Source organism: Hemicordylus capensis, chromosome 7 (assembly GCF_027244095.1).
Source record: "Hemicordylus capensis ecotype Gifberg chromosome 7, rHemCap1.1.pri, whole genome shotgun sequence".
Lineage (NCBI taxonomy): Eukaryota > Metazoa > Chordata > Lepidosauria > Squamata > Cordylidae > Hemicordylus > Hemicordylus capensis.
In genome coordinates, this window is record NC_069663.1 from 1,359,359 (window position 1) to 1,424,575 (window position 65,217).

The 65,217-nt window shown below is 48.8% G+C and overlaps 1 protein-coding gene and 1 long non-coding RNA gene across 3 annotated transcripts; one reads left to right on the top strand and one right to left on the bottom strand.

Annotated features, from left to right (window-relative positions):
- Positions 1 to 29,918: 29,918 nt before the first annotated feature.
- On the bottom strand, positions 29,919 to 43,041 carry LOC128332502 (uncharacterized). Of its 2 annotated transcripts, XM_053266823.1 has the most exons (11): positions 42,942 to 43,041; positions 42,438 to 42,663; positions 33,262 to 33,440; positions 33,033 to 33,070; positions 32,633 to 32,749; positions 32,416 to 32,495; positions 31,979 to 32,069; positions 31,758 to 31,841; positions 30,990 to 31,094; positions 30,555 to 30,627; positions 29,919 to 30,185 (listed from the first exon to the last, which is right to left on the bottom strand). In XM_053266823.1, the coding sequence occupies exons 2-11, from the start codon at positions 42,482 to 42,484 to the stop codon at positions 30,049 to 30,051; spliced, it is 951 nt and encodes a 316-aa protein (XP_053122798.1). In that variant the 5' UTR covers positions 42,485 to 42,663; positions 42,942 to 43,041; the 3' UTR covers positions 29,919 to 30,048. The 2 variants fall into 2 exon arrangements, with proteins under 2 accessions (XP_053122798.1, XP_053122799.1); XM_053266824.1 differs by lacking the exon at positions 32,633 to 32,749.
- A 15,823-nt stretch (positions 43,042 to 58,864) lies between these two features.
- On the top strand, positions 58,865 to 60,459 carry LOC128332521 (uncharacterized). The gene is made up of 3 exons (XR_008310679.1): positions 58,865 to 58,929; positions 59,988 to 60,073; positions 60,396 to 60,459. It is a non-coding gene; the product is annotated as an uncharacterized LOC128332521 (long non-coding RNA).
- Positions 60,460 to 65,217: the final 4,758 nt, after the last annotated feature.

The window sequence follows — 65,217 nt, forward strand, 5'->3', positions numbered from 1 at the left end:
GCAGGCTGGCAGGGGGACAGAAAACCTTCCCTACACAAAAGTTCAAGAAGAAACTCTACCTCCTGGGGGAACTGATGGCATGGGCGTCTTCCAGGATCTCGTTCCCAGTGTTGACGGTCTGAATCCTGGAGCCGTCCGAGAATAACTTCTGTGGATGAGAATGGAGAGAGGAATGGGTGCTCTGGGGCCCACTTGACCTTTGCAGGGCATCTGGGGTCCAAACATCAACCCTCCTTCAAGAGGTCCTTCTTAACAGAGGAGCTTAAAGCAGGAGGTGGCTCCTTAGCACCTCAAAACCGTGTCTACCAACGTGTAACTGGAGGTGGCTCCTTAGCACCTCAAAACCATGTCTACCAACGTGTAACTGGGCTCAGAGAGGAACCAAACCCAAGAATCTACTGAACCTCAGAAACCAGCTTTCTGCCCATTCCTGGGCAGTCGGGAGAGATCATGGGTATTACACAACATTTGGAGTGGCAGGATCCCGAAGAAGAGTCAGGCCTCCTGCTACATGGGACACTGTGGTTTCTTTAATGGTGCCCTTAATTAAGGAAAGCCTAGCTAAGTTCTTCTCTTTGCTGGGCAGAGCTCTTGGCCACTTGATGCTGCAGACCCGTGTTTTGAGGCCCTTTTCAATGGCACCAGAAACGGGGCCATGTGGAGCCAAGAAGTGGCAGGGGGGAAAGAGTGCACCATCTACCCCAAAGAAGACTTTCCCACTCTAGTTCCCCCCCAGACTGCTCCCTTCCTGGATGTGTTTTCTGCTTGGTAGTCCAGAACAAAATCAAAGTCTAGAACCCTGGGGGAGGGAGTGATTTGGGGCAGGAGAGCGGAATGAAGGAGCCAGGTTGGAAGATAGGTAGACACACCACTCTTCCCTCTCAGCACTTCCCATCCCAAAAGTTCCCATGATGCTTCCTCCATAGCGAGGGTCTCCAACCTTTGCCTGAGTCACTTGTAGTTGAGCCCGGATTGTCACTCATCCCACCCACCCAATTCACTGCTACTACCACTGCAAATATCAAGGCATATGGATTTTCCAGACAAGTTCTCAAAGCATCCCTTCAACTTGCTAAGACAGGATCTCTACCACACGCCCTCTATTCTAGCTCGAAATGGGGTCTCTCCCACCCCCTCCCAGCCCTGCCATGTACAGACTGGGTTTTCATCCCTTACCAGTGACCATTTGCTCGTTTTGGCTACGGAGCACTCTTCATATATCTCCTGTGGCTGGAAGTCACTGAGATGGGAAAAGGACAAAAGACACAAGTGAGTGAGTGTTTCAAAGGAACCCAGAGTAGTCAGTTTCCAGTAGTGGGCAGGGGTGAAGGCAAGAACCCTCCAAGCTCCTTGCAACATAAAGGTTACTTTCTTTCTTTTATTTTATTTTATTTTATTTTATTTTATTTTATTTTATTTATATACCCTCCCCACTCTCCACAACATAAAGAGCTTCCTTCCTTCCTTCCTTCCTTCCTTCCTTCCTTCCTTCCTTCCTTCCTTCCTTCCTTCCTTCCTTCCTTTCTTTCCTGATTCATTCATTCATTGGATTTATATATATATTTTATACTGCCTAATTTAAAAACCTCTAAAACAGCTCAGCTCCCTTGGTTGGGGTTTGGAGAGCGGCTACTGGTCAGAGTAGAGCAATGGTCTGACTCAGCATCACCTGTTCCGAGGGGCTGCCACGACCCCCTCCTCTGCCCCCCAGAGGGGCTTCCACTGTTCCCCTCCCAGTTGCTCCCTTTGCCCTGCAACCACTCAAGGAGGCACCAGCAGATCCAGCCCTGAAGGAGCAGCCAGCCACACCCTGGCTCTAGTCTCCTTCTCCCGCTCTGGGTGGCTGCAGGGCTCACCTGGAATCCAGGGCCTGAGAAATAGTGGGCCATGCACACCAGCCCATGGAGTCCCACAGCCCTTCAGTCCTCAGAGAGCAGACTAGGGGACCGATCCCCCCACCCCAGCCATCCTCATTTAAAACCCAAGGGAGCAAAATGTGCACGAGAACCCTCCCTGGCCTCCTGTGCCTGAACCCCTGGATCCTCTCCCAGAACCCAGCTAGCTCAGACGGATCGGCTCTTCTCCTTTGGAACTCCCTTTACCTGCCCCTGCTCTCATTCCTTTCTGTCTTCCCCACATTCCAATAGTAAGAACTTAGACTGGGTGCCTCTTGCAAACTGGGACCTCTTGGGGGTTGGGCTTATTAATGTTGGGGGTCATGACTTCTATGGCAGAGTATTCAGCAGCTATTTCACTCCCATTACAGCAGAAGTCAACAGGGTCTCCGGGGCAACAGCTTGTCCATGATAAGCAGGGAGATTCACACAAGGTTAAACTAATCTGCTTTATTCAGAAGAAGATGCTGAGAGGAAAAGACCTCTATCTGACTTCTGGCTACGTGTTGGTCAGAGAGAGACCTGTCGTGGTCATCAGGGTTACTGGTGCCAAAGGCCGATGGCATCTGGAGCTGGATCTCCAACAATGAAACCCTGGCAGGGGCCATGTTTCTTGAGAGGATCCTAAGTGGTCCTGAAATCCAAGGTGCCATAAATCAAGAATGGGCCCAGATAACCCAGGAGGAGCAGGAGGACGTACCTGAGAGGAGCCACAGGAGTTGCCTCATCAAGGCTGCCCACGCCGCGGAGTGAGGGGCATCCTTCTCCCATGTCCTGTCAAGGAGAGAGGAGAGCAGGAGTGAGGATGGGCTGGGCCAGCTCACACCCACCGGGGTCATTCCTAAGCAGCCAGTGGGGACTCCCACCCTAGATTTCTCATCAAACCGCTTTGAGAACTTGGGTGGTCTTTCCCCCACATTGGACCTCTTTGGGGCAGGATGGTGAACCCTTCCTCTAAACCCCCTGCCGGAGGCCATGTTCAGCGCTCCCACATGGCCCCAAATGGACAAAATTTGGCGTGAGCCGCAGGGGAGACAGGTTGCTCTCCCCCTGCTAAATATCAGAGTATGACCACTTTGAAGGGGTCTCTTGGCTCAGTTAGCTGAACTCCCTGGGCCCCGTGGTTGGCATGGGGCACCACCAGCCAGCAGGGTTGCCAACTCTCTCACTAATCCTGCTCCTGTGACTTCAGCAGAAGGCTGGCATGCAGATATCAAGCTGGTGATGCATTTCCCATCTCTTTGGGCTAAGCTGGTCAAGCTTTTGCTCAGAGCAGAGGAGCCAGGCCACATCAAGAGGGGGCAATTCCCATCTTCCATAGAACCTGTGACTCCCCCTGGGCAGAAATGGCCCTTTCGGTCCTCCCTCCATCCCCCTCCTCAACATTTCATTTCTTTTACCGAAGAATGACCAGTGTTGTTTTCTTCACTCCCTCATATGGCCATCCTGCCCCTCTGAAGGGGGAAGCTGCAAGGATCTCAGAGAGACCAGGAACCCCTTCCCTTCCTCTGTGCAGGTGGCTCCACTCTGCAGTTCCTCGCTGGATGAGGTCCTGGAGGAGGGAGGGGGCTGACGGGGCTCTGACCCATCGATGGGGGGCTGCTACTCCATGAAGACCCCGTGAAGATGATCTGGGCCAGTCCCTTCCTGCACTACAAGGTCATCCCAGAGGGGCCAGGACAGTCTCACTTCCTAAATGTCTCCACCTTGACCCAAATCCAACCCCTGGGGGTCTCCCCATCCCCACCCCCTTCATCAAGAGGGGGCAATTCCCATCCTCCACATAAGTGCCACTTGACAGATCTTGCCATTTCTATCTTCCCTCCATCCTCCTCCACAACATTTCATTTCTTTTATATCCTACTTTTAGTTTAAAAATATCAAAGAGGCTTACAAGCAATAAAACTTGTATTATTTCATTCTAAGCTACTGAGGAAGAAGCCTTTCAAAACAAGGTCATCATCACCATCAATCCAAAGAGGGAGGGAGGGAGGGAGGGATCTAGGGAGGGAGAGCGCCTCTCTGCAGGGGTGTTGCTGGAGACTTAAAAGGTTCCCGAGCCTGACCCCTTTTATTTATTTATTTATTTATTTATTTATTTATTTATTTATTTCATTTATATACCGCCCTTCCGAAATGGCTCAGGGCGGTTTACAATTAAAACAGGAAACATTAAAAACAATTAAAACAGAGATGCAAATATAAATACCAATTTAAAACTACTTTAAAAAAAATTAAACTATCAAAACAATTAAAACACTGAAAACCAGGTATTAAAACAATTAAAACTGATTAAAAACCCTGAAAGGCCAGGCTCTCTTGAAGGACAGTAAAGAATCAAGATTACGAATTTCCGCTGGGAGTGCATTCCACAGTCCAGGAGCAGCTACAGAGAAGGCCCGCCTTTGAGTCGTCACCAAACGAACCGGTGGTAACCGGAGACGGACTTCCGCAGATGACCTTAACGTGCGGTGGGGATCATGTAAAAGAAGGCGCTTTCTAAGATATCTTGAACCCAAGCCGTTCAGAGCTTTAAAGGTAATAACCAGCACTTTGTATTTTGCCCGGAAAAAAATTGGCAGCCAGTGTAACTGTTTTAAAACAGGCTTTTGAGCATCCAATCCAGGCATTTCCAGCTCCCAAGAATGACGAATATTTTTTTAAAGCCACCTAATGGCGATGCAGGGAAGCAACTTGCCTAGAGAGCAGGAGGCTGTTGGTTCGAATGCCTGCTGGTGTGTTTCCCAAACAATGGGAAAGAAACAAGCAAAGATAACCACAGGGCTCTGTGGGCACCAGGAGTCGACAATGACCAACAGCACAATCTTTCCTCTCCTTTAATATGGCCATCCTGCCCCACTGAAGTGGGAAGCTGCAGGGATCTTGGAGAGGCCAGGAGCTCCTTCCCTTCCTCTGTGCAGGTGGCTCCACTCTGCACTTCCTCTCTGGATGAGGTCCTGGAGGAGGGAGGGGGCTGACAAAGCTCTGACCCATCGAAGGGGGGCTGCTGCTCCATAAAGACCCTGTGAAGATGGGCTGGGCCAGTCCCTTCCTGCCCACCAGGGTCAGCCCAAAGGGGCCAGGACAGTGTCGCTTCCTAAATGTCTCCACCTTGACCCAAATCCAACCCCTGGGGGTCTCCCCCCACCCCCTTCAACAAGAGGGGGCAATTCCCATCCTCTACAGAACCGGCAACTCCCACTTGGCAGAATTCGCCATTTCTATCCTCCTTCCTCCCCCCCCCCCACATTCCATTAAATTCCTTTTAATTTAAAAATAATGTAATGGCTAACAAACAATAGAACTCATATAATCCCATGCAAAGCAACAGAGGAAGAAGCCTTCCAAAAAATGGAGGTCATCACCATCTATCCAAAGAGGAAGAGAGAGGGGGAGCCTCGCTGCAGGGGTGTTGCTGGATGCTGAAAGTGCTCCCGAGTTTGGGCTCTTTTCACCATCCATTCCAGTCATGCTCAAATACCAAGAATGACCAGTGTTATTTTCTTCAAGTCCCTCATATGGCCATCCTGCCCATCTGAAGGGGGAAGCTGCAGGGAGCACGGAGAGGCCAGGAACTCTTTCTCCTGTTCTGTGCGGGTGGCTCCACTTTGTGCTTTCTCGCTGGAAGAGGTCCTGGAGGAGGGAGGGGGCTGGCGGAGCTCTGAGCCATCCATGGGGGGGCTGGTGCTCCATGAAGACCTTGTGAAGGTGTGCTGGGCGAGTTCATTCATGCCCACATGGGTCAGCTCAAAGGGGCCAGGACAGTGTTGCTTCCTAAATGTCTCCACCTGGACCCAAATCAAACCCCTCTGGGTCTCCCCCCCCCCATAAACTGAACCTATTTGGGGCAGGGCGGTGGACACTCACTCTGGACTCCTTGCCCGAGGCCATTTTCTGCACTCCCTCACGGCCAAAATTGGACGGAAATTGTTTGTGAGCAGCAGGAGATGCCAGAAAGTCTTCCTTTCAACGGTCGAGTCCAGAGAGTTTGAAGGCAACAGTGGAACCTCCAGCCCCATCAGGATCCGTTGCGACCGGTAAACACACCCAGCTGGGGACTCCCCCCTCCAGCAACCGCCATGTTTGAATGTACACAAGGATGGTGGAACTCCCAGGCCAAGTGGTGGGCACAAGGCACCAGTAGGCTGGGTTGCCAACTCTTTACCTGGTCCTGCTCCTGTGACTTCAGCAGACGCCTGACATGCAGATCTTAAGCTGGTGAAGCAGTTTCCCATTTCTTTAGGCTAGGAATGCCTTCACCTGCTCAATCTGCTCAAGCTTTTGCTCAAAGCAGAGGAGCCAGGCTACATCAAGAGGGGGCAATTCTCATCCTCCACATAAATGCCACTTGGCAGATCCTGCCATTTCTATCTTCCCTCCATCCCCCCCCCCACCTCAACATTTCATTTCTTTTAGCCAAGAAAGACCAGTGTTGTTTTCTTCCCGCCCTAATATGGCCATCCTGCCCCTCTGAAGGGGGGAACTGCAGAGAGCTCAGAGAGGCCAGGAACCCCTTCCCTTCCACTGTGCAGGTGGCTCCACTCTGCACGTTCCTCGCTGGATGAGGTCCTGGAGGAGGGAGGGGGCTGATGGAGCTCTGAGCCATCCATGGAGGGCTGCTGCTCCATGAGGACCCTGTGAAGCTGCACTGGGCCACTCCCTTCCTGCCCTACAAGGTCAGCCCAGAGGGGCCAGGACAGTGTCGCTTCCTAAATGTCTCCACCTGGACCCAAATCCAACCCCTGGGGGTCTCCCCCGCCCAAAAAACATTGAAACTATTTGGGGCAGGGCGGTGGACACTCACTCTGGACTCCTTGCCTGAGGCCATGTTCTGCGCTCCCTTCACGATCCAAATTGGACAGAAATGTGCTATTAGCAGCAGGAGAGGCCAGAAAGTCTTCCTGCCAACGGTCGAGTCCAGAGAGACTGAAGGCAGCAGCGGAACCTCCAGCACCATCAGGATCCGTCGCGACCGGTAAACACTCCCGGCTTGGACCCACCCACCCCCAGCAACCGCCATGTTTGAATGTACACAAGGATGGCGGAACTCCCATGCCCAATGCTGGCCACGAGGCACCAGCAGGCAGGCTTGCCAACTCTCTCCCTGCTCCTGCTCTTATGCTTTTAGAGGAAACCTGGCATATTCAAATTAAACCGATGAAGATTTCCCCATCTCTTCATTTTCATTGCAGCAAAAGCTTCATCTGCTTAATTTTGGACTGTCAAGCTCTTTTTCAAGGCACAGGAGCCAGGCTAGCAAAAAGGTTGGCAACCCTGCAGGATAAAGACTGAAGTCCATCCCTGATCACACATGGAAGGGGACAACAGTGATGTGAATTCGGTTCGTCCCTGGGTCCGCCTTTTAGCCAATCAAACAGACACAGTGGGAATCTCTTTTGAGGCGTTTATTGCAGATTAGCAGTGGGCTTTGGCTCTGCACTGAATACAAATTGGTTATAGGTGCATCTTACATTTATACAAACAATCTGAATGATGCTGACACCCTAGACATAGTATACGTGGCAATCAAATGGTGGGCTAAGTATCTAGTACGCATGCGAATGATTCATTGTTCATCTGGTGATTACTCCTTATTTGGTTACATCCTGTTTTCTTAATTGTCGGCAAAGAACAGTGAGAATCCTGTGAGAACCAAGTTTCCTCAGATACAATTTAGTGGAGAGAGATAACGACGTTGATCATGAGAGGCCGTGATGACCCTGAGCTGGGCTGGGGTTACTTTAAGTCAGACTGAGGTTTTCTAAGTAAAATGGAGTTACTTTGGTTTTCTAAAAGACATCAATTCCCCCCTGAAACACTGGATCATCCTGAACCTTCAGGATATATGGGCTTGTAAAGGTACAGCTGTATGTATGGGTCTTACATTATGGCAAGGTTGAAAGGTTCTCATAAACATTTGGATTCAAGCTAGAATGCATTATAAGCAGCAACATGTGATTATCAATAAAAGGGAAATACATACTATAATTAGAATTATCTTCTTTGCCCATAAATCAATAGGCTCTCCATATGAGTTAAATGAAAGTCCTAACTGTTTGGAAATATTAATAATAGCTCTTTCTAACACATAAACTTTTAATCTTGGAAATATAGTTCTGTGTTTTGTGTAGCTAAAGGATTTGGGACATATAGGTGCTGAATGGGCTGTACATATGGCAATAAAACTAGATACATTGCATATAATATCCTAGAGCTACAAACATAATTAGTATAATTCTGATTTGATATAGATAAAAAGTTTTACACATAGCAACAAGGTGTACATATAAAGATCATACAACTTATAGCAAGCAACATTGTTTTAACCCATCTTTATCCCAAATAAGGTATCAATAACAGTCTTGCATTGTGGAACCAGGTGCTTCTAGTGATTAATGGATTATCAGCTTGTGGAAAGCGATAGCAATGACAAGTCACGTACAATCACATTGCTTAAATACAAGTGTCTATAAAATTAGCAGGTCAAGCTTGGGCTAGCTTAATGTCTTAGAGCACAAACTTGGGGATAGGTGCAGACTTGCAGGTAAATGCTCTGGGAAATGACCGGAGAGCAAGCATGTGAGGTCCATGTCCTTACAGCACAGGAGATAGCATGGTTTTCAACATAATGATAGCACATAGTCACTACAAGAAAGTAATATAAGAAAGTGGTGTAAATCATCAACTCCCACCACGCTTAGTGTCCTCTAGAGTCTGTCATGGCCAAAAAGGAAGCCATGGAGAGCTTTAGAATTAAAATTAAAAAAACCCTAAGAGTCCTTGGTAAAAAAAATATTTTAGTCCTTCAGTTGAGAACCAAATGCTCTTGTACAACGTTGCAGGATTTTGGCTATCCTGGATGTTCTCTGATCCGTGTTGTTTTGGCTTGTTTGGATAGTGTCCATAGACAAGCTCGAATGTTCATGTGTTTGGGAGCCTTGATTCCCCCCCCCCCCCGTGGGCAATCAGAAATAGTCTCTTTGGCAGAATTTGAAATAGTGTCTTCGGCAAGGTATCTTACCCAGGTAGGATGGTTCCAGGGCTTTACAGCTTGGGGAGATGCTGTTGCATGTATGACTCCAGAGAAAAGTGACAGTCTCCAGGCATTTGTTGTCTATCCCTCTCCTATAGCACTTAGGAGCAGGAAGATGAACTTTGCATTAGGCCCTCTTCTTCGAACACAGGACAGGGTAGCAGATGGACGTTCTGTCACCATTGGGTTGGATTGGAAATGCAGATAGGGACTGCCCCCGGGTAGCTGCTGCTGCTGATGGTTAGCTTTCCTGGGTCAGTGTTGATGTCCTCTGGAGACTCCCTTGGGATCACGTTCTGGCGATGGATTCAGGTATTCCTTCATTCTGGAGAGGACCAATCCTTCTTGGAAAGACAATTCAAGGCACTGCTGGTTGCAAACCTGTTTACTTGAGAGAAAGACAGGCAAGTGAGTTGCCAATTCCCTCCCCCCTCATGTAGGGACAGCGTCCTGAGACGCTGTCTGGGTGCCAACCATCAGCCAACCATCTGGGTGCCATCCATCAGCACCAAAGGAAAAGTTAAGTTTTCAAGGCAAATAATACAAAGGATGGATAAAACCTGAGGCTATTTTCAATTTGGTCTTTTGGCATTTTTTCTTTTGTTCCTATGTTCATGGAGCCGCTCTGGGAAGAGCATCTGAAGGTTCCAAGTTCCCTCCTTGGCTTCCCCAAGATAGGGCTGAGAGAGATTCCTGTCTGCAGCCCTGGAGAAGCCGCTGCCAGCCTGTAAAGACAATACTGAGCTAGATAGATCGGTGGTCTGACTCAGTATATGGCAGCTTCCTAGGTTCCTAGGTTCAAATGATCTGGCTGCTCACAGTTACAGTGGCAATTTTCTGCACAAGGAAACACCGTCCCCATGATGGCCAGCACTTCTGTGATCAGCAGCATGTATGACCCCCTGAATATAAATATTTGTAGTAGTTGTAGTAGCAGCAGCAGCAGTATAGTATATAAATGTGCTTAAATAAATAAATAAATATGTATGTAATATTTCTATTAAACATATGAAAATAACAAAATATGAAATATGAGATAGATAGATAGATAGATAGATAGATAGATAGATAGATAGATAGATAGATAGATAGAAAGAATTAGTTTGTGAGGAGATACAGTGATGAGGAAGCCACTTAATTGTGCAGCAGAGAAATGACTTGATTATCAAGCCAGAGGTTGGCGGTTCAAATCCCCGCAGGTATGCTTTCCCAATATAGGAAGATGCTGAAAGGCATCATCTCATGCTTCAGAGGAGGCAATGGTCAACCCTTCCTGTATTCTACCCAAGACAACCACAGGGCTCTGTGGTCACCGGGAGTCAAAACCGACTTCATGGCACACTTTGCCTTTACAGTGATGAGGACAAGTTTCCAGAGGATAGACAGCAGGGGTGTGAGAACTAGCTGGGTTCAAGCCGGTTTGGCTTGACAGGTCCAGGGTCAAACTTGGCTGGTCTTGTGTGTTCAAATGGGCACAAAATGGCCAGGATGGTTCCACTCAAATCCAGTTCAAATTTGAACCAAGCCTGCATAACTCCTTTTGTGTACATCCCTAGTAGAAAGTTTGAAAACAACTGAGCTAAACCAAAATAATCTCAAAAACATGTCATGATGTGCAGCGGCCCTCTCCACCCCCAACACAGGACCTCCAGTGACTGTTGCTGGTGTCTATCTTAGGTTTCTTTTTAGATTGTGAGCCCTCTAGGGACAGGGATCCATCTTATTTATTTGTTATTTCTCTGTGTAAAGCTGGACTTGGAAGAAGCAAGATAGAAAAAGTATTGACGCTGCTGGAGAAGACTTTGCTGCTGGAGAAGACTTTTGAAGATACCATGGACAGCCAGGAAAACAAACAAATGGATTATAGAACAAATCAATCCAAAATTTTCACTCAAGGCAGAAATGACCAGGCTTCAACTATCATACTTGGGACCCAGCTCCCTTGAGAAGTCTATAATGCTGGGAAAAGTTGAAGGACAGAGAAAACGAGGAGGACCAGCAGCAAAGTGGATGGACTCAATTACGGCTGCAATGAACGCACCACTGAATGACATTAAAGGCCAGGTTGAAGACAGATCATCTTGGAGAGAATCCATCTATGTGGTCGCTAAGAGTCGACACCAACTTGACGGTACTTAGTCAATCAATCAAGAGAAAAATGACATTGAGGACAGATTATGGGGAGGTAAGTCATAGACAGGAGGTGATTCAGCACTTGAATCAGATTCCCTCCTCCTAGTTCTTACGTGACTGTGTGAGAGTGAGAGCTGCATGTAGAGAGACTGCTCTGCCACTGCCATGTCTAGTTTGGCTCCCAGTCAGACCATTGGTCCAGCTAGCCCAGAACTCCCTGCTCTGACAGGCAGCAGCTCTCCAAGATCCCAGGGGATGGGGCCGTAGCTCAGTGCTAGAGTATATGCAGAAGGTCCCAAGTTCTGTCCCTGGCAGCATCTCCAGAGAGAGCTGAGAAAGACTCCTGCCTGCAACCTTGAAATGTTTTAGCTGGATTTCACTGAGCAGAATGATTAACTGCACTTCACTGAGCAGGTGTGAATGGGTAGAAGGCCAAAGTCTGTCATTCTCCTGGGACAATTAATTACCTGGGATTACCAGCAGGTAGCCATGCCCATGACATTTCTGGCTGATTCCGGCAGTTAAAGGCATGGGGAAAGGGAAGAACAAAGACTCATAAAGTCTCCATTCCTCCTGGTCACCTTGACCCTCTAGATTCTTTTTAACAAATACATGTCTGTGGATTTCAGCCTTTCGCCTTCCACCAAAGTCTAGGAAATGTTTTTTAAAAGAACACATTACATCATGAACACATTACAACCAAATCCAGTCCAGCTACATCCATGCAGTTTCCAGGCCTCCCGACTTTGTGATGTTTACCTCCTGGCAACTTGGAGCCGTGTTACTTCCTTAATTCGTTCTCTTGTGGCCGTTTCGAGGAACTGTGGGCGTCACTGGCCATCTAATTGCACTAACATTTCTCCCGGGGGAGGAACAGTGGAACAGGTGCTGGAGGCGAATGGTTTGGTCGAAACCAGACTCAGCTGGAAATCTTGGCATTTCCCTGGGCCTCTTTTGGCCTTGGGGGACTATTGATGGCTCTGCTGATATGCAAACGTCCGTCTACAGTTCCAGAAGTGAAACACGGCAGGGGGAGAGAGGAAAGTAGATCTGGTGGAGAACATGAAGAGATGTGCGTACTCCCGTCAGTGACGGAGACCCTGTTGCTGGCTGTACCGGTGACTGAGTACTCCCATTGAAATGAAGAGAACAAGTCAACTTGTCCCATTCATTTCCATAAGACTGCTTAGAGTCAGCCGCAGAGGGAGGCCAGCGGTGACCCAGGTGCTGCCCCCACCGTGGCCCCCTCCAGCCAAACCCCCTGCGTCTGATGTCAGATGCAGGCGTGTAGTTTTGCTCCCCAACAGGCCCACGTGGCCCTGTTTAGGAGCTCAGTTGGCCAGCGCTGCGTTCACCTTCAAAAGTCAGGGGGAGCTGCTCTGGCCGCACTGCAAAGGTAGTGCTGGCCAATTTCACTCCCAAACGGGGCCACAGGGCCCCATTTGGGAGCAAAATCACACACACCCCTGTATCAGACAACTTAATCTGGATTTAAGCCAGTCAGTGACTGGAGTAGCCCATCTCATAGCTGCTGCACTTAATTGTGTGTGTGTGTATACACATATATACACAAAAACACAAATTTAAGTGGTACAGAGACTATTGCAGTCACTGGTTCACATCCACACTAAGTTACTCATAAGCAGCCTGATTGAAATTCATGGGACAAGTGCAATTTTCTGAAGCCTGTCGCTTAGGCTGAGGAGGAGGGATAGGCTGAGCTTCAGCACATAGCCAGCCAATCAGCAGCGGAGGGGGAGGGTCTTCACGCTGCTCCCTCCCCTTCTGCAGCAGACACAGCACTGAGGACACATCAGCTTCAAGCCGGCAATCCTGAGAAGGGGAACAAAGAGCACAGCTGCAGTGTGGGGGCAGGAGGGTTCTGAGCCCCCCCTCGATATTATTTATTTATTGATTTATTTATTTACATAGACAGGTGTTATTGACTGGTTTGTTTTATCCAGACATCGAGTCCTTCCCAAGGACCTGCGATGGCTGAATTTTATTGTCAATGTTGTTGCTGTTGTTATAGATATCGGCGCAGAATATAGGCTGTTCCCAGTAAAGTTGCTTTTTGTAATTGGCTGATGGTGATTTCTGTGGCCCCTATGGTGTTGAGGTGCTCTTCAAAGTCTTTTAGAGCTGCAACCAGGGCGCCAATGACTACTGGGATTATTTTGGTCTTTTTCTGCCACAGCCTTTCAATTTCAGTTTGTAGATCTTTGTATTTTATTATTTTTTCTATTTCTTTTTCTTCTATTCTGCTATCCCCTGGTATGGCTATGTCGATTATTTTGACTTGTTTTTCTTTCTTCTCGACTACAGTTATATCTGTTGTATTGTGTGGCAGATGTTTGTCTGTTTGTAGTCAGAAGTCCCATAATATTTTTGCATCTTCATTTTCTTCAACTTTTTCAATTTTATGGTCCCACCAATGTTTGGCTACAGGTAGCTTGTATTTTTTGCAGATGTTCCAGTGTATCATCCCTGCTACCTTGTCATGCCTTTGTTTGTAGTCAGTCTGTGCAATCTTTTTACAAAAACAACAACAACAACTATTATTATTATTATTATTATTATTATTATTATTATTATTATTATTATTATTTGCATTTATATCCCACTCTTCCTCCAAGGAGCCCAAAGCAGTGTACTACATACACAAGTTTCTCTTCACAACATCCCTGTGAAGTAGGTTAGGCTGAGAGAGAAGCGACTGGCCCAGAGTCACCCAGCTAGTATCATGGCTGAATGGGGATTTGAACTCGAGTCTCCCTGGTCCTAGTCCAGCACTCTAACCACTACACCACGCTGGCTCTTCTGATAGCCTGATAGTACTTGTACCCCCTGTTGGGAACCCCAATCTATCTCAATATTGTCTATTCTGTCTGGCAGTGGCACTCCAGAGTTTCAGGCAAGAGTTTCCCCCAGCTCTCCCTGTAGATGCCAGGGACTGAACCTGGGACCTTCAGCATCTTTAAGCTGATACTCTACCACTGAAATACAGCCCCATCCCTAACACAGTCCAAGGGACAATAAAATGCTCCTTTAGGGAATCATGTTTGAAAACTGCATGCAGAAGGTTCCACATTCCCTCCCTGGCAGCATCTCCAAGACAGGACAAGATTATTATTATTTTTTTTTTTAGGACAAGATTTTAGGGCTGAGAGAAACCCTTGCCTGAAACCTTGGAAAAGCTGCTGCCAGTCTGTGTAGACAATACTGAGCTAGATGGACCAAGGGCCTGACTCAATATAGAGCAGCTTCCGATGTTCCTAAGTTCCTATATTCACAGTGAAGTCCTAAGTGTTTTGAAACGGAGGGGGGAAATGTTTAAAACTGAACACCTGGACATTTTTGATGAAACTGTGAGTCTGGATTTGCTTAAAATGGCAAGAGGGTGGTGGACAGTAGGAAGGCAGGAAGGCAGTCTAAATAAATATCATATGATTTGTCTTACACATAGTCTTACACAATGCTTGCTTGTGGTAAAACTTGTTTTTGTTTTTAAAAAAGCATGTGGTTTCTGCATAGAATAATCATGTCTGAGCTTTTCTCCCCCCCCAGAACGAGAACATTGAGGCGCTCCAGAGGATGATCAGGGCTTTGCTGGAGGAGGCCCCCTCTGTCTGGAACTTAATCAGCATCTTGAAGGTAAGAGCAATGAAAGCCCCATTCAGACAGTTGGTAGTACATGTGTGCAGGTGTCTGAACATTGGTACGTGATTCTGTGTGCATGACTGTACTTGCTTCGTTTTAAAAGTGAACCTGGGCACGGGCCCCTCACAGGCCTGGTCCAGCTAGGAAGTGTCATGCAGTGCCTGAAAACAGGACTGCCTAATGGTTACATGGTTTCCATTCACCCCTGAGCTCGTTCATGGTTCTTCTCTGCAACTTTGCCAGCTCTAACATAATCTGGCTGAGCGGGGCTGACCAGAACTGCACCCCATATGTCAAAGGTCTCTGCCCCAAAGCATTGGGGCAGCTGTCTCGACCCAATTCCTCAGCCAGAAGGAGGACGGTGCACCACCTGGAAGCCTATTGGGCTACCTGTATTGCTGCCCTCCTTCTGTTCTGCACTCCTTCACTGCCCCATTGGCCCCCTCTCCTGCCAATGTCTGCTTAAGGGTCGCTTTCTCACTTTCTCCCTGCTCTCTTCTAGGCTGCGAAGAGTCTGCCGTTGCTGCAGGCGGCTGTTTAAGACCTCCCCCACCAGTGACTCCGCCAAGGGCAAGCCCCCCAGAGGGAGGTTCTTTAAACGGAAACACCGCGTTGAGCCTACTCCAGCACCACCTCCAACTCCCACAGGGGGCTCGCCGGCAGTATCCAGAGTCACCATCGATGAGGAGGTGCCCCAGGTTGGGACTGGGGCTGATTCTTTGGGGAAGGTGAGAGAGCTAGTGCTTGGGAACCTGGCAGACTTGTGGGTCCGAATGAAAAGGCCTTTGGTGAGCAGTCGCTTCCCTTTGGGAGATGCTAATCTCTCATTATTCATATAGGCTGGCTGACTTGGGCTGTAACCTAGAACTGGTAGCCCGCCTTAATTCCAAGAAAAGGAATCCCCGTTTTTAAATTCCAAATGGGAATCAAACTCCTTAAACCCACCCACCCCCGACTCTTCTTCCCTTCCAGATCTGACAAGTGGAGTGGAGAAAATGGAAAGAGCTGAGGTAGGGATCCATTCAGAAAAGGGCCTTCCTCCCTAGAGCCCAGGACATTTCTCTGAGAGGCATTTGCCCCATACGGGATCTGGAAGCACCCACTCTCTGCTCTGATCCCTTTCCCACTTCTGCATTCTCCCTGAGAGGCAGAAGCCGAATATTCCATGGAGGGAGTGGGGTCCCCAGAAAGGACCTGAGAGCAGCCCACCAAGTAAGGGTGCCCGCTAAATTTCCAGGAAGGCACGGAGAGTCCTTCCATCACTAACAGTTCAGTGCTTCTAATATTCAGGTCATCCTCTGCTGGGCTGAATTCTTGACGTCCGTTATTGACGGTATTAAGGATGCCAAGTCCTGTGAAAGTGAGATGCTGTCGTATGAAAAAGACAAGGCTGTGGACGCCGTACTGGAGAGTGAGATGTGGCAGAGAATGGAAGAGGATGACCAAGCGCAGGCTCAGTCAAAACCTGACTGCCAAAAGTGTGTGTTTGAGGCTGGTGCTATTCCAATGAAGTCCATGGGTACTGACCAACTCTCTTCTGCTCTTTGATCTCTGCCAGGAAATTATGGAGGACTGTCTGTGGCAGGACTCCCAAGTGGGCACGTCTCAAACTCTCAACCCCTCTCACAGGGGTAAAAATGGTTCTTGCAGGCAAAGACCTTGCAGCAAAACTGTGAGATCTGGAAGCCATGCTTGCCTTCTGCTTGGGGAACCCCAAGGCAAAAAGTAACACATTAGACCCTCCTCCATTTGTTCAATATGTAGAAGTCCCTCCTTACCTAAATCAATTAACATCAGAATATTACGTCTCTTCTCTTCTCTTCTCTTCTCTTCTCTTCTCTTCTCTTCTCTTCTCTTCTCTTCTCTTCTCTTCAGATGGCCTTGTCTTCGAGGACTTCCATGAAAAGGAGGAGTTTGTCTGATCGCCCATTTGCTTCCTTTTCTTTTTAATGCTCCTAAAGCTAGGAGAATAGCTGCCTGGAAGTATTATATGTTTTTAAGAATACATATCATACCATATCATATCATATTACATGATTGATTTTAACAATGACTTTGAAATGGTTCTGTATTGTATTTTGTATTTCCTTCACCCCTCCCCCCTTTTCAATCTGTTATGATTTAATTTTTTCTTTGTTTTATCTTAATAAGTACAGTTTATTGTTCTTATTCTTATTTGCATTCTTATTCTTACTATTAGTGAAACTGCTATATATCTTGAATTTCTGCCCAGACATTTATGAAGTGACATAACAGCTGGGGGAAGCACCGTGCCTTGCAGAGGTGCACCAGGCAGAAATTCATCTGGGGCATCTGTAGGAAGTTGATTGGGGAAGCTGCAATTCTGGAATGTCTGCCTAGACACATCCCTCCCCAGCCCAATGTCCAGCTGAGAGATCAAGGCAAAGTGTGGCTGCATGGAGCCTCTTTTGGAAAGCCACCATACGCTCCCAGACTGTATAAAGTCTTGACAGCTTCTATGGTGCGGAATTTAACATGGCCACCTTCGCTTGGAATTTCCGTGCTTTTTAGAGTAGAACTGGAAATGGAAAGCATCTCAACTCTCATCTGAAAGAAGAGGTTTTTGGATGACTGGAGAACATTGAAGCCATATTGAGTTGCTGTATCTAAACCTTTTCTGATCAGATCAGCTGAAAGTTAAAAGACGAGGCCACCTGAAAAGATGACACTACTTCCAAATGACAGTCAGGAGAGCGCTGAGGACTAATGTAGAGAACGAAGAAGGACCTAGTTTGGGGCCTTCTTATGTGGACCAGCTCAGTCTTTCTCCTATTCCAGCTGGACAACCACAAACATGATTAATCTCCCCAAAGGGAAGAACTTTCACAGCTCTTCCTTTTTAATGAAACTCTTACCTTCAGCATCATTGATCTCAACTAGAAATTAAAATGTCTTACTCCCTGAAGCGTATCACACCATCCATAGATGGCAGAAGTAAGATTAAAGTAGCAATCCTAAACATAGCTGCTTGGAAGTAAATCCCTTTGAAATCAATAGGGCTTACGTTGAGTAAGCATACTTCAGTTCAGGGCTGTAAGATCCGAAACATTCCAATTCACAGACTAGCCCAGTGGAGCAGAACTTCTCAATGATTCTATTGACAGGCTTTTGATCTGGCTTGATTTGGGGCTGTGTTGCGTGGAATCCGATCGAATCATTTGGAAGTCTTGTATATTATTGCATAAGTCTATATACACTGACGTAATGAGGAGGTTTGGAGAGAAGAGGTTGCAGAGGAGCTCTGTACTGACAGCAGTGCTGGATGATAGTCTTGACATAGCATCTTTTATTGTACACACCATTTTCTTTGTGGGATTAATCTGCACATAACTGGGTGAGTCATGATAGCTGCTGTTTCACCAGTGGGCAGGCAGGATCACAGTGTGACTTGCTCAAGACCACCTATGAGTTTGTGGCTGAGCACAGATGTCAGCCGGGGTCCAGATCAAGACTGCTGCCCCACCCCACCCCACCCCCATTACATTTATACCCCACTCTTCCTCCCTGAGGGTAGAGTTCTCCATGTTATCCTTGCAACAGCCTTCTGAGGTAGGCCAGGCGGAGAATAGTGACTGGCCCACGGCCACCCAGTGTGTTTCATGGCTGAAAGAGAATCTGAACCCAGGAGAGGTGGCTCAGTCATGCATTATGAGAGGCTGTCTCCACAGGAGCACCAATGGCCATAGGGATGGATTTGGGGCTTGATCCTGCTCTCAGTTTACAATCCTGCTGGAGGCTCAGCACTTGATTAGACAAGAGGACATCTGGAATTTGGTGATGCGAGCACCAAGCCCTCTTTCTTTCATGCCGAGACATTGAACAGCTGGCACCAGACCTTTATGACCAATTCAGGTTTTCTGTTAGGCGACTCCAGAACAGCATTCCTTCCGTGACTGGCACTAGCTTCTCCCTTGTGCTTCTTTTTAGATTGCGAGCTCTTTGGGGGGACAGGGGGCCACTTTCTTCTCCTTTTTGTATGTAAACCACTTTGAGAACAGTTGCGTTGAAACATGAGATATAAATAAGATAAGTAGTTGTTTGCTTCGGTATTCCATTTCTCAACATCCTTCCTTCACAGAGGGGGAAAGTGCCAGTTGGACTTCCAAGGAGACCCTGACCTGGATGAAGCTGGCTCACTTTTGAACAATATCGTGGCTTGAGTTGCCCTCCGAACAACTTGAGTTGCCCCCCGTAATGTCACGGGCTTGCGACGATCTCTAAACTGCACAGGCGTGCAGTTCATTTGCTTCAGCCACCATCCCTCCCCCCTCGCTGCCACCCCTCAGCCACCATTAGAGTCTCTGGTTTGGTTTTTTAATGGAACTTTGGTGGGGTGGGCCCCCCAAAGGAAGTTTTGGGGAGCCTCGCATGGGGGTGGTGGCTCATGGCTGGGCGGTCCGGATGCCCAAATTACCTTGGTGTATCCCTAGAAGGATCTGCTCTGCTGCTAACACCAGACATGGATCTCCTGACCAATGACCCGTTTAACTACTGCCACCAAGTAGACTTGTGTGTTCTAGACTGAATCTACCACAATGGCCTTCCAACCTTCCGTTGCAAAAGCAAACTTCTTTCAAGGTAGTAAAGCCTATAGGTGTGGGGTGGAGTCCACAGAAGCTAGAATTTTCCTTTTGCTATTACAAGAAATCTGACTTTGTGATTAGTTCACTTCAAGGTTGTTTCACACGTTCAGTACAAAACAACAACAACAACAGTAACTAACAGAGCAAAAGGAACAGACAAAATGTGATCAAAAACGCATCCAAGATAGATACGTTGATCTCTGTCTTAACATGTGGTTATGAAATGTCTTGGTTTGATGTCCGGTCACAACATAGCTATGCATCTTATTGATCTTATTAGCAAAGCGCCAAAAGGAAGCTACCCACACCAGTTACGGAGTAGAGTGCAGAGTTGAGTTGTTGCCATTATGTGAAGAAGACACATGGAGATTGTTGTACAATCTAAACGAAAAAGATGTATTGGTGAAGTACATTTAGAGAGGAAAAACCTAGTCCTATCTATCAGCTACATAATGAATAGGAAGGGAGGGAGAGATGTTTCCATCTACTCTCTCAGAGGAAAGGAAGAGGACTGACTCTTGACTGGGAATAGCTGAGGAGTCGAGGCAGGGGCCATAGAGGAGAGGCAAGCAGGGACAGGTAAGGAGACCCTCACTAACTACCTCTACGCCCAATACCCCAAGTGGTCATTAGGAGAGCTGGTGCAAAAGGTCGATGCACTGGAACTCCATCTCCAACTCTAAGAGTAGTAGCTTCTTTACAGTAAGTGCAATTTCTGACCTAATTCCAAAGGAGCATGGAAGTCTGTTGTGCAGAGTTCTCTCTCTCTCTCTCTCTCCCTCTCTCTCTCTCTCTCTCTCTCTCTCTATCATAGTTTACCCTGTAGCAGAGGCCTGTACAGAGCAAGCCAGGCTGCACATGGGATATCTCAAGCTCTTTGATGTGGCTTGTCATGCACAGAAATCACGCTTGATGTGGAAGAGGGGAGTGGACTTCAATGTTCTAATCAAAGAGCTGCATCTGAGCTGGCACAATACAAGTGCCTGTTGCTATTCTCTTAGAATGAGCCAGCCCTATTGGTATCCCAGGTATATTTTGGTGTACTTAAGCTTTGCCCATATATGGCAACGCTTTTCTGCAAGCAAATCAGAGTGTGAAAAGTCAGACCAGATATTGGTGGTCACCAGGGAGCTGCTGCTGAAAACGGCCTCCAAGGATCTGATCTCCATCTTGTTGCTAACACTTAGAAGCATTGTGTACATGTGACAATTGAACTGGGATTCTCCATGTCTCCTTCGAATGGGCTTGTGGAGATTTACAGTGTGGTTGCTGCATTGTAATTTCACCGAGTACACATACGCAAACCCAGTGAAGGTCATTCACTTCAAGGAGGCTGTTGTTGGGCTTTGTGATTATTTAGCAAAGCACCAAGGAAGCTACCAGGCATTGGAGAAGATCCTTCATCTTCTGCTTCTGGTGGAGAAGGAATGCCCCTTCTGGTTATGGTACAGATTCTTCGGGTTCACGGTCTGGCTCTTGCATCGTGAGACATCTTGCCTCTTTCACCTGGATCTCTGGCACAAGTTCTGGCACATCATCCCTAGTTGGCCCTTGTCTCTCATCAAAAGACACCACATTGCAGATCCTGACCTCTCCATTTGTAGGATCAAGGGTTCTCTATCCCTTTTGGCCATGTGGATATCTAACCAAGACTCCCAGTTCACAGTTGCGATTGAGTTTGGTTCTCCTGGCCTTTGGGACGTATGCATAAGCTCTCTATCCAAACATTTTGACATGCTTTAGAGAGGGTTTGTGCCCAAGCCATCGTTCAGATGGTGTCTTGTCTATTGCTTTGGCTGGCAATCTGAGTGGCAAGGACTTAGGAACACATGGGAAGCTGCCATCTCCTGAGTCAGACCATAGGTCCATCTAGCTCAGTATTGTCTGCACAGACTGGCAGCGGCTTCTCCAAGGTTGGGAGAAGGTTGGGGTCCACCCTGGTTGCATATGAATGGGAGGCTAGCACTGTAAGAGATTCCCCTTAGGGGATGGAACCGCTCTGGGAAGAGCAGAAGGTTCCAAGTCCCCTCCCTGGCTTCTCCAAGATAGGACTGAGAGAGATTCCTGCCTGCAACCTTGGAGAAGTGGCTGCCAGTCTGTGTAGACAATACTGAGCTAGATGGACCAATGGTCTGACTCAGGAGATGGCAGCTTCCTGTGTTTCTATGACATCAGAATGTATTAGCTCCAAAGGACACTGTGACTGTCTGTGCAGAAAAGCTGGCTCTCACCCCTTGATTCAGTAAGCAACACTGACCCCTTGTGGCAGCTTCTCTGCATGACTACACTTTAAAGTCCTTCCGAATGCCATTTCCCCCAAGCTCATTTATCACATGGATTTGCCTATGTGCTAGTCTTTTCGGCCATATGGTCGAACAGTTCTTGTCTTTGCATGAGGCTGCAAGCCTGGCCTGTTCAGTTACACAGTCCAGTTGAAAAAGCACATCTTTATGCATATGGGCTATATATATTATGCATCAGGAAATCATCCTTCTTAGCTGATGTAGCAAACGTTGTCCTGCAAAGTCACTTTGCAACTTTGATTGACTCCATCTCCCACAGAGGTCAAGTTACTCTCCATATCAGGGACTAAGAGGGCATCTTGGATCAAAATCTTTTCCATTTCCCCATCCAATTGCTTACTAGACAGTTCAGCAGTTCCTCTCCTGGATGAATAACTATTTTTCCCATCAGCAAACCAAACAGCAACTTTGTCATTTTTGTCTAAATCTATCAACAGTTGAGGGGAATTCAGGATGTTTGGGGTAGCGCCTGACTCAATAAGAAAACGATTCCTCTCATTCCTGGTTGCTACAATGAAAGACTCTCTCTCTCTCTCTCTCTCTCTCTCTCTCTTTCTGTTTCCCGTTCTTTCAATCCAACCTGCTGTTTGCTTCTCTGTCTGTGAGAAACGGGTATCCTCCTTTCTATTGTGTACACAGACTGTCAGTCATCTCTGGAGCTATGCTGACCAGAAACAGACTTCCCCAAGTCTTCAAAGGTCATCAGGCAATGGCTGTGCTGTTAACCATAATATCAGTTGTCAGCTCTACAGCCCTATGAAAGCAATGTAGCTGCAGCTTATAGCAGCGAGCAATGTTGGTATCCAAGCAGTTGTGGAAAGCTAAACAACACTTGAGATTGACCCTCATGGTTGCCCACTCGCCCTTTTTAGGACAGGGAACTCCCTCTACTTGTCAACCTGATGAGCTGGTGAGGACTCAGCCGTTAAGAGTTCAGAAAACTTTTGCTCTCCACCGGAAAGAGACATCCCACTTCTCAGAGAAGTTGAAGGTCACCCCTTCAAACCTGCACATACACTTCACTCAAGCCATTTCCAGACTTCTCTTCCTTGGGTGTGCACCCAAACGGACCAACTCCAGCATCCATGAACTCATTCTTCTACCTGAATATTGGACCCTCCAGGTATGACTGATGCATTGCCTCCAAGCAGGTTTTGAAGTATGACTCCAGAGGCAGCATGGAGAAGACAAGCGGCTGCCTCTCTGTGGTTGACTGCTGCACTATTACGTCAGTAGCCTCCTCCCTCCTTCACTTCCACTGGGTCTCCTCCTCTCCAAGCATGGGAAGGAGAGCCCTGCTGTTCCCCAAACAAGAGGGTCCAGAGGGAAGCCAGGCAGCTGTTCAGAGCTTCCTTCCACTTGGGGCATCAGCTCTTGGCTTTGAGACTCAGAGGGAGGGAGGGAGAATCCTGCTGCTGCCTCTTCCGCCACCCTCCGCTGAATAATGCCAAAGTCAGCGATGAAGAGGCAGAGTGGAGAAGGCTAAGCAGCCACCGACCTGCTCCACGCTGCCTCCTGGCAGGCAAGTGACAGCATCGCCACACTCTGGAAAGAGCAGAGAGCAGTGGCCAGAGGGCAGAGCCAGCAAAGTGATGTGTGTCCCCTCAGGTGAGAATCAGTGTCAGGATTGCGCTGAAGGAATGAGTCCTCGTGTCGTGCTGAAACAAGAGCACATCCCAGCAACCAAGGTGGCTCTCGGGATGAATGGCAGTGGGCGGAGGTGGGGGGGTCTGCTCTGAGGGGCCTGTGGTGGTTTTGCTTTCAACATGGTGGGGAAGAGAGTCCTCTGATTTCTCAGATCAACAGACATATGAACAGGAAGGGTGAGGTTTGGAAGAACTTCTACTACTACTACTACTACTACTACTACTACTACTACTATTGATATACCGCTTTTTGACACAAGTTTCCAAAGCAGTTTAAGTGGAGTAAGAATCAAGGAATAAAGATGGCTCCCTGCCCCCAAAGGCTCACAATCTACCGAGAAACCTAAGTTTGACACCAGCAACCGCCACTGGAGGGTTACTGGGCAGGGGGTGGGGAGGGCCAACTGCTCCCCCGTGCGGCCTCTGTTCAATAAAGAGAATCAGCCCTTTGAAAAGGTGCCTCTTTGCCCGCTTGGCAGGGGATGCCTCCAAGTCCTGAAGCAACCACTAGAGGCAAGAGGACCAATGGCCATTGCTGAGGCTCATGACACATCCTCTTTTATGACACCTCCAGGGCTCAGCTGCTCTTTGTGGGTGAGTTAGACGAGGAGGGAGGAGGCGAGGTGGAGAGGAGTTGGAGAGATAGCGAGTAAAGAGTGTATTAGAGAGTCCGTTTCCGTTTCTGTTTCTGTTGATCCATCTATTTATTCATCTATTTGTTTATTTATCCATTTATTGATTTCTCTATTTATCCATTTATTTATCTATTCAGTGTTACAGTTAGTGTTAGTGTTTGTTATTTTGTTGCTTGTTGCTTGTTGTTTGTTTGGGGTGGTTTTGGGAGGGATCTAGGGGGGAGGGAGGGACAGTCAGCTTTTAGTAAGAGGAGGGATAGTTATTCAGGGGGGAATAGTTAGACAGGGAGGGAAATGGGGGAGAAGATGAGGAAAGGCTTCTTTGCACGGTTAGTGGGATTCCATAACAGCTTTGCCTTGCTCCCTCTGTTCCCGGACAGGTCTGACTAGAGACCCATTCTCACCTTCTCTCTGCTCTCTTCTAGGTTGCGAAGAGTCTGCAGATGCTGCAGAAAGTTCTTTAAGACCTCCCCCAGCAGTGACTCCGAAAAGGGCAAGCCCCCCAGAGGGAGGTTCTGGCCACGAAGCAAGCGGGTTGAGCCGACTCCAGCGCCACCTCCAACTCCCTCAGGGGGCACCCCGGCAGTCTCGGGAGTCACCATCGGTGAGGAGGTGCCCCAGGCTCCTGGCGAATGGTTGGGACTGGGGCTGACTCTTTGGGGAGTGTGGGACAGCTGGTGCTTGGGAGCCCGGGAGCCAGCCTGAATGCCAACAAAGGGAATTCACCTTGCTTAATTCCTCATGGGAATTCAAGTCCTGAATCCCCCCTCCCTTCCCATTCTTCTTCCCTTCCAGGTTTGACAACTATCCAGGAGGAAGTGGACAGAGCTGAGTTAGGGAACCATTGAGGAGAGCACCTTCCTCCACAGAGCTCAGGACATTCCTGTGAGAGGCATTTCTTCCATCCGGGATCTGGGAGCACCCACTCTCTGCTCGGATCCTTTTCCCAGTTCTGCACTCTCCCTGAGAAGCAACAGCTGCAGAATATTCCATGGAGCGGGTGGTGTCTCCAGAAAGGACTTGAGAGCAGCCCACCAAGTAAGGGTGCCCGCTCCATTTCCAGGAAGGCACGGAGAGTCCTTCCATCACTATCAGTTCAGTGCTTCTAATTTTCAGGTGACCTATGATAAGGATGAGGCTGTGGAAGCCGTACTGGTGAGTGAGATGTGGCATAGAATGGAAGGGAATACCCAAGCGAGGGCTCAGTCCAAAGTGTGTGTTTGGGGAATTTGAGTGGAATAATCTCACCTTACAGACACCCTTCAGGTTACTCCTGAAATGGGAAACATGTTCTTTGGCTCTAATTTCGTTTTCTGACATTAGAAACCAGATAGATCCAATTTGGAAGTATTTATTTTTTATAATTTATTCTATTTCTATACCGCCCTTCCAAAAAATGGCTCAGGGAGGTTTAAACAGAGAAATAATAAATCAATAAGATGGATCCCTGTCCCCAAAGGGCTCGCAATCTAAGAAGAAACATAAGACAGACACCAGCAACTGTCACTGGAGATACTGTGCTGGGGGTGGATAGGGCCAGTTACTCTCCCCCGCTAAATAAAGAGAATCACCAAGTTAAAGGTACCTCTTTGCCAAGTTAGCAGGAGAAGCTATATTACTTCTAATGTGAAAAAGGTACATGATACAGAAACCCAATATTGATGCAAAGCAAAGAATTCATGGGATGGCAAAATCGTTTTTATTATGAACATTTTGACTTTCCATTATCAAAATGATGTGGTCGCTAAGAGTTGACAGCATTCCATCCATCAATCACATGCGTGCCACAAAGAAACAGTTCTTTTCTGCCCGCATTGCTTCTGCAAGCTCACGTTCAGCAGAGTTGTCTCGGGTTGTGAAAGGGTTAGTACATGACCCTCCTCCCTTGAATGAGTATTTGGATCCATCAGTTACCCACTTTGACATTTTAAAGAGATGTTTGCAGATAAAAACTCTCTTCATCCAATGGAACAGACTCTACAGGTAGTGCAGAGCCTACTGTGGAGGTGTCCGGCAGCTCCTCTTGCACAGTGAAATTGGATCATTTTCCATTTGTGAGCACGGAGGATGTGGACAAGCTGCTTGGGAGACTTCACTTGACAACCTGTTTTCTTGATCCTTGCCCAACATGGCTTATACCATCTAGCAAGGAGGTGATGGGATTAGGTCTTGGAAGCATCATTAATGCTTCTCTGAGGAAGGGCAGGATGCCTCCTTGCCTCAGGAAGGCCATGATTAGACCACTGTTGAAGAAACCTGCATTGGATCCCATTCTAGGCCTGTCTCCAACCTCCCATGGTAGGGCAAGGGGATTGAGAGGGTAGTGCCATCTCAGCTCCAGGAGTCTTGGAAGAAGGAGATGATCTGGGCCCATTTCAAAATGGCTTCCGGGTGGGCTATGGGGTTGAGAAGGACTTGGTTGGCCTGTTGGGTGATCTCCAATTGGGAATTGACAGGGGGAGTGTGAGCCTGTGGATCCTTGTGGATGTCTCAGCCGATCCTTTTGATATCAGTGGATCATGGCACCTCCTGGAGCGCCTGAAGGGGTAGGGAGAGGGGTAGGGAGTGAGAGGCTCCACTTTGCAGTGACTCCACTCCTACTTCTCATATAGGTCCCAGATGCTGTTGCTTGGAGATTGTTGCTCTTCCAAAGGAGAGCTATTGTATGGGGTTGCACAGGGCTCCATTCTATCTCCAATGCTTTTTAATATCTACATGGAACGGTGCGGGGAAATCGTCCGGGATTTGGAGCAGGGTGTTATCCATATACTGACACCCAAACCTCTTTCTCCATCTCAACTTCATTAGGTAATGGCCTAACTTCCCGAAAGACTTACCTGGAGTCCGTGATGAGCCGGATGAGGGAGAACAAACTGAGGCTCAATCCAAGGAAGACAAAGGTACGCATGTTGGGAAGTTGGGACATAGGAAGTGGCTTAGATCTGCCTGTTTTGGATGGAGTTACACTCTCCCAGAAAGAGCCCGTATGTAGTCTGGGAGTACTTCTGGACCCAAGCCTCTTCCTGGTCTCTCAGGTTGAGGCAGTGGCCAGGAGGGCTTTCTATCAGCTTAGGCTGATACGCCAGCTGCGTCCATTCCTGGAGATAGACCAGCTGGAAACAGTGGCGCATATGCTAGTGACATTCTGCACTAGTGCCATGCACTGTACTTTGGGCAGTTTTTGTCTGTAGTATGCTGAATGTATGTAGAATACAGCAGCCAGGCTGGTCTCTGGGGCTTGGGCCCAAGATATTAAAGGAAATGCTACCTTCTTCATGAACCCTGCAGCTGCCTATTCAGATCATCTGGGGAGGTTTGGTTGCAGTTGCCACTGGTTCAGCTGGTGCTGACCCAAAACCAAGCCTTTTCTAGGGTTCCCCAGGACTTTGGAATGTGCATCCTAACTAAATCAAGTGTTTCTATATTTCTTTCTCTTCTCAGCATTTTTCACCAACTACGAATGAAAAGATTCCTCAGCCAATGCACACACTACACTGTGCTGCCAATAGAGTGTGGCCCGTGAAGCTCGTCACTCCCACCCTGATATCTCTACTGCCTAAAGTCCACAAAAAAGTCTCGGTCATCAGCTCTGATTCCAAAAAAGCTGACTTGGGTATCTACAAACCTTAAGTCTGCACAGTGACTTCCAGGCCAAGACAGGGATCATTACCATCCCAACATAGACTCGAGAGACCGCTCCACTCCCAACAAGGGAGACCCCAGAGAAGTCACACCAAGATCACCCTCCGATCCTGAAGGTGACATCGACAAAGCACATATGGAGCATGATACCATCAACACTAGCTGATCTTCTCAAGACCGGCCACCTCCGGACTGAAAAGAGTCTCCTGCACGATACCAATGATCTAGAAGAGACCCTACGTGATACCAACGCTCTCCGGGCCACAGGGAATCCCCTCACCATCTGTACTCTCCAAAACACTATCCCATAGGATTTGGCATATTGCTACTGAGAACCTCGACACTGAGACTACTCTCCATCTGATCATGCCCGATCGTTCCACTAACTTCTTCGACGACAGATCTGGCACTGGTGATAGAGGACGCTATCTTCACCCTTGCTCTTGGGCTCCACATCGAAACCAATATCCGGGGAGATTGGACCATCCAGACGCTCGGTCCCGATCACATTCTCCTCAGCACTGCCGGTCTTGGTCTCAGTCAAGAGATCAAAGAACTCAACCACCTAAGCAGCCGGACCTTGACCCTCTACCACCAAATTCCTGAACTGAAGAATCCGCCTCAGAGGAAGATGCTGAAACAGCTCTGGACATCGCATGGGGTTCCACACCTTCCGATCCAATTGGAGATCCCAGGCCTCTGTCTCCCTCGGAGTACCTGAAGCTCTTTCAGCACCTGGAGCCAAGAAAGGGAGGGCTAAACTGAATAGCATGCCCTACCATTTTTGAAAAATGCTGGAACCCAACTTGCCCTCATACATACAAAAAAGGATATTCCCAAAGAGGTGTTAATTCTCTTGGAAGGGTCAATCATGTGGAGCTTTGACTGCAAGAGGATGGATGGCAGAAGAATCTTGTTCAGAGCTGTGTAGTTATTGGGACCATTTTCAGCATTTTTAAGTGCCAAAATGTCTTCAGAATCCGCTTACAGAATTCAGCTTCTTGAGTCTCAGCTTTCTGTCCCTCTTTGAAACAAAAAGCCAATGTCTAGGCACTGTGATTTTAGAAAGGTACGCAAATGGTTCTTAAGAGGATGTTGATACTGTTGAAGGACCCCTGGACCTTGAATGCTGAAGGACCCTGCTAACGGGGCAAAGAGGCACCTTTTTAACATGGTGATTCTCTTCATTTAGCAGGGGGAGAGTAACTGGCCCTATCCACCCCCAGCACAGCACCTCCAGTGACTCTTAGGTTTCTTTTTAGATTGTCAGCCCTTTGGGGACAGGGATCCATCTCATTTATATATGATTTCTCTATGTAAACCTCTTTGGAAACATTTGTTGAAAGTGGTATAGAAATATTTGTTGTTGTTGTTGTTGTTGTTGTTGATTTCCAGTGTCCAGAGGCCACAACTTCATGGCTGTGTACCCTTCCCTTTCCATTCCTATAGTCAACAGAAGCACAATAGTTTTGTTCAAAGTGAGAGAAATAATGGGAAGTGGTTTAATTTGCACCAGTTATCCCATCGCAGAACTCAACCTTGCCTGTGGCAGAATTTAGGCTGTCGGTGCACACACAGAATTGAGGCTGACAGCACACACAGTGCTGTCTGCATGCAGTTCTTCCAAATAACAGCATCATAAGAAGTTGTGCTCCAGTTCATGGCAAGGCTTTTTTAAAAACTGCATTGCGTTAACCCTCCTCCCCTTTATGTTACATAGGTCCCTGTTTTCCAAATCCACACTCTGTTGGACCGAGTTCATACAACTCAGGGTACGTGTACCGTGTGAAGCCCTCCAGTACATCGAAGCCAACCATGCAAGATACCTGTGAAGGCATGAGACTGCAAGACCTCACTACCCAATGTACAGCCCAATGGGATCTGGCCCATAGATGAAAGGGAAGACGTCATTCAACTCTACTGACCTGTCTATAAGACACAACAACCTCGAACAGGGATGTCCAACTCAGGGTCCGTGGGCTGGATCTATCCTGTGGCGCTCCACTGTCCAGCAGCCGAGCAGGTCCAGCTGATTCCTGCCGTGAGTGCCACCACATTCCCTGTCTTCCCTCTCGCCAGCACCGCTGCAGCGACCGCTGAGCAGGGGCCAGGAAGTCCATCACCAGCATGGCCAAGAAGCGCCCCTTATCCAGCCCTTCTTTCCCCCATCAGGAAGTCAGGGCCAGAAGAGGTTTTCCCTTTTGAGATGCTTTCTTCATTTTGCCCAACAGAGCCAATAAAGGATGTATTAATTGCGGGATTTTGTTTTCAGTATCATACAAAAATGGGTGTCTTTCACATTTTCACACCAAGCAAGGACAATAAACGATTTTCATGTTTTATTTTTCTTTCATGTGTACTGTTTATTGTAAACCTCCCAGAGACATACGTTTCGGGTGGTACATAAATACGTTCAATAAAATCAATCAATCGATACTGGAACTCTGATCCTGGAATCTTATTTTCTCTCTCTCGGAGTAGTTCTTCAAACTGGCCATCATGCAAGCACATCGCTTGGAGCTTGTGCAGGCAAGGCATCAGCCCGGGCACTGCTGCCTCCGCTCCTTCCATAAAGAGCAACTTTCAACACATTTAACGGGTGGGGAGCGGGCCGTGCCCTTCCTTCCAGCCGCCCTGATTGATCGGGAAAGGAAGGATTGAGACTCATCAGCACAGGAAGTGCGGAAGAGTCAGATCAGGGGTCATAGAGTAGAGACCACAGTTCTAATGGGTCACTTTTTGCACTGGGATTGCCAAAGCGGAAGACAAGCATGGCTTCCAGACCTCGCACTTTAGCTGCAAGGACTTTCCCAAGAAGAACCGTGTTTGCCCATGTGAGAGGGGTTGGGAGTTTGAAACATGCCCACTCGGGAGGCCTGCCACAGAGAGGTCAGAGCAAAACTGGGGCTCCTTGGACGAATGATGACCTTTGTCACCCAGGCCCATTCTGGGATTCCAAGGAGACAGTTCTGCCCTCCCCACTTCCCTGGAAATTGGCATTACCTTTGATGGTGCTTTGAATCAAATGATGAGTCAAGTCATCTTCAATGCGCAAGAGAGCCTTGTGTGTGGTCAGCTGTAGAAATAAAGACGGACATGTTGTTTTCATGTCAGTGTGACACCATATCCAAAGCAGTGAAGAACTGAAGATGATCCAGTTGGGAACAAAGTTGAGGATTCCCAAAGATGGAGTGTGGCTCTTCTGGGCACTGGGCAGCCAGAAGAGACATGGGGTGGGGGCGGGTGACAGCTCTGTCCTGTTCCTCCTCTTCCTCGGTGAGCCGCAGTGGAAACAGCCCCTCTCCAGCAAGTGTGCTGCCAGGCTGCCCCCGTGTGACCAGGGACCAATGGGAGGTCTTCTTCTGAACCTGGAAGCTGACAAGGGGTCCCAGAGGATGCTGAAGCAGAGCCAAGCCATGTCCACAGCAGGGTACTTACTTCCACATTGGGCAGTCTGGCCACATGCTGCAGGACGTAGACGTAGGCTTCTCGGCCCAGAGCCTGCAGCCGGGGCTCCTCTGATTCAATATACCTGTGGAGCTCCTGTGGGTTGAAACAGCAGCTCAGAGTCATCGCACTGGCCTAAATCATCCCTTGCCATGCTACTGAGAGCTAAGCCCGGAAGGAATTTGTTCCACTACAGGAACATCCCTTGGTTGCGTCCCAAAGGAGTCGAAGGAGGATCAAATTCCATATAAACATCCCCCCCCCCACAATAAAGTTGACATATTTCTGAATTGTCATTCAGAATTCTAGAAGTCAATTCTAAAGTTGATCAATATTTCTGAAAGTTGCTTATGAGAGTGATGGTTTTCTCTGTCTTCTCAGCCAGTTGTCTTCTAATAAGGAAGTGACCTAGATGTATCTTGAATACACCAAGTGGATGGGGTCTGCTGCCTCTTTCTGTCAGACCACGTTCGGATGTGGGAGAGGATGAAGATAGAAGCCCCATTCACACCTTATGTTGCACACTCGGACCACGAGTGGAGAGTGCACAGGGGCAGATCTGGACACAGGGACTGCAATTCATACATGCTGTTGAATAGAGGCACTGCTTGACACTCCCTCTCTGTACCAGGCCTGTGAGGGGCCCGTGCCCAGGTTCACTTTGAAAAGAAATGCAACTACAGTCACGCACGTACCAGCGTTCAGACACCTGCACGCATCTACTACCTAACGTCCCAATAGGGCTTTCATTGCGCTTACCTTCAAGATGCCAATGGTGCTGTAGACAGAGGGGGCCTCCTCCAGCAGCCCCCTGAGCATCTTCTTAAAGGATGCCATGTTCTCCTTCGAGGGGGGAAAGAGAAGATCAGTCATGAGTAGGAGACACAACCGGTCTTGAGAATACAACATTGAAAAATCACTGGTACTGACAGTGCTATCACGTTTTCTTCGCAAGAGAAAAAAGCCCAAGAAGAATTTACCTGGGTCCCTGGGTCCACTTGGTTCAGCCCGGACACCGCCACGTTGAGGACTGCTGCCTTGAGATTGAAGGGCATAGGCGGCTTCATTTTGCTGGAGGGAGAAAGATGAGATTTCGTAGTGTGAGGAGGGCTGGTGATCCAGCCAATGGAAGCTCCTCTAGAGAAGAGTAACATGGCAACCCAGCAAGCGTCAAAAACGACGACAGGTCTGTGATGGTTCCCTTCTTTTTTCCAAAAATGACCAGTCCCCGTCTGGGGAGGCCCTGGTTCGCAAAAGGCCATAGTACTTAAGAAGATTTCTTTCTAAAAGAAAAACCTTCACATTAATGGCCATCTTTTGGGAAAGGGGAGATCCAGTTACAGATCTGGCCTGGTTTGCCACTGCCCTTTCCTGACACAACCCCCTCCTATTTAATCCCCGTGGGCTATAAGCATACGTGAGTTCCGTGACGGCGTCCAGGCTTAACCGCAGCAGGAACCCAGGGTCCGGATGCTTTTTGACATCCTCCATAATTTCCTGGCAGAGATCAAAGAGCAGAAGAGAGGTGGTCACTACCCACGGACTTCCTTGCTATAGCTCCATCCCCAAACACACACTTTGGACTGAGCCCTCGCTTGGGCATTCCCTTCCATTCTATGCCACATCTCACTCACCAGTACGGCTTCCACAGCCTCATCCTTATCATCGGTCAGAAGCTGACCACCCTGCGACCTGATGTCTTTGACGTCTTCTATTACTGCGTACAGGAACTGGGTCCAGCTGAAGATGACCTGAAAATTAGAAGCACTGAACTGTTAGTGATGGAAGGACTCTCCGTGCCTTCCTGGAAATGGAGCGGGCACCCTTACTTGGTGGGCTGCTCTCAAGTCCTTTCTGGGGACACCACCCGCTCCATGGAATATTCTGCAGCTGTTGCTTCTCAGGGAGAGTGCAGAACTGGGAAAAGGATCCGAGCAGAGAGTGGGTGCTCCCAGATCCCGGATGGAAGAAATGCCTCTCACAGGAATGTCCTGAGCTCTGTGGAGGAAGGCGCTCTCCTCAATGGTTCCCTACCTCAGCTCTGTCCACTTCCTCCTGGATAGTTGTCAAACCTGGAAGGGAAGAAGAATGGGAAGGGAGGGGGGATTCAGGACTTGAATTCCCATGAGGAATTAAGCAAGGTGAATTCCCTTTGTTGGCATTCAGGCTGGCTCCCGGGCTCCCAAGCACCAGCTGTCCCACACTCCCCAAAGAGTCAGCCCCAGTCCCAACCATTCGCCAGGAGCCTGGGGCACCTCCTCACCGATGGTGACTCCCGAGACTGCCGGGGTGCCCCCTGAGGGAGTTGGAGGTGGCGCTGGAGTCGGCTCAACCTGCTTGCTTCGTGGCCAGAACCTCCCTCTGGGGGGCTTGCCCTTTTCGGAGTCACTGCTGGGGGAGGTCTTAAAGAACTTTCTGCAGCATCTGCAGACTCTTCGCAACCTAGAAGAGAGCAGGGAGAAGGTGAGAATGGGTCTCTAGTCAGACCTGTCCGGGAACAGAGGGAGCAAGGCAAAGCTGTTATGCAATCCTACTAACCGTGCAAAGAAGCCTTTCCTCATCTTCTCCCCCATTTCCCTCCCTGTCTAACTCTTCCTCGCTGAATAACTATCCCTCCTCTTACTAAAAGCTGACTGTCCCTCCCTCCCCTCCTAGATCCCTCCCAAAACCACCACCAAACAAACAACAAGCAACAAAATAACAAACAGTAACACTAACTGTAACACTGAATGGATAAATAAATGGATAAATAGATCAATCAATAAATGGATAAATAAAGAAATAGATGAATAAATAGATGGATCAACAGAAACAGAAACAGAAACGGACTCTCTAATACACTCTTTCCTCGCTATCTCTCCAACTCCTCTCCACCTCGCCTCCTCCCTCCTCGCCTAACTCACCCACAAAGAGCAGCTGAGCCCCGGAGGTGTCATAAAAGAGGATGTGTCATGAGCCTCAGCAATGGCCATTGGTCCTCTTGCCTCTAGTGGTTGCTTCAGGACTTGGAGGCATCCCCTGCCAAGCGGGCAAAGAGGCACCTTTTCAAAGGGCTGATTCTCTTTATTGAACAGAGGCCGCACGGGGGAGCAGTTGGCCCTACCCACCCCCTGCCCAGTAACCCGCCAGTGGCGGTTGCTGGTGTCAGTCTTAGGTTTCTCGGTAGATTGTGAGCCTTTGGGGGCAGGGAGCCATCTTTATTCCTTGATTCTTACTCCACTTAAACTGCTTTGGAAACTTGTGTCGAAAAGCGGTATATCAACAGTAGTAGTAGTAGTAGTAGTAGTAGTAGTAGTAGAAGTTCTTCCAAACCTCACCCTTCCTGTTCATATGTCTGTTGATCTGAGAAATCAGAGGACTCTCTTCCCCACCATGTTGAAAGCAAAACCACCACAGGCCCCTCAGAGCAGACCCCTCCACCTCCGCCCACTGCCATTCATCCCGAGAGCCACCTTGGTTGCTGGGATGTGCTCTTGTTTCAGCACGACACGGGGACTCATTCCTTCAGCGCAATCCTGACACTGATTCTCACCTGAGGGGACACACATCACTTTGCTGGCTCTGCCCTCTGGCCACTGCTCTCTGCTCTTTCCAGAGTGTGGCGATGCTGTCACTTGCCTGCCAGGAGGCAGCGTGGAGCAGGTCGGTGGCTGCTTAGCCTTCTCCACTCTGCCTCTTCATCGCTGACTTTGGCATTATTCAGCGGAGGGTGGCGGAAGAGGCAGCAGCAGGATTCTCCCTCCCTCCCTCTGAGTCTCAAAGCCAAGAGCTGATGCCCCAAGTGGAAGGAAGCTCTGAACAGCTGCCTGGCTTCCCTCTGGACCCTCTTGTTTGGGGAACAGCAGGGCTCTCCTTCCCATGCTTGGAGAGGAGGAGACCCAGTGGAAGTGAAGGAGGGAGGAGGCTACTGACGTAATAGTGCAGCAGTCAACCACAGAGAGGCAGCCGCTTGTCTTCTCCATGCTGCCTCTGGAGTCATACTTCAAAACCTGCTTGGAGGCAATGCATCAGTCATACCTGGAGGGTCCAATATACAGGTAGAAGAATGAGTTCATGGATGCTGGAGTTGGTCCGTTTGGGTGCACACCCAAGGAAGAGAAGTCTGGAAATGGCTTGAGTGAAGTGTATGTGCAGGTTTGAAGGGGTGACCTTCAACTTCTCTGAGAAGTGGGATGTCTCTTTCCGGTGGAGAGCAAAAGTTTTCTGAACTCTTAACGGCTGAGTCCTCACCAGCTCATCAGGTTGACAAGTAGAGGGAGTTCCCTGTCCTAAAAAGGGCGAGTGGGCAACCATGAGGGTCAATCTCAAGTGTTGTTTAGCTTTCCACAACTGCTTGGATACCAACATTGCTCGCTGCTATAAGCTGCAGCTACATTGCTTTCATAGGGCTGTAGAGCTGACAACTGATATTATGGTTAACAGCACAGCCATTGCCTGATGACCTTTGAAGACTTGGGGAAGTCTGTTTCTGGTCAGCATAGCTCCAGAGATGACTGACAGTCTGTGTACACAATAGAAAGGAGGATACCCGTTTCTCACAGACAGAGAAGCAAACAGCAGGTTGGATTGAAAGAACGGGAAACAGAAAGAGAGAGAGAGAGAGAGAGAGAGAGAGAGAGAGAGAGAGAGAGAGAGAGAGAGAGAGTCTTTCATTGTAGCAACCAGGAATGAGAGGAATCGTTTTCTTATTGAGTCAGGCGCTACCCCAAACATCCTGAATTCCCCTCAACTGTTGATAGATTTAGACAAAAATGACAAAGTTGCTGTTTGGTTTGCTGATGGGAAAAATAGTTATTCATCCAGGAGAGGAACTGCTGAACTGTCTAGTAAGCAATTGGATGGGGAAATGGAAAAGATTTTGATCCAAGATGCCCTCTTAGTCCCTGATATGGAGAGTAACTTGACCTCTGTGGGAGATGGAGTCAATCAAAGTTGCAAAGTGACTTTGCAGGACAACGTTTGCTACATCAGCTAAGAAGGATGATTTCCTGATGCATAATATATATAGCCCATATGCATAAAGATGTGCTTTTTCAACTGGACTGTGTAACTGAACAGGCCAGGCTTGCAGCCTCATGCAAAGACAAGAACTGTTCGACCATATGGCCGAAAAGACTAGCACATAGGCAAATCCATGTGATAAATGAGCTTGGGGGAAATGGCATTCGGAAGGACTTTAAAGTGTAGTCATGCAGAGAAGCTGCCACAAGGGGTCAGTGTTGCTTACTGAATCAAGGGGTGAGAGCCAGCTTTTCTGCACAGACAGTCACAGTGTCCTTTGGAGCTAATACATTCTGATGTCATAGAAACACAGGAAGCTGCCATCTCCTGAGTCAGACCATTGGTCCATCTAGCTCAGTATTGTCTACACAGACTGGCAGCCACTTCTCCAAGGTTGCAGGCAGGAATCTCTCTCAGTCCTATCTTGGAGAAGCCAGGGAGGGGACTTGGAACCTTCTGCTCTTCCCAGAGCGGTTCCATCCCCTAAGGGGAATCTCTTACAGTGCTAGCCTCCCATTCATATGCAACCAGGGTGGACCCCAACCTTCTCCCAACCTTGGAGAAGCCGCTGCCAGTCTGTGCAGACAATACTGAGCTAGATGGACCTATGGTCTGACTCAGGAGATGGCAGCTTCCCATGTGTTCCTAAGTCCTTGCCACTCAGATTGCCAGCCAAAGCAATAGACAAGACACCATCTGAACGATGGCTTGGGCACAAGCCCTCTCTAAAGCATGTCAAAATGTTTGTATAGAAAGCTTATGCATACGTCCCAAAGGCCAGGAGAACCCAACTCAATCGCAACTGTGAACTGGGAGTCTTGGTTAGATATCCGCATGGCCAAAAGGGATAGAGAACCCTTGATCCTACAAATGGAGAGGTCAGGATCTGCAATGTGGTGTCTTTTGATGAGAGACAAGGGCCAACTAGGGATGATGTGCCAGAACTTGTGCCAGAGATCCAGGTGAAAGAGGCAAGATGTCTCACGATGCAAGAGCCAGACCGTGAACCCGAAGAATCTGTACCACAACCAGAAGGGGCATTCCTTCTCCACCAGAAGCAGAAGATAAAGGATCTTCTCCAGTGCCTGGTAGCTTCCTTGGTGCTTTGCTAAATAATCACAAAGCCCAACAACAGCCTCCTTGAAGTGAATGACCTTCACTGGGTTTGCGCATGTGTACTCGGTGAAATTACAATGCAGCAACCACATTGTCAATCTCCACAAGCCCATTCGAAGGAGACATGGAGAATCCCAGTTCAATTGTCACATGTACACAATGCTTCTAAGTGTTAGCAACAAGATGGAGATCAGATCCTTGGAGGCCGTTTTCAGCAGCAGCTCCCTGGTGACCACCAATATCTGGTCTGACTTTTCACACTCTGATTTGCTTGCAGAAAAGCGTTGCCATATATGGGCAAAGCTTAAGTACACCAAAATATACCTGGGATACCAATAGGGCTGGCTCATTCTAACAGAATAGCAACAGGCACTTGTATTGTGCCAGCTCAGATGCAGCTCTTTGATTAGAACATTGAAGTCCACTCCCCTCTTCCACATCAAGCATGATTTCTGTGCATGACAAGCCACATCAAAGAGCTTGAGATATCCCATGTGCAGCCTGGCTTGCTCTGTACAGGCCTCTGCTACAGGGTAAACTTGTCCCAGGCTAGTTAGATGGTCATGAACATGTTCCAAAACCCAGCTTTCTAGATCATATGGAAGTTTTGATGCTGACCATGAAACTATGATGGAGAGAGAGAGAGAGAGAGAGAGAGAGAGAGAGAGAGAGAGAGAGAGAGAACTCTGCACAAGAGACTTCCATGCTCCTTTGGAATTAGGTCAGAAATTGCACTTACTGTAAAGAAGCTACTACTCTTAGAGTTGGAGATGGAGTTCCAGTGCATCGACCTTTTGCACCAGCTCTCCTAATGACCACTTGGGGTATTGGGCGTGGAGGTAGTTAGTGAGGGCCTCCTTACCTGTCCCTTCTTGCCTCTCCTCTATGGCCCCTGCCTCGACTCCTCAGCTATTCCCAGTCAAGAGTCACTCCTCTTCCTTTCCTCTGAGAGAGTAGATGGAAACATCTCTCTCTCCCTTCCTATTCATTATGTAGCTGATAGATAGGACTAGGTTTTTCCTCTCTAAATGTACTTCACCAATACATCTTTTTCGTTTAGATTGTACAACAATCTCCATGTGTCTTCTTCACATAATGGCAACAACTCAACTCTGCACTCTACTCCGTAACTGGTGTGGGTAGCTTCCTTTTGGCGCTTTGCTAATAAGATCAATAAGATGCATAGCTATGTTGTGACCGGACATCAAACCAAGACATTTCATAACCACATGTTAAGACATAGATCTACGTATCTATCTTGGATGCGTTTTTGATCACATTTTGTCTGTTCCTTTTGCTCTGTTAGTTACTGTTGTTGTTTTTGTTTTGTACTGAACGTGTGAAACAACCTTGAAGTGAACTAATCACAAAGTCAGATTTCTTGTAATAGCGAAAGGAAAATTCTAGCTTCTGTGGACTCCACCCCACGCCTATAGGCTTTACTACCTTGAAAGAAGTTTGCTTTTGCAACGGAAGGTTGGAAGGCCATTGCGGTAGATTCAGTCTAGAACACACAAGTCTACTTGGTGGCAGTGGTTAAACGGGTCATTGGTCAGGAGATCCATGTCTGGTGTTAGCAGCAGAGCAGATCCTTCTAGGGACACACCAAGGTAATTTGGGCATCCGGACCGCCCAGCCACGAGCCCCCACCCCCATGCGAGGCTCCCCAAAACTTCCTTTGGGGGGCCCACCCCACCAAAGTTCCATTAAAAAACCAAACCAAAGACTCTAATGGTGGCTGAGGGGTGGCAGCGAGGGGGGAGGGATGGTGGCTTGAAGCAAATGAACTGCACGCCTGTGCAGTTTAGAGATCGTCGCAAGCCCGTGACGTTACGGGGGGCAACTCAAGTTGTTCGGAGGGCAACTCAAGCCACGATATTGTTCAAAAGTGAGCCAGCTTCATCCAGGTCAGGGTCTCCTTGGAAGTCCAACTGGCACTTTCCCCCTCTGTGAAGGAAGGATGTTGAGAAATGGAATACCGAAGCAAACAACTACTTATCTTATTTATATCTCATGTTTCAACGCAACTGTTCTCAAAGTGGTTTACATACAAAAAGGAGAAGAAAGTGGCCCCCTGTCCCCCCAAAGAGCTCGCAATCTAAAAAGAAGCACAAGGGAGAAGCTAGTGCCAATCACGGATTGAATGCTGTTCTGGAGTCGCCTAACAGAAAACCTGAATTGGTCATAAAGGTCTGGTGCCAGCTGTTCAATGTCTCGGCATGAAAGAAAGAGGGCTTGGTGCTCGCATCACCAAATTCCAGATGTCCTCTTGTCTAATCAAGTGCTGAGCCTCCAGCAGGATTGTAAACTGAGAGCAGGATCAAGCCCCAAATCCATCCCTATGGCCATTGGTGCTCCTGTGGAGACAGCCTCTCATAATGCATGACTGAGCCACCTCTCCTGGGTTCAGATTCTCTTTCAGCCATGAAACACACTGGGTGGCCGTGGGCCAGTCACTATTCTCCGCCTAGCCTACCTCAGAAGGCTGTTGCAAGGATAACATGGAGAACTCTACCCTCACCGAGGAAGAGTGGGGTATAAATGTAATGGGGGTGGGGTGGGGTGGGACAGCAGTCTTGATCTGGACCCCGGCTGACATCTGTGCTCAGCCACAAACTCATAGGTGGTCTTGAGCAAGTCACACTGTGATCCTGCCTGCCCACTGGTGAAACAGCAGCTATCATGACTCACCCAGTTATGTGCAGATTAATCCCACAAAGAAAATGGTGTGTACAATAAAAGATGCTATGTCAAGACTATCATCCAGCACTGATGTCAGTACAGAGCTCCTCTGCAACCTCTTCTCTCCAAACCTCCTCATTACGTCAGTGTATATAGACTTATGCAATAATATACAAGACTTCCAAATGATTCGATCGGATTCCACGCAACACAGCCCCAAATCAAGCCAGATCAAAAGCCTGTCAATAGAATCATTGAGAAGTTCTGCTCCACTGGGCTAGTCTGTGAATTGGAATGTTTCGGATCTTACAGCCCTGAACTGAAGTATGCTTACTCAACGTAAGCCCTATTGATTTCAAAGGGATTTACTTCCAAGCAGCTATGTTTAGGATTGCTACTTTAATCTTACTTCTGCCATCTATGGATGGTGTGATACGCTTCAGGGAGTAAGACATTTTAATTTCTAGTTGAGATCAATGATGCTGAAGGTAAGAGTTTCATTAAAAAGGAAGAGCTGTGAAAGTTCTTCCCTTTGGGGAGATTAATCATGTTTGCGGTCGTCCAGCTGGAATAGGAGAAAGACTGAGCTGGTCCACATAAGAAGGCCCCAAACTAGGTCCTTCTTCGTTCTCTACATTAGTCCTCAGCGCTCTCCTGACTGTCATTTGGAAGTAGTGTCATCTTTTCAGGTGGCCTCGTCTTTTAACTTTAAGCGGATCTGATCAGAAAAGGTTTAGATATAGCAACTCAATAGGGCTTCAATGTTCTCCAGTCATCCAAAAACCTCTTCTTTCAGATGAGAGTTGAGATGCTTTCCATTTCCAGTTCTACTCTAAAAAGCACGGAAATTCCAAGCGAAGGTGGCCATGTTAAATTCCGCACCATAGAAGCTGTCAAGACTTTGTACAGTCTGGGAGCGTATGGTGGCTTTCCAAAGAGGCTCCATGCAGCCACACTTTGCCTTGATCTCTCAGCTGGACATTGGGCTGGGGAGGGATGTGTCTAGGCAGACATTCCAGAATTGCAGCTTCCCCAATCAACTTCCTACAGATGCCCCAGATGAATTTCTGCCTGGTGCACCTCTACAAAGCACGGTGCTTCCCCCAGCTGTTATGTCGCTTCATAAATGTCTGGGCAGAAATTCAAGATATATAGCAGTTTCACTAATAGTAAGAATAAGAATGCAAATAAGAATAAGAACAATAAACTGTACTTATTAAGATAAAACAAACCAAAAATTAAATCATAACAGATCGAAAAGGGGGGAGGGGTGAAGGAAATACAAAATACAATACAGAACCATTTCAAAGTCATTGTTAAGATCAATCATGTAATATGATATGATATGGTATGATATGTATTCTTAAAAACATATAATACTTCCAGGCAGCTATTCTCCTAGCTTTAGGAGCATTAAAAAGAAAAGGAAGCAAATGGGCGATCAGACAAACTCCTCCTTTTCATGGAAGTCCTCGAAGACAAGGCCATCTGAAGAGAAGAGAAGAGAAGAGAAGAGAAGAGAAGAGAAGAGAAGAGAAGAGAAGAGAAGAGAAGAGAAAAGACGTAATATTCTGATGTTAATTGATTTACGTAAGGATGGACTTCTACATATTGAACAAATGGAGGAGGGTCTAATGGGTCACTTTTTGCCTTGGGGTTCCCCAAGCAGAAGGCAAGCATGGCTTCCAGACCTCACAGTTTTGCTGCAAGGTCTTTGCCTGCAAGAACCATTTTTACCCCTGTGAGAGGGGTTGAGAGTTTGAGACATGCCCACTTGGGAGTCCTGCCACAGACAGTCCTCCATAATTTCCTGGCAGAGATCAAAGAGCGGAAGAGAGTTGGTCAGTACCCATGGACTTCATTGGAACAGCACCAGCCTCAAACACACACTTTTGGCAGTCAGGTTTTGACTGAGCCTGCGCTTGGTCATCCTCTTCCATTCTCTGCCACATCTCACTCTCCAGTACGGCGTCCACAGCCTTGTCTTTTTCATACGACAGCATCTCACTTTCACAGGACTTGGCATCCTTAATACCGTCAATAACGGACGTCAAGAATTCAGCCCAGCAGAGGATGACCTGAATATTAGAAGCACTGAACTGTTAGTGATGGAAGGACTCTCCGTGCCTTCCTGGAAATTTAGCGGGCACCCTTACTTGGTGGGCTGCTCTCAGGTCCTTTCTGGGGACCCCACCCCCTCCATGGAATATTCGGCTTCTGCCTCTCAGGGAGAATGCAGAAGTGGGAAAGGGATCAGAGCAGAGAGTGGGTGCTTCCAGATCCCGTATGGGGCAAATGCCTCTCAGAGAAATGTCCTGGGCTCTAGGGAGGAAGGCCCTTTTCTGAATGGATCCCTACCTCAGCTCTTTCCATTTTCTCCACTCCACTTGTCAGATCTGGAAGGGAAGAAGAGTCGGGGGTGGGTGGGTTTAAGGAGTTTGATTCCCATTTGGAATTTAAAAACGGGGATTTCCTTTCTTGCAATTAAGGCGGGCTACCAGTTCTAGGTTACAGCCCAAGTCAGCCAGCCTATATGAATAATGAGAGATTAGCATCTCCCAAAGGGAAGCGACTGCTCACCAAAGGCCTTTTCATTCGGACCCACAAGTCTGCCAGGTTCCCAAGCACTAGCTCTCTCACCTTCCCCAAAGAGTCAGCCCCAGTCCCAACCTGGGGCACCTCCTCATCGATGGTGACTCTGGATACTGCCGGGGAGCCCCCTGTGGGAGTTGGAGGTGGTGCTGGAGTAGGCTCAACGTGGTGTTTCCGTTTAAAGAACCTCCCTCTGGGGGGCTTGCCCTTGGCGGAGTCACTGGTGGGGAAGGTCTTAAACAGCCGCCTGCAGCAACGGCAGACTCTTCGCAGCCTAGAAGAGAGCAGGGAGAAAGTGAGAAAGCGACCCTTAAGCAGACATTGGCAGGAGAGGGGGCCAATGGGGCAGTGAAGGAGTGCAGAACAGAAGGAGGGCAGCAATACAGGTAGCCCAATAGGCTTCCAGGTGGTGCACCGTCCTCCTTCTGGCTGAGGAATTGGGTCGAGACAGCTGCCCCAACTTCCTTGGGATAGCTCCACCCCCAAAACACACACTTTGGACTGAGCCCACACTAGGGCATTCCCTTTCATTCTCTGCCGCATCTCACTCACCAGTACGGCTTCCACGGCCTCAGCCTCATCATAGGACAGGAGTTGACCACCCAGCGACCTGACGTCTTTAACATCCTCAATTATGGCGGACAAAAACTGGATCCAGCTGAAGATGACCTGAAAATTAGAAGCACTGAACTGTTAGTAATGGAAGGACTCTTTGTGCCTTCCTGGAAATGGAGCGGGCACCCTTAGTTGGTGGGCTGCTCTCAAGTCCTTTCTGGGGACACCATTCGATCCATGGAATATACTGCAACTTCTGCTTCTCAGGGAGACTGCAGAACTGGGAAAAGGATCCGAGCAGAAAGTGGGTGCTCCCAGATCCCGGATGGAAGAAATGCCTCTCACACAGATGTCTTGAGCTCTGTGGAGGAAGGCCCACTACTCAATGGTTCCCTACCTCAGCTCTGTCCACTTCCTCCAGGACAGTTGTCAGACCTGGAAGGGAAGAAGAATGGGAAGGGAGGGAAGATTCAGGACTTGATTTCCCATGAGGAATTAACCAACGGGAATTCCCTTTGTTGCAATTCAGGCTGGCTTCCGGGCTCCCAAGCACCAGCTGGCTCACCTTCCCCAAAGAGTCAGCCCCAGTCCCAACCATTCCCCAGGAGCCTGGGGCACCTCATCACCGATGGTGACTCCGGAGACAGCTGGGGTGCCCCTTGAGGGAGTTGGAGGTGGCGCTGGAGTGGGTTCAATATGATTGGTTAGTCACCAGAACCTCCCTCTGGGTGGCTTACCCTTGCTAGAGTCACTGGTGGGGGAGGATTTAAAGATCTGCCTATAGCAAAGGCAGACACTTCACAACCTAGCAGGGAGAAGGTAAGAATGCGACCCTTAAGCAAACATTGGCAGGAGAGGGGGCCAATGGGGCAAGGAAAGAGTGCAGAACAGAAGGAGGGGCAGCAATACAGGTAGCCCAATAGGCTTCAAGGTGGTGCACCGTCCTCCTTCTGGCTGAGGAATTGGGTGGAGACAGCTGCCCCAATGCTTTGGGGCAGAGACCTTTGACATATGGGGTGCAGTTCTGGTCAGCCCAGCTCAGCCAGATTATGTTAGAGCTGGCAAAGTTGCAGAGAAGAACCATGAACGAGCTCAGGGGTGAATGGAAACCATGTAACCATTAGGCAGTCCTGTTTTCAGGCATTGCATGACACTTCCTAGCTGGACCAGGCCTGTGAGGAGCCCGTGCCCAGGTTCACTTTTAAAATGAAGCAACTACAGTCATGCACACAGAATCACGTACCAATGTTCAGACACCTGCACACATGTACTACCAACTGTCTGAATGGGGCTTTCATTGCTCTTACCTTCAAGATGCTGATTAAGTTCCAGACAGAGGGGGCCTCCTCCAGCAAAGCCCTGATCATCCTCTGGAGCGCCTCAATGTTCTCGTTCTGGGGGGGGGAGAAAAGCTCAGACATGATTATTCTATGCAGAAACCACATGCTTTTTTAAAAACAAAAACAAGTTTTACCACAAGCAAGCATTGTGTAAGACTATGTGTAAGACAAATCATATGATATTTATTTAGACTGCCTTCCTGCCTTCCTACTGTCCACCACCCTCTTGCCATTTTAAGCAAATCCAGACTCACAGTTTCATCAAAAATGTCCAGGTGTTCAGTTTTAAACATTTCCCCCCTCCGTTTCAAAACACTTAGGACTTCACTGTGAATATAGGAACTTAGGAACATCGGAAGCTGCTCTATATTGAGTCAGGCCCTTGGTCCATCTAGCTCAGTATTGTCTACACAGACTGGCAGCAGCTTTTCCAAGGTTTCAGGCAAGGGTTTCTCTCAGCCCTAAAATCTTGTCCTAAAAAAATAATAATAATAATCTTGTCCTGTCTTGGAGATGCTGCCAGGGAGGGAATGTGGAACCTTCTGCATGTAGTTTTCAAACATTATTCCCTAAAGGAGCATTTTATTGTCCCTTGGACTGTGTTAGGGATGGGGCTGTATTTCAGTGGTAGAGTATCTGCTTAAAGATGCTGAAGGTCCCAGGTTCAATCCCTGGCATCTACAGGGAGAGCTGGGGAAAACTCTTGCCTGAAACTCTGGAGTGCCACTGCCAGACAGAACAGACAATATTGAGATAGATTGGGGTTCCTAACAGGGGGTACAAGTACCCCTAGGGGTACTTCGAAGGCTATCAGAAGAGCCAGCGTGGTGTAGTGGTTAGAGTGCTGGACTAGGACCAGGGAGACTCGAGTTCAAATCCCCCTTCAGCCATGATACTAGCTGGGTGACTCTGGGCCAGTCGCTTCTCTCTCAGCCTAACCTACTTCACAAGGATGTTGTGAAGAGAAACTTGTGTATGTAGTACACTGCTTTGGGCTCCTTGGATGAAGAGCGGGATATAAATGCAAAAAATAATAATAATAATAATAGTTGTTGTTGTTTTTGTAAAAAGATTGCACAGACTGACTACAATCAAAGGCATGACAAGGTAGCAGGGATGATACACTGGAACATCTGCAAAAAATACAAGCTACCTGTAGCCAAACATTGGTGGGACCATCAAATTGAAAAAGTTGAAGAAAATGAAGATGCAAAAATATTATGGGACTTCCGAATACAAACAGACAAACATCTGCCACACAATACAACAGATATAACTGTAGTCGAGAAGAAAGAAAAACAAGTCAGAATAACTGACATAGCAATAAGAGGGGATAGCAGAATAGAAGAAAAAGAAATAGAAAAAATCACCAAATACAAAGATCTACAAATTGAAATTGAAAGGCTGTGGCAGAAAAAGACCCAAATAATCCCAGAGGTAATTGGCTTCCTAAGTGCAATTCCAAAAGACCTTGAAGAGCACCTCAACACCATAGGGGCCACAGAAATGACCACCAGCCAGTTACAAAAAGCAGCTTTCCTGGGAACAGCCTATATTCTGCGACGATATCTATAACAACTGACAATAAAATTCAGCCATCCCAGGACCTTGGGAAGGACTCGATGTCTGGATAAAACAAACCAGTCAATAACACCTGTCTATGTATATAAATAAATAAATAAATAAATAATATCGAGGGGGGGCTCAGAGCCCTCCTGCCCCCACACTGCAGCTGTGCTCTTTGTTCCCCATCTCAGGATTGCCGGCTTGAAGCTGAGGTGTCCTCAGTGCTGTGTCTGCTGCAGAAGGGGAGGGAGCAGCGTGAAGACCCTCCCCCTCCGCTGCTGATTGGCTGGCTATGTGCTGAAGCTCAGCGTATCCCTCCTCCTCAGCCTAAGCGACAGGTTTCAGAAAATTGCTCTTGTCCCATGAATTTCAATCAGGCTGCTTATGAGTAACTTAGTGTGGATGTGAACCAGTGACTGCAATAGTCTCTGTACCACTTAAATTTGTGTTTTTGTGTATATATGTGTATACACACACACACACAATTAAGTGCAGCAGCTATGAGATGGGCTACTCCAGTCACTGACTGGCTTAAATCCAGATTAAGTTGTCTGATACGGGTGTGTGTGTGATTTTGCTCCCAAATGGGGCCCTGTGGCCCCGTTTGGGAGCGAAATTGGCCAGCACTACCTTTGCAGTGCGGCCAGAGCAGCTCCCCCTGACTTTTAAAGGTGAACGCAGCGCTGGCCAACTGAGCTCCTAAACAGGGCCACGTGGGCCTGTTGGGGAGCAAAACTACACGCCTGCATCTGACATCAGACGCAGGGGGTTTGGCTGGAGGGGGCCACGGTGGGGGCAGCACCTGGGTCACCGCTGGCCTCCCTCTGCGGCTGACTCTAAGCAGTCTTATGGAAATGAATGGGACAAGTTGACTTGTTCTGTTCATTTCAATGGGAGTACTCAGTCACCGGTACAGCCAGCAACAGGGTCTCCGTCACTGACGGGAGTACGCACATCTCTTCATGTTCTCCACCAGATCTACTTTCCTCTCTCCCCCTGCCGTGTTTCACTTCTGGAACTGTAGACGGACGTTTGCATATCAGCAGAGCCATCAATAGTCCCCCAAGGCCAAAAGAGGCCCAGGGAAATGCCAAGATTTCCAGCTGAGTCTGGTTTCGACCAAACCATTCGCCTCCAGCACCTGTTCCGCTGTTCCTCCCCCGGGAGAAATGTTAGTGCAATTAGATGGCCAGTGACGCCCACAGTTCCTCGAAACGGCCACAAGAGAACGAATTAAGGAAGTAACACGGCTCAAAGTTGCCAGGAGGTAAACATCACAAAGCCGGGAGGCCTGGAAACTGCATGGATGTAGCTGGACTGGATTTGGTTGTAATGTGTTCATGATGTAATGTGTTCTTTTAAAAAACATTTCCTAGACTTTGGTGGAAGGCGAAAGGCTGAAATCCACAGACATGTATTTGTTAAAAAGAATCTAGAGGGTCAAGGTGACCAGGAGGAATGGGGACTTTATGAGTCTTTGTTCTTCCCTTTCCCCATGCCTTTAACTGCCGGAATCAGCCAGAAATGTCATGGGCATGGCTACCTGCTGATAATCCCAGGTAATTAATTGTCCCAGGAGAATGACAGACTTTGGCCTTCTACCCATTCACACCTGCTCAGTGAAGTGCAGTTAATCATTCTGCTCAGTGAAGTCCAGCTAAAACATTTCAAGGTTGCAGGCAGGAGTCTTTCTCAGCTCTCTCTGGAGATGCTGCCAGGGACACAACTTGGGACCTTCTGCATATACTCTAGCACTGAGCTACGGCCCCATCCCCTGGGATCTTGGAGAGCTGCTTCCTGTCAGAGCACGGAGTTCTAGGCTAGCTGGACCAATGGTCTGACTGGGAGCCAAACTAGACATGGCAGTGGCAGAGCAGTCTCTCTACATGCAGCTCTCACTCTCACACAGTCACGTAAGAACTAGGAGGAGGGAATCTGATTCAAGTGCTGAATCACCTCCTGTCTATGACTTACCTCCCCATAATCTGTCCTCAATGTCATTTTTCTCTTGATTGATTGACTAAGTACCGTCAAGTTGGTGTCGACTCTTAGTGACCACATAGAGGATTCTCTCCAAGATGATCTGTCTTCAAACTGGCCTTTAACGTCTCTCAGGGCTGCGTTCATTGCAGCCGTAATTGAGTCCATCCACTTTGCTGCTGGTCCTCCTCGTTTTCTCTGTCCTTCAACTTTTCCCAGCATTATAGACTTCTCAAGGGAGCTGGGTCCCAAGTATGAAAGTTTAAGCCTGGTCATTTCTGCCTTGAGTGAAAATTTTGGATTGATTTGTTCTATAATCCATTTGTTTGTTTTCCTGGCTGTCCATGGTATCTTCAAAAGTCTTCTCCAGCAGCAAAGTCTTCTCCAGCAGCGTCAATACTTTTTCTATCTTGCTTCTTCCAAGTCCAGCTTTACACAGAGAAATAACAAATAAATAAGATGGATCCCTGTCCCCAAAGGGCTCACAATCTAAAAACAAACATGTCTTGGGTAGAATACAGGAGGGGTTGACCATTGCCTCCTCTGAAGCATGAGATGATGCCTTTAAGCATCTTCCTATATTGGGAAAACATACCTGCGGGGATTTGAACCACCAACCTCTGGCTTGATAATCAAGTCATTTCTCTGCTGCACAATTAAGTGGCTTCCTCATCACTGTATCTCCTCACAAACTAATTCTTTCTTTCTTTCTTTCTTTCTTTCTTTCTTTCTCATATTTCATATTTTGTAATTTTCATATGTTTAATAGAAATATTACATACATATTTATTTATTTATTTAAGCACATTCATATACTATACTGCTGCTGCTGCTACTACAACTACTACAAATATTTATATTCAGGGGGTCATACATATTGCTGATCACAGAAGTGCTGGCCATCATGGGGACGGTGTTTCCTTATGCAGAAAATTGCCACTGTAACTGTGAGCAGCCAGATCATTTGAACCTAGGAACCTAGGAATCTGCCATATACTGAGTCAGACCACTGATCTACCTAGCTCAGTATTGTCTTTACAGGCTGGCAGCGGCTTCTCCAGGGCTGCAGACAGGAATCTCTCTCAGCCCTATCTTGGCGAAGCCAAGGAGGGAACTTGGAACCTTCAGATGCTCTTCCCAGAGCGGCTCCATGAACATAGGAACAAAAGAAAAAATGCCAAAAGACCAAATTGAAAATAGCCTCAGGTTTTATCCATCCTTTGTATTATTTGCCTTGAAAACTTGACTTTTCCTTTTGTGTTGATGGTTGGCACCCAGAGACTTAGTCTCAGGAAGCTGTCCCTACATGGGGGGAGGGAATTGGCAACTCACTTGCCTGTCTTTCTCTCAAGTAAACAGGTTTGCAACCAACAGTGCCTTGAATTGTCTTTCCAAGAAGGATTGGTCCTCCCCAGAATGAAGGAATACCTGGATCCAGCGCCAGAACGTGATCCCAAGGGACATCAACACTGACCCAGGAAAACTAACCAGCAGCAGCAGCAGCAGCTACCCGAGGGCAGTCCCTATCTGCATTTCCAATCCAACCCAATGGTGACAGAACGTCCATCTGCTACCCTGTCCTGTGTTTGAAGAAGAAGGCCTAATGCACAGTTCATCTTCCTGCTCCTAAGTGCTATAGGAGAGGGATAGACAACAAATGCCTGAAGACTGCCACTTTTCTCTGGAGTCATACATGCAACAGCATCTCCCCAAGCTGTAAAGCCCTGGAACCATCCTACCTGGGTAAGATACCTTGCCAAAGACACTATTTCAAATTCTGCCAAAGAGACTATTTCAGATTGCCCACAAGGGGGGGAGTCAAGGCTCCCAAACACATGAACATTCGAGCTTGTCTATGGACACTAGCCAAACAAGCCAAAACAACACGGATCAGAGAACATCCAGGATAGCCAAAATCCTGCAACGTTGTACAAGAGCATTTGGTTCTCAACTGAAGGACTAAAATATTTTTTTTACCAAGGACTCTTAGGGTTTTTTTTAATTTTAATTCTAAAGCTCTCCATGGCTTCCTTTTTGGCCATGACAGACTCTAGAGGACACTAAGAGTGGTGGGAGTTGATGATTTACACCACTTTCTTAGATTACTTTCTTGTAGTGACTATGTGCTATCATTATGTTGAAAACCATGCTATCTCCTGTGCTGTAAGGACATGGACCTCACATGCTTGCTCTCCAGTCATTTCCCAGAGCATTTACCTGCAAGTCTGCACCTATCCCCAAGTTTGTGCTCTAAGACATTAAGCTAGCCCAAGCTTGACCTGCTAATTTTATAGACACTTGTATTTAAGCAATGTGATTGTACGTGACTTGTCATTGCTATCGCTTTCCACAAGCTGATAATCCATTAATCACTAGAAGCACCTGGTTCCACAATGCAAGACTGTTATTGATACCTTATTTGGGATAAAGATGGGTTAAAACAATGTTGCTTGCTATAAGTTGTATGATCTTTATATGTAAACCTTGCTGCTATGTGTAAAACTTTTTATCTATATCAAATCAGAATTATACTAATTATGTTTGTAGCTCTAGGATATTATATGCAATGTATCTAGTTTTATTGCCATATGTACAGCCCCTTCAGCACCTTTATGTCCCAAATCCTTTAGCTACACAAAACACAGAACTATATTTCCAAGATTAGGAGTTGATGTGTTAGAAAGAGCTATTATTAATATTTCCAAACAGTTAGGACTTTCATTTAACTCATATGGAGAGCCTATTGATTTGTGGGCAATGAAGATAATTCTAATTATAGTATGTATTTTCCTTTTATTGATAATCACATGTTGCTGCTTATAATGCATTCTAGCTTGAATCCAAATGTTTATGAGAACCTTTCAACCTTGCCATAATGTAAGACCCATACATACAGCTGTACCTTTACAAGCCCATATATCCAGAAGAGTAAGGAGTAATCACCAGATGAAGAATGAATCATTCGCATGCGTACTAGATACTTAGCCCACCATTTTATTGCCACGTATACTATGTCTAGGGTGTCAGCATCATTCAGATTGTTTGTATAAATGTAAGATGCACCTATAACCAATTTGTATTCAGTGCAGAGCCAAAGCCCACTGGATACCTTGCTAATCTGCAGTAGCAATAAACGCCTCAAAAGAGATTCCCACTGTGTCTGTTTGATTGGCTAAAAGGCAGACCCAGGGACGAACCAAATTCACATCATTGTTGTCCCCTTCCATTGTGATCAGGGATGGACTTCAGTCTGGATCCTGCAGGGTTGCCAACCTCTTTGCTAGCCTGGCTCCTGTGCCTTGAAAAAGAGCTTGACAGTCCAAAATTAAGCAGATGAAGCTTTTGCTGCAATGGAAATGAAGAGATGGGGAAATCTTCATCAGTTTAATTTCTATATGCCAGGTTTCCTCTAAAAGCATAAGAGCAGGAGCAGGTAGAGAGTTGGCAACTCTGCTTGCTGGTGCCTCGTGGCCAGCATTGGGCATGGGAGTTCCGCCATCCTTGTGTACATTCAAACATGGCGGTTGCTGGGGGGGGGGTCCAAGCCGGGAGTGTTTACCGGTCGTGACGGATCCTGATGGGGCTGGAGGTTCCGCTGCTGTCTTCAGTCTCTCTGGACTCGACCGTTGGCAGGAAGACTTTCTGGCCTCTCCTGCTTCTAACAGCAAATTTCTGTCCCAGTTTGGCCGTGAGGTAGCGCAGAACATGGCCTCAGGCAAGGAGTCCAGAGTGAGTGTCCACCGCCCTGCCCCAAATAGTTTCAATGTTTTTTTGGCGGGGGAGACCCCCAGGGGTTGGATTTGGGTCCAGGTGGAGACATTTAGGAAGCGACACTGTCCTGGCCCCTCTGGGCTGACCTTGTAGGGCAGGAAGGGAGTGGCCCAGTGCAGCTTCACGGGGTCCTCATGGAGCAGCAGCCCTCCATGGATGGCTCAGAGCTCCATCAGCCCCCTCCCTCCTCCAGGACCTCATCCAGCGAGGAATGTGCAGAGTGGAGCCACCTGCACAGAGGAAAGGAAAGGGTTCCTGGCCTCTCTGAGCTCTCTGCAGTTCCCCCCTTCAGAGGGGCAGGATGGCCATATTAGGGAGTGAAGAAAACAACACTGGTCTTTCTTTGGTAAAAGAAATGAAATGTTGAGGTGGGGGGGGGGATGGAGGGAAGATAGAAATGGCAGGATCTGCCAAGTGGCACTTATGTGGAGGATGAGAATTGCCCCCTCTTGATGTAGCCTGGCTCCTCTGCTTTGAGCAAAAGCTTGAGCAGATTGAGCAGGTGAAGCCATTCCTAGCCCAAAGAAATGGGAAACTGCTTCACCAGCTTAAGAGCTGCATGTCAGGCGTCTGCTGAAGTCACAGGAGCAGGAGCAGGTAAAGAGTTGGCAACCCAGCCTACTGGTGCCTCGTGCCCACCACTGGGCCTGGGAGTTCCACCATCCTTGTGTACATTCAAACATGGCGGTTGCTGGAGGGGGGAGTCCCCGGCTGGGTGTGTTTACCGTTCGCAACGGATGCTGATGGGGCTGGAGGTTCCACTGTTGCCTTCAAACTCTCTGGACTCGACAGTTGATAGGAAGACTTTCTGGCCTCTCCTGCTGCTCACGGCCAATTTCTGTCCAATTTTGGCCGTGAGGGAGTGCAGAAAATGGCCTCGGGCAAGGAGTCCAGAGTGAGTGTCCACCGCCCTGCCCCAAATAGGTTCAGTGTTTGGTGGGGGCAGGTGAGACCCAGAGGGGTTGGATTTGGGTCCAGGTGGAGACATTTAGGAAGCAACACTGTCCTGGCCCCTTTGGGCTGACCAAGGTGGGCGTGAATGAACTGGCCCAGCGCACCTTCACAAGGTCTTCATAGAGCACCAGCCCCCCCATGGATGGCTCAGAGCTCCGCCAGCCCCCTCCCTCCTCCAGGACCTCTTCCAGCGAGAAAGCACAAAGTGGAGCCACCCGCACAGAACAGGGGAAAGAGTTCCTGGCCTCTCCGTGCTCCCTGCAGCTTCCCCCTTCAGAGGGGCAGGATGGCCATATGAGGGACTTGAAGAAAATAACACTGGTCATTCTTGGTATTTGAGCATGACTGGAATGGATGGTGAAAAGAGCCCAAACTCGGGAGCACTTTCAGCATCCAGCAACACCCCTGCAGAGAGGCGCTCTCCCTCCCTCCCTCCCTGGATTGATGGTGATGATGACCTTGTTTTGAAAGGCTTCTTCCTCAGTAGCTTAGAATGAAATAATACAAGTTTTATTGCTTGTAAGCCTCTTTGATATTTTTAAACTAAAAGTAGGATAGAAAAGAAATGAAATGTTGTGGAGGAGGATGGAGGAAAGATAGAAATGGCAAGATCTGCCAAGTGGCACTTATGTGGAGGACGGGAATTGCCCCCTCTCGATGAAGGGGTTGGGGGTGGGGAGACCCCCAGGGGTTGGATTTGGGTCAAGGTGGAGACATTTAGGAAGTGAGACTGTCCTGGCCCCTCTGGGCTGACCTTGTAGGGCAGGAAGGGACTGGCCCAGACCATCTTCACGGGGTCTTCATGGAGTAGCAGCCCCCCATCGATGGGTCAGAGCCCCATCAGCCCCCTCCCTACTCCAGGACCTCATCCAGCGAGGAACTGCAGAGTGGAGCCACCTGCACAGAGGAAGGGAAGGGGTTTCTGGTCTCTCCGAGATCCCTGCAGCTTCCCCCTTCAGAGTGGCAGGATGGCCATATGAGGGAGTAAAGAAAACAACACTGGTCATTCTTCGGTAAAAGAAATGAAATGTTGAGGAGGGGGATGGAGGGAGGACCGAAAGGGCCATTTCTGCCAAGGGGGAGGTGCAGGTTCTGTGGAAGATGGGAATTGCTGCCTCTTGATGTGGCCAGGCTCCTCTGCTCTGAGCAAAAGCTTGACCAGCCATGCCAACCACGGGGCCCAGGGAGTTCAGCTAACTGAGCCAAGAGACCCCTTCAAAGTGGTCATACTCTGATATTTAGCAGGGGGAGAGCAACCTGTCTCCCCTGCGGCTCATGCCAAATTTGGTCCATTTGGGGCCATGTGGGAGCGCTGAACATGGCCTCCGGCAGGGGGTTTAGAGGGAGGGTTCACCACCCTGCTCCAAAGAGGTCCAATGTGGGGGAAAGACCACCAAAGTTCTCAAAGCGGTTTGATGAGAAATCTAGGGTGGGAGTCCCCACTGGCTGCTTAGGAATGACCCCGGTGGGTGTGAACTGGCCCAGCCCATCCTCACTCCTGCTCTCCTCTCTCCTTGACAGGACATGGGAGAAGGATGCCCCTCACTCCGCGGCGTGGGCAGCCTTGATGAGGCAACTCCTGTGGCTCCTCTCAGGTACGTCCTCCTGCTCCTCCTGGGTTATCTGGGCCCATTCTTGATTTATGGCATGGGCAGCCTTGATTTATGGCGTGGGCAGCCTTGATGAGGCAACTCCTGTGGCTCCTCTCAGGTACGTCCTCCTGCTCCTCCTGGGTTATCTGGGACCATTCTTGATTTATGGCACCTTGGATTTCAAGACCACTTGTGATCCTTTCAAGAAACATGGCCCCTGCCAGGGTTTCATTGTTGGAGATCCAGCTCCAGATGCCATCGGCCTTTGGCACCAGTAACCCTGATGACCACGACAGGTCTCTCTCTGACCAACACGTAGCCAGAAGTCAGATAGAGGTCTTTTCCTCTCAGCATCTTCTTCTGAATAAAGCAGATTAGTTTAACCTTGTGTGAATCTCCCTGCTTATCATGGACAAGCTGTTGCCCCGGAGACCCTGTTGACTTCTGCTGTAATTGGAGTGAATTAGCTCCTGAATACTCTGCCATAGAAGTCATGACCCCCAACATTAAAGCCCAAACCCCCAAGAGGTCCCAGTTTGCAAGGGGCACCCAGTCTAAGTTCTGCCTATTGGAATGTGGGACAGAAAGGAATGAGAGCAGGGGCAGGCAAAGGGAGTTCCAAAGGAGAAGAGCCGATCCGTCTGAGCTACCTGGGTTCTGGGAGAGGATCCAGGGGTTCAGGCACAGGAGGCCAGGGAGGGTTCTCATGCACATTTTGCTCCCTAGGGTTTCAAATGAGGATGGGTGGGGTGGGGGGATCGGTCCCCTAGTCTGCTCTCTGAGGACTGAGGCGCTGTGGGGCTCCATGGGCTGGTGGGCCTGGCCCACTATTTCTCAGGCCCTGGATTCCAGGTGAGGCCTGCAGCCACCCAGAGCGGGAGAAGGAGACTGGAGCCAGGGTGTGGCTGGCTGCTCCTTCAGGGCTGGATCTGCTGGTGCCTCCTTGAGTGGTTGCAGGGCAAAGGGAGCAACTGGGAGGGGGAGCAGTGGAAGCCCCTCTGGGGGGCAGAGGAGGGGGCCGTGGCAGCCCCTCGGAACAGGTGATGCTGAGTCAGACCATTGCTCTACTCTGACAAGTAGCCGCTCTCCAAACCCCAACCAAGGGAGCTGAGCTGTTTTAGAGGTTTTTAAATTAGGCAGTATATAAATATATATAAATCCAATGAATGAATGAATGAATGAATGAATGAATCAGGAAAGAAAGAAAGAAAGAAAGAAAGAAAGAAAGAAAGAAAGAAAGAAAGAAAGAAAGAAAGAAAGCCCTTTATGTTGTGGAGAGCGGGGAGGGTATATAAATAAAATAAAATAAAATAAAATAAAATAAAATAAAATAAAGAAAGAAAGTAACCCTTATGTTGCAAGGAGCTTGGAGGGTTCTTACCTTCACCCCTGCCCACTGCTGGAAACTGGCTACTCTGGGTTCCTTTGACACACTCACTCACTCACTCATTAACTTGTGTCTTTCGTCCTTTTTCCCTCTCAGTGACTTCCAGCCACAGGAGATATATGAAGAGTGCTCCGTGGCCAAAACGAGCAAATGGTCACTGGTAAGAGATGAAAACCCAGTCTGTACATGTCAGGGCTGGGAGGGGGTGGGAGAGACCCCATTTCGAGCAAGAATAGAGGGCGTGTGGTAGAGATCCAGTCTTAGCAGGTTGAAGGGATGCTTTGAGAACTTGTCTGGAAAAGCCATATGCCTTGATATTTGCAGTGGTAGTAGCAGTGAATTGGGTGGGTGGGATGAGTGACAATCCAGGCTCAACTACAAGTGACTCAGGCAAAGGTTGGAGACCCTCGCTATGGAGGAAGCATCATGGGAACTTTTGGGATGGGAAGTGCTGAGAGGGAAGAGGGGTGTGTCTACCTATCTTCCAACCTCGCTTCTTCATTCCGCTCTCCTGCCCCAAATCACTCCCTCCCCCAGGGTTCTAGACTTTGATTTTGTTCTGGACTACCAAGCAGAAAACACGTCCATGAAGGGAGCAGTCTGGAGGGGAACTAGAGTGGGAAAGTCTTCTTTGGGGTAGATGGTGCATTCTTCCCCCACTGCCACTTCTTGGCTCCTCATGGCCCCCTTTCTGGTGTCATTGAAAAGGGCCTCAAAACACGGGTCTGCAGCATCAAGTGGCCAATAGCTCTGCCCAGCAAAGAGAAGAACTTAGCTAGGCTTTCCTTAATTAAAGGCACCATTCAAGAAACCACAGTGTCCCATGTAGCAGGAGGCCTGACTCTTCTTCAGGATCCTGCCACTCCAAATGTTGTGTAATAGCCATGATCTCACCCGACTGCCCAGGAATAAGCGGAAAGCTGGTTTCTGAGGTTCCGTAGATTCTTGGGTTTGGTTTCCTCTCTGAGCCCAGTTACACGTTGGTAGACACGGTTTTGAGGTGCTAAGGAGCCACCTCCTGCTTTAAGCTCCTCTGTTAAGAAGGACCTCTTGAAGGAGGGTTGACGTTTGGACCCCAGATGCCCTGGAAAGGTCAAGTGGGCACCAGAGCACCCATTCCTCTCTCCATTCTCATCCACAGAAGTCATTCTCGGATGGCTCCAGGATTCAGACCGTCAACACTGGGAATGAGATCCTGGAAGACGCACATGCCATCAGTTCCCCGAGGAGGTAGAGTTTCTTCTTGAACTTTTGTGTAGGGAAGGTTTTCTGCCCCCTGCCAGCCTGGATCTGGGATAGATCCAGTGCCGCTGACCGGCAAGAGGTGCAGGGCAGACAAAAACGATGTCTTCATACATTGTGTAGAAGCAGGGGCGTAACTAGGTTGGAGTGGGCCCCGAGACAAGATTCTTAAATGGGCCCCCCGCCAAGATTTTTAATAATAATAATAATAATAATAATAATAATAATAATAATAATAATAATTCGATTTCTATACCGCCCTTCCAAAAATGCCTCGGGTCAGTTTACAAAGAGAAAAAGGTGCCTCTTTGCCCCGTAAGCAGGGGGCTTTTATTCTCACATTTCTGTCCTCATTCAAAACATACAAAAAACAGATGTACAAAATTGAGCAAATGAGAAGAGAAGAATTATATGGGAGTAAAACCTTTTTTAAAAGGAGTCAGGAAGCGCATCTTTGGAGGCTCAAATGGATACCTTTCAGGCACAACTATTTCCAAGTCAAAAATTCCTTTTTCATGTGGTGTATTTGCAAAACCAAGGATTTGAGCTTGAAGTTCATCTAAGCGACTTCCAGTCTGCCAGCAAGTAATACCCGGTGGTGGCTCTGTGGACAGCAGATGCAGCTCCCTTTTCAATCATGAAGCTCTCTTCATTGTGCTCCGTTTTCGAAGTAGAGCTCTAAGAACGGAGCCAAATGCGCTCAGGGGTGTAGCAAGGTTGGAGTGGGCCCTGAGAAGAGATTTCAAAATGCCCCCCCCCCCAAAGTCCAGGGCTTACACACACCCCAGGCTTCCAAGGATTTAAGTCTGATATTTCAAAATATGTATGCTGCCAAGAAATACATTTCACTGAATACACACACACTTCACAATATATAGTGATATACATTGAATACTATATCTTTGTGCTACTTTTAATGCCTAGAACACACTAGAAACACTAATTATTAAGATGGGCCCCTTGCTGCAGATTAGCAAAGGAGACTTTCAACCATGCAGGGTGAGCCTATGTTTGTTTTCTCAGAATTCTGAACAAATTCAGTCCAGTTTGATTCCAGGAGGTTTTTCACAAGAGGCTTTGAAAGCCCTTTAACACACATCTCCTCTGGAATGGAGGTGCTGCATTCACATGTGGGCCAGATTGACCCTAAGGGGGGAAAATATAAAAGCACAACACATGCGTCACAGTTCTCACTCATGTCTCAGTTCTCACTCAGACCTGGGTTGCAAAACAACTTGAACAGAAGTGTATTTATGAATGAATGAATGAATGAATACATAAATAAATTTGTTCCAGAAGTTTTTGTAATTTCCTGCCATGAAACAAGCCACTTCTAGGACTTTTTAGAGGGTTTTTTTAAGCCAGCCAATTTTCCAATCAGTCTTCCATGAAATATTCAGAGACTTCTCAGTCTCCCCACCCCCCATCCAAGCCCTATGGCAAGCAGATCCCTACCTGGATATAGGGGGCGGGGGGCGGGGTGTGACCACCAAAAGGAATCCACATTCTACCTGGCCACGGCTGAGCTGTCTGGCCTGGGAAGAAGAGGGTCTGCTGCAGAGAACTGGAGTGGCCACTCTGACTGCCAGCCTTCTTCCTGGGGCTGGCCAGCCTACTCGAATTCAGGCTTCACGGAGGCCTACACGGAGGCCTCCCTGGAAGCCCCGCCCAGCCGCCGATCAGCTGAGAGGCGCCCGGGAGAAAAGCAGCTTGCCTGCTGCTTGGATGGCCGACCAGGAGGACCAGCAGGAGGGAGGGCAAACAGGGCAAGTGGCTGAAGGGTCTTGGGGCTGGGCAGGGGGCAATGGGGAGTCATGGGAGGTGTCTCTGGGGGGCCCCTCAAGGCAGTGGGGCCCCGAGGCGACGGCCTCCCCCGGCCTCATGGTAGTTACGCCCCTGCGTAGAAGCATTCACTCTTCCAAGATGTGGTGGTGATGTCCGCTAGCTTGAAGGGCACAGAGGATAGCTTCCTGGAGGCCTGCCGGATGGCTGTCCCCTATTGGAAGCAGCGTGCTGGGCCAGATGCATCTTTGGTCGGATCCAGCAAGGCTCTTCCGAGGTACTCAGGCCATTGTATTTCTTCCTGCAGTGTCTTCACGGTTGAGGAGGATGGATGGTTTCTCCAGACCGTGGACACCGAATGGTCTTGTGAGGTCAGGAAACGATTCCAGTCGCTTTTGTGGATGGGCTGGTGGAGGGGTGAGGGGAGATTGCATCTCCACCGTCAGGAGACAGAGCGGGGTCAGATCCTGAAAGGGGAGGAAATCCAGCTGCTGCATGTTGGCCAGAGGATTACAGTGGGAACGTCGTGGCTAGGGAAGGATTCTGCCACCCTCTGCCTCTCCTTCCAATGGCCACCTTTCTGGGTTGGTGTGCTTTGGATTTGAGGCATCAAACGGCTCCCAAGACCCTGAGACGGGTCAGGAGAGGAGAGGGTCTTCCTGGCAGAGATCCTCCAGGTCTCTTGACTGAAGAGGCATTTCTGTAGAGACAATCATGGTCCCCTCAGGTAAAAACAGCCCACAGCAGGAGGGATGGCCCTCACTCCGGACTCAGGGGCCCACCTTGTCTCTCTCTTTGGAAAGGCTGAGCTAACCCTGTTTCCTGCGGAGAGGAGAGAAGAGGACATGAAGGGGTGGGATCAAGAAGACTCTCTGGGCCAAACTATTGATGCCAGTGGGTCCCGTTCCTCTTGGTTTCCATTCCCCATGAAAGGAATGCAGAAGAAATGACAAGAAATGACAACAAGCAGTTAGCATTCCATTCTGGAGCTCCCATGCAGTGATGTTTCTGTTAATGGCAGGTTTTGGGGAGGGAAAGAAAGAGATTTCACAGACCTACCTGTCATGCTGTCTTTGGACTAGAGCTGCAGAGTGCAGCCAACTGATTCTGATGGCCCTTTTGAAAGATGGTGGCCAGTTTGCTGACCACAGTAGATCATATCACAATGGAGGTTCATGGTTGGACATAGGATGAAACCAAATGGCCACAAGCATGTGGTGGCTGTGCCCTGGCACTCCCACCACAGTTAGAATTAGAACACATGGTTGCTTTTTAATAAGGTTTTTTTGTCTTTAAAAAAAAATCAAAATACTTTAAAGAAATAAAAATGAACTCAAAGAAAATGTCAGGGGAAAAACTCCCTACGAATCCTAGGCCCTAGGAAGATCAGAGTGAGTACACTCATTGGAAACCTTTGTCTCATTTGCAGAGTCCTGACATCCAAGAGGCCAAGATCCCAGAAGACAACACTAGGGATCAGGAGCTGGACGTGGAGAGCTTTGTCAGTTCCCCGAGGTACTCTTTTCTCACCTGGAGGGGCAGCTCCATGGCTCATGGAAGTAGAGGACCTTCCTTAGGAGCCCATGCAAGTTTTTTGGGGGGGAGGTGGTTAGTTTAGCAAGAAGCCAAGGGTGGAGAGAAGCTCCGAGCAGCATGGAGGGTTGATTCCATGGAGACAGGTGTCTCCATGCCCAGCCCGTGGGCTTCCTTCAGGCATCTGGCTGTCCACTCCTGGAAACAGGGTGTTGGGCTGCATGCCTCATTCATCTCATCAAGCAGAGCTCTTTCTAAGCACTCGTGTTCTGATCTCATGTGTCTTCTTTCTTTCTTTTCTTAGCGTCCAGAGGCCAAGCACCGTGTTGAGGAGGCTGCAAAACACCGCCGCTGACCAAGAGCCATCCCTTGGAGAGGTCAGGAATCCTCAACATCCAGTAACTCCCTTGGAAGAACTGTGGGTTGGGCGTGTGGGTCCCCCGTGTTGCCCAGGAGTAGAGAGCATGTGGAATGGCCCCAGTTTTGATGCTGCCGGGTGGGCGGCCATCTTCTGACAGTTGTTTGCTTAAAGCTATGGTAAAGGGACAGCCATGCCCTTAACAACACTGCATCACAATGGTGGCACGGTGGGGGTGATAGGATTAAAGAAGATGGCCGCAAGGAGATGGTGGCTATGGCCTTGACGTCTGGTCAAGATCTCACAGTTAAAGGTGGAGCATCATATTGCTTTAATGGCAACCATTGAAAAACAGTGACAAATAAATGAAGAATGAATAAAAATACAAAACAATAAGCAAACTAAACCAAACCAATGAGAAATGAACTAAATGAAAAAGGGGAAAGAAATGGGAAAGAAAGAGGAAAGGAGACCCAGTTTTGGCATGTTTTTGCACGTGCCTTTAGTGTCCTCACTAAGGAGCCGACTGAAAGCATAAAGTGGACTGGAAGTGGTCTTTTCCAGTCACCAGAGCCATCGGGGCCCCAGCTGAGTGGGGGAGCGCAACATGTCTGGGGGGGGGGCGGTTGATGCCTTTCCCCTCTGCCATTTGCATGCGTGCGCGAAGGCCTGAAATCAGCCCGACCGACCTCATTGCGAGGAAGGCGGCACGAGAGAGGAGCTCTTTTGCCATCTCTCCCACCCGCCTCCAGCCAGCATGCCTGGGCTCCAAAGTGGTTTTTAAGAAAGTTGAAAATCAGGAAAGCGGGAAGAGTTGTGCCCAGAACGGGACGATCCCCTTCCGGCCCACTTCCTGCGTTCAGCTCACCCGGTGATGACCGCTGGAAGGTGCCAGGCTGGCCTTTTCCCTGCTGAAGCCTAGGAAGCTCAATGCGAGGGCCAGAGCAACCATTTCTCCCCCTTCTCTCCTTCACAGAGTTCTTCCTTCCCGGGGGCCGAGACTCCACATGCCAGCTTGGAGGAAGAGGGGTCGGAAGAGGACTATGCCACCAGTTCCCCCAGGTACCTTTCTCAGCTGAAGGGCCGCTCCAGGGATCATAGAGGTGAATCACCTTCCCTGGAAGCCTTGGTTGATTAGACATGTTCATGGAGGAGAAGCCAGTTGAAGACTATTACCCATGACAGCCAAGGAACCTCCGAATCTCGAGATCTCTCTCTCTCTCTCTCTCTCTCTCTGAATAAACACACTTTAATGCCACATGTAACCAGGTCTCAAGTGGTTCACAAACAACTAAATAGGCATCTGGCTGTCCACTGTTGGGTTCTGGGCTACACGTGTCTTTCAATTGATCCACAGGGCATGCATTCCTGTTCTTATGCCATGTCTCTCCTTTCTCATCTCAGAGTCCAGAAGCCAAAGAAGTGGCTCATCAAGAAGATGATGAAGAACACCTACACGGTGGAAGACTCGTCCTCCGCGGAGGTCAGAACTGATCCATTTCATCATCCATTTTTTCATGTGAACGGGTTCTAGGTTGTGTGTGTGTGTGTGTGTGTGTGTGTGTGTGTGTGCCCTGTTCCCCAGCAGGAGACAGAACATGGAATGGTTCTAGTTCTAGATGCTGCAGGATGGGAGGGATTGTGATTGGTGGGATGGGAGGAAATGCATCTGAGGCATTGGAAAGGGGGCAAAAATGTGGTGAAAGGCTCTTCTGGGCTGAGATGCCAAATGCCTTTTCTACCAAGAGGCAGGTCTTATTTTAGAGCAGGATGTCTTCCCAACCGTCCCTTGGGCTTGGTTCCTCTCAGAAGCCTCGCAAGGTCAATGCAAGCCCCGGAACACTCCCGTTTCTCTTCTCTCTCCTCCCCAGTGCTCCTCGATGGATGAGGATGACACGATGCATGACATCAGCAGCATCGAGGATGAGGTGTGGGACTCTCCGCTGACCCCCATTTCGACCAGGTAGGTACCCTCGTCTCAGCTGAGGAGCCAGTAGGGAGCTGGGGGGCTTTTAGCGTAGCCAGCAGATGGCTGCAGGGGACAGGGGCAGCTCCCCATGTCTGAGCCCCATAGAGGGATGTTTCCTCCTACCTGCTCCCTGAGAAATCTGGAGGGGGAGTTCACCCAAGGAGGCCGATTGGCAGCAGGTGCAAGACAGGCACCAGCAAGTCTATTGCTGGCTGTTAGCAGAGGGAGCTCTGAGACCCCCATGCTGTTGGCATGAGCGGGTGTTGGGGAGAAGGAGCAGGGGCGGGCTCCTGTCTCGATGCCCCCTTTGAACACTTCCCAGGGCTTCTCAGTGGGGAACGAAAGGCTGGACTTGAGAGATCTCTGGCCTGATGAAGTTCCCCTGCCAGCCACCTCCCAAGGGAGGCGAGATCTTTGCTTAGCATCTCTTTGGGTGCCCGTGTTCTTCTTCAGCTGGCTGCCATCTCCAACAGGACAGTTCTTTGAGAAGATTTTCTCTCTCCTCTCCTCTCTCAGGAACATCGGCGAAGAGGAAAGAAGAGGACAGCTGGCCCCAGATTGGTTCTCCTCGGTCCATCTGGGAGAGGTAAGGGGTGCAAACCAAGGGTGACTTGACTCCACCCCTCTGCCCCACCTTTCTTGCACTACACAGGATGGCGGCTTGGATGGCAGTCACTGTTCACACGGGAGGTGGGGACTTGCCCTTTCCCCTTGTGGATGTCTTTCCCTTCCAGTTGACCTCATGCACCCTGAGCCAGAGGCAGCACCCTTCAGGCCAACATGTGGGTGCAGACACCCATGGCACTGGCCTGGCCCTGGGGATTCTCCTGACCCATAACCGTCCCTCGGACTGAGTGCTGAGGCCTGACCCTCCTCTTCTTCGCAGGGGAGAGCAACAAAGAAGATCGGGGACGTCGTCCGGTGTGTGGAGTATGCCAGTGAGGTGGAGGAGAGGTTCCCCGAACTCCTGGTGGGCCTGGTCAACAAGATCCTCACCGGCCTGCAGAACACCACCGAGGGAGTCGGGAACCGAGACAGCCAAGACCTGCCTCCTGAGTAAGTCATGGCGGTGGGGAAAGCGGGGCCAGCAAGTCCTCCTTCCAGAACTCTGGGAGGACAGGCTAGGGTCATTTCTCCCATGTCCCACTCTGATGGGTGAGGAGCATTTCTGGCCTGTTGGGGTGACTCTGGCACGGTGGTCCCTTACCTCAGCTCCACAGGGGAGATCCCAGAATTTGCAGCCCTCTTGGCTCTGCAGAGAGCCTTAAAATGCGTCTGCAGTGTTAAAAAACCAGCTGTGGGGAAAGTCACTTCACCCCTGTGGTCTCCCTCCCATGATCCAACACAGTCCATCCACCCTTGACACTAGACCACCCCGCAAGGAGACACACACTTTGGTGACAGCAACCTTCTCTTCTCTGCAGGGAGACCGCGCAGATTGTCCGGACCCTGCTGGAGAGGGTGGCACAGGTGACCCCGGAGAAGACCTGCTGGGAATCCCTGTGCTCTACGCAGAGCTGCCTCCAGGGTGTGGCCCTCTTGGTGAGGTAAGTAGGAGTGAATAGGAGATCTCTCCGGAGGCCTGGGGGCTGGTGTGGTTTGGGTCAGGTTTGCTCTTTCTGGGCCTTCGGACCAGGACTCAGCAGGGTCTTTTGGTGTTTTGCAGGGCTCTCCTCCAGACACGGTCCTCCACAGTGGCCAGGCTGAAGGCATACCTGGCTTCCCTCTTCAGCCTGGACAAAGATCCAGAAGAGCATTCCCTCGCAGAGGTGGCCTTCTTTGTGGAGGTGAGCAGCGTCTTCCTCAGGGTGGGCTTCTCTGAGAGGAGGGTCTGGCCCCAGAGGCTGATGGATGTTTTCCTCCTTTCCCTCTTTTAGCTGCTCCTGAAAGACCAAGACTTTGCTGCCTTAGAGAAGACCTGGACGCTCCTGGTAGCGTGGCTAGTCCACCCCAGCCAGAACATCCGCTACCTGAGCGAAAGGGGACTTCTCCAAATTTATGGCACCCTGAAGGCGGTGAGTGACATCCCTGGGCATGGAGCATCCCTAGGCATGGAGACTCCTCTCTTTGGGGAGCCCTTCCTGAGGCTGGTGTTCCTAGGCATCCCCAGGTGTGATCGGGAGATTTCTCCAGTTGGGTGCATTCAGTCTGGGGAACCCTTGCCACAGGACGAAGGAGAAATCCTTAAGGGAAGGCACAGGAATGCATCTCTCAGTAGGAGCCTGATTCCCCACGTGCTCCAATGCCGCATTCTCCCCGCTCTTTGTGCCTCTGGGATGGCTTGAGTCATCTCCTCCCCAAGGCAGTGGATGGTGGCCAAGCAGCATCAAACACGGACAGCTCTGTGGTCCGTTTAGCAGTGGGTGGACTAGCATGTGTTTTCAAGGATCCACCTTTTCCCTCCCTAGGCGAAGAAACTCCAGGATTTTAGTGCCGGGATCCTGGGAGGGCTCAGGACCTCCAGTCTGGAAGCCACTTTGGGGGTCCTGGCCTTCATGGAGCGGCTGAGGCACTGTCCATCAGAACACCAGGCCACGGTGAATGCTGTCCTGGCTGCCCTGTGCCGCCCTCTCTTCCACCACGTGAGTACTTGCACGCCAGCCCTCCGCCCCGGCTCTATGAGGGCCGGCCAACCTGCAGGTTCTGACTGGGTTGGAGAAGGGAAACCAGACACCCCCTAGAGACCCATGCAAGCTCTTCTGCATGGTGATGGAGGTGAGGAATTCCTCCCTAATAACAAGCCCTGTTCTTCTTTGTAGGAGGAGGCTAAGATCCGAAGGGCAGCCATGAGGACCCACC

Coding starts and splice junctions, on each gene's coding strand:
- LOC128332502 (XM_053266823.1), bottom strand. CDS start 42,484: ATGAGGAGGTGCCCCAGGTTGGGACTGGGGCTGACTCTTTGGGGAAG. Junction 31,842..31,978: donor AAGTGGACCCAGGGACCCAG/GTAAATTCTTCT, acceptor CCCCCCTCGAAG/GAGAACATGGCATCCTTTAA. Junction 31,095..31,757: donor GCACCATTGGCATCTTGAAG/GTAAGCGCAATG, acceptor TTCAACCCACAG/GAGCTCCACAGGTATATTGA.